At 43.5% G+C, this 72,089-nt stretch overlaps 1 long non-coding RNA gene across 1 annotated transcript; it reads right to left on the bottom strand.

Moving 5' to 3' along the window:
* Nucleotides 1–33,823: 33,823 nt before the first annotated feature.
* LOC309343620 lies at nt 33,824–36,077 on the bottom strand. Its single transcript, XR_014157356.1, has 3 exons — nt 36,015–36,077; nt 35,174–35,347; nt 33,824–33,929 (listed from the first exon to the last, which is right to left on the bottom strand). It is a non-coding gene; the product is annotated as an uncharacterized lncRNA (long non-coding RNA).
* Nucleotides 36,078–72,089: the final 36,012 nt, after the last annotated feature.

The following is a 72,089-nucleotide window of genomic DNA, read 5'->3' as shown; positions in this document are numbered from 1 at the left end:
TTCTTGCTGCTGTAGTGGCGTACATAAAAAAAGTCCTATCCTTCTTTGGTACCAATTGGCCCACCATACCCAAGAGAAAGGCCTCTGGTTTCTTAGAAAATGTCCACTTAAGGACTTTCTTAATTTCATTATAGATCATTTCCCAGTAGGCCTTAATCTTTGGGCAGGTCCACCAAAGGTGATAAAAGGTTCCTTCAGACTCTTTACATTTCCAACATTTATTGTCAGGCAGATGATAGATCTTAGCCAGCTTGACTGGGGTCATGTACCACCTATAGATCATTTTCATTATGTTTTCTTTCAAGGCAGAACATGCCGTAAATTTCATACCGGTGGTCCATAACTGTTCCCAGTCAGCAAACATAATATCATGACCTACATCTTGCGCCCACTTAATCATTGCTGATTTTACCGTTTCATCCTGTACATTCCATTTCAGCAGTAGATTATACATTCTAGAAAGATTCTTAGTATTGGAATCTAATAGCTCTGTTTCTAACTTAGACCTCTCACTCTGAAAGCCTATCTTCCTGTCTTGCTTAAATACTTCATTTGTCTACCATCTGGTACACAGGCTGAGACCCTACCTGCCCGCGGACTGTCTCACCAGAGTGGTGCATGCTTTAGTTATCTCCCACTTGGACTACTGTAATGTGCTCTATGTGGGACTACTTTTGAAGGTGACCCAGAAACTACAACTAATCCAGAATGAGGTAGCTAGCCTGGTGACTGGGAGCAGCCGCCGAGACCATATAATACCTGAAAGACCTACATTGGCTCCCAGTACGTTTCCAAGCACAATTCAAAGTGTTGGTTCTGACCTTCAAAGCCCTAAATGGCCTCAGTCCTGTATACCTGAAGGAGCATCTCCACCCCCATCATTCAGCCTGGACACTGAGGTCCAGCTCCAAGGGCCTTCTGGTGGTTCCCTCACTGCAAGAAGTGAGATTACAAGGAACCAGGCAGAGGGCCTTCTCGCTAATGGTGCCCACCCTGTGGAATGCCCTCCCATCAGATGTCAAGGAAATAAACAACTATCTGACTTTTAGAAGACATCTGTAGGCAGCGCTGTTTAGGGAAGTTTTTAATGTTTGATGTTTTATTGTGCTTTTAATTGGAGCATTCTGTTGTGTTTCCATGGTCTCTCCATGACCACTGCTGTCAGCCTCCTCTATTGATCAGCTTGTAGTGGCTTCTGGAGAATGGACAAGGAAGAGGGGGCACCAAGGCCCAACCCCACATGATGCACCAGCTCTGAAGAGGAGGCAGAGGAGTGGAGCACAATGATTTTATTATTTTTTTAAATGCTGTGTGCATCCTCATCTAATCTTGACCCCTTCTAAAACTTCTTTATTGGTGTGGTTTTTCTTCTTTTTGTAAACCTACTTTAAAACCAGGGTTAAGACGTTTTCTCAGGTTGGTGGAAGGTGTGTGTGCTGTTGTCAGGGGCTGGACTGAGGAGTAATGGTGGGAGCCACCCCCCTTCTCCTGAACCTTCCCGAGAACAGGAGGACAGTATAGCTTTAGAACAGTGGTTTGCAGAAGGTCATAATTCAGAGGCTACAGAGGGGAGAAGCTGGGAAATATTGGAGGAGGAGCAGCAGGAAGAAGTAACACCAGGGGAGAGATAGCTGACAGATTTAGTGTCTCTGGAGAGCATTCCTGAGCCTCCCTGAGCCTTCCTTTCCCAGAACAAGGCGTGCACTAAGAGTAGTAGAACAGAAAGCTCAGAGGCCGAAAGCCCAGATCAGCCAGCACAGGGATGGTGTAGGATAAGAGAGACGGATGGGGTTGGGCTTAACTCAGAGCAACACTACCGTTGAATAATGACTACATTCCTTTATCTCTCTGACTAAATCATGTGGTAAGGACTCTTCGTGTTTATTTTGGCTGCCACCAGGGGAGGGATAGGATTCCCTGAACCTTGACAACTGTATCCCATTGTTGAAGTGGTGGTGGCATTCATCGTTTTTCTGATAGGAAATACTCAGTGTGGTGTAGTGCTTAAGAGTGGTAGTCTCGTAATCTGAGGAACCGGGTTCGCGTCTCCGCTCCTCCACATACAGCTGCTGGGTGACCTTGGGCTAGTCACACTTCTCTGAAGTCTCTCAGCCCCACTCACCTCACAGAGTGTTTGTTGTGGGGGAGGAAGGGAAAGGAGAATGTTAGCCGCTTTGAGACTCCTGAAGGGGAGTCAAAGGCGGGATATCAAATCCAAACTCTTCTTCTTCTTCTCTGTGGGGAGGGCAGGAATGACCAAAAAACGGGTGGGGTGAGGAGCGTCATTTGTGGGGGGTGGGAGTGGGGAGTGAGAAATGTCCCCGTTTTCATCTGAGGAACGCTTGAGGCTGTGTGCAAGCACAGACCCAATGAGAAACTGCAATGTGGCCAGTTCTGTTACTGTCACAAGGGCCCCTGTGCATGCTGGTGACTTTTAAACCACCATCTTGATAGCAAGTCTGAAATTGTTTGAAACTGAATAGAGAAAAAAATAACATGACGTAGCATTATTTTTAAGAACTGTGAATATAAGACATGATTTCTGGGTATTTTGGACTGTACCCTAGACCAAACTGTTCAGAAACAAGTCCTCGTCTCATTCCACCACAGGCACAACTGCTAAGAGGGAACTAAACTAGTCTAGTCATAGCTGATAGCAGGATGTAATAGTGCAAAGCTCTTGTAGGGCACAGAACTCTCATATATATATATATATATATATATATATATATATATATATATATAATGTGGCGTATTATTCTCCACAGTATGAGAGCATATGATGTGGTGGAATTCAAGCTGCCACAAGTAATTATGCATCGGATACAAAGAGCGGGTTCCAGCAACTGAACGCACAGTTTTTCTTTGTACGTCAACTCTAAATTACATCCCAAGATTTGACAATAAGAGAAGGGAATATTGCTGGTGACTTGTGACTGTGCATTGTACCAGAGATCAATACTGCAAAGAATAGGCTTTTTGCTGTTTTCTGAGTTGTTTTCCTCTGAGATCCAGCAGCCAATTGTCAGTACTTTTTTTATCGCCTTCAATTAACTTCTCTCTTTCCTGGCCTAAATGTCTGCATACCTGGAACCGGTCTTTCTTCATCCAAACACGACTGTGTGCAGTAAATAATACCATGTGGTTCCATGGAAGTTGCGAAGTTATTAATCTGAAGAAGGTAAAAATAGAAGCATGGGTTGAATTGATTTAGGGGCAAGAGGGGATTCCCCTACCCCCAAAAAAGTATGACTTAAACATTCTGCTCAGCTCTCATCCTCCTCACAAGAAAATAATCTGAACAAATAGTTTAGAATTGGAACACGGGAATGAGAACCGGGGTTATAAACTATGTATGTATGTATGTATGTATGTATGTATGTATGTATGTATGCATGTATGTATAATAAATGTCAGTTACCCAAGAACTGCAGACAAACCACACAAACAAGCCCTGGAATGAGCTTTCTTCTCATTGCTTCCAATGGGAAAAGAACCAACTCCCCCCTCCCTCAAAAACACACATTCATTCTGCTTTGCTGGCATGATCCCAGGATGGCACTCGGAAAGGCAGGTTATTTCTTTGATTTATAAGATTGCTTGTTCACCTTCACCTTAAGGTCCCAGAGTGGGTTACAGCAATATAATAATTTACGATTTTATATAAAAACAGATGAAACTGTTTCATCCAGGACAGAACAGTATAAATTCAGAAAAAGAGGGGGGTTCCACAACACAAGATACCTTAACAAGGCTAGTTGGTTTTCTCCTAGAACTTGGGTTGCTCTACAAGGTTCAAAAACATGGTAGTAGAGATAGGAAGGTTATCTCAACGATGTCTCTGGCTACTGCCCATTCCTGGCTAAGTGCCACCCACCTTGCTGCAGGGTGGCCGACACCCCACCCCCATCTCAGCAGGACAATGGGCTGCTGGCTGGGGGTGGGGCAAGGGTCAGGGGGAAAGCCCGTCAGCCCAGACTCACTTGGCTTCCTTCTAGATTCACCCACCCAATCCTCCCTTAGATATAACATGGTCTTCTTTTATAGGCTAACCTCTTGCTTTACAGGTCAGCAGGCGCTGCTATGGTCCTAAGATGGTTGCTGCATTCAGAATCGGGAAGGAATTTCCCTGCATTGGCAGTTTTTGCCTTCCCTGTAGCAATTTGTCACAACTTTGGCGGTTATGGCCTTGGTCAGTGTTATGTACTGAGTTGAATAGGATCCAAAAGGCAGCAGTATGATTGGTCCTAGAACAATAGTGTAGCACCCTGCTTGTGGTTAACGCTTAGCTGGAATGAAATATTCAACGCAGCAATAGAGAAATTAAAATAGTAATTTATTTGTCAGACAAATAAATGAGAGGCACAGTGGTATATGGTTACCAAGCTCTGGCCTGGCCTCCTGCCATTCTGGCCAGCACTTATATTTCCTTAATCCAGCCCCCTTGCTCCTCCTGTGGCTGCCTCTGTCCAATCAGCCTGGTTGAAATTCCTATTGGCTGTTTGCTAGAACCAATCACAAAAGATACACCCATTTCCTTCTGTCCTTTTATGGAAAATAAAAGCTATATATTCTTCTATCTATAAATGACAAATAAGTAGTAATATATCTTACATGTGTCTCAACAAGGAATCTTAATTACCAGCTCACCTCTTGCCCTCCTTGCCCTATTGCCTTCCAAAACAGATGGTTAATCTTGAATTTTTATCTTCAAGGATCTTGAGTTCACATCAACATTGAAAGATCTCCTTCATTTGGAGGTTTCTAAACAAAAAGGCCTGACAACTATATATCAGGAGTGCTCGATGGCGTCTCCTGTCTGGCAGGAGGCTGGGCTCATTTGCCCTTCTGGTCTCCTATTGCAATATGACTCTATGAAATAAGAATTTAACATTTCTTTCTTTCTAGATCCTTTGCATAATTACATTTAAGCCAATATATTTCATACATTATCATAGGTAGCCTTTTAAAAGAATTAAACCTTCTCAAAGTGAAAAGGAAGGAACAGTTTCCAGCCTCAAAATAAAAATAGAAAGAAGCTTCTTCTTCTCCAGCCAAGCCAGTTGCCTTTTTCACTGCTCTTGGCCTTTTTAACCTTAGGAAGAAGATATGGCTCATTTTACTATTTACCAACCCTTAATTTGTAGGGTCAGTGTAACCTTGGCTCTCAGCCTGTAATTCCCTTTTTACGACTTTGAGAATTGTTTTCTGCTATAAATCAGGGGGCCCCCTTGTCTAGGAGAATAAACATTGCCAAGGTTCTCTAAGCAGCTGGTCTTCTGCCTGGCATGAAACATTTGAAAATCTTTAAGCTCATTTTAAGATTCAGGCCCTGATCAAAATATAGAAGCTTTGATAAAAAATGCAGGCTTATGATTAGATGCCTCAATAGGATTCAGAATGCAGCAGTCTAATTGGTCCTAGAACAATAAGATTCAGAATGCAGTAGTCTGATTGGTCCTAGAACAATAGGATCCAGAATGCAGCAGTCTGATTGGTCCACAGGAGCCACCCAATCCAGCTCCAGGTGGAAGGGAATCCGCAACCTGATTGGCCTACAGGAGAATCCCAGAATCAGCCAATCACGTGGGGCCCATTGTGTAAATAATGTATATAAGGCAGACCTTCTGGGGGAACTTCCATTCCTCCTCACCACTATGAGCTGAATAAAGAGCATGAAATCCACTCTTGACTCCGAGTATATTTCAGTCCGTATCCTACAGTCTATCTTCAAGATGGGAGGATGAAATCTTCATGCACCCCCACGTGGTGGCATTGGGATGCCTTGCAAGGCCTTGCAAGGCCTAAGACAAGGTTCCTACATCTGAATTTTCAATAAAGTTGTGGCCTAATTTAAACCCATATATTGTTGTTATGTCTCATTTCTTGAGGGGGGGGGTAAAGGCTCCAGGAACAGGGTTTAGTGCATGGGCTCACACACTGACTCAGTTTGCAGAATGTGGCCCTGAGAGGTCATTTTACATATCCATAGAGAATACTTGCAACAATATGTATATACTGGTGAACAAGGCTTAGGTCTCAGCTATGAAATTTCCCAACAACACAAAAAGAAGAGTGTGATATAATTGTACAATTCTTCAAGGGCAAAAGTGCATAATTCTCTCTCGCTCTGTGTAAGTGTGTGTGTGTGTGTGTGTGTGTGTGTGTGTATGCAGGCATGTCAAAGCCTAACTAGTATGAATAATATTTAGTGAGTGGCAATTTTCCCCAGGCATCTGGTATTGTTGCCTGTGATTCTTCTTCTTTTTTAAAAACACTGAAAGCTTATCCATCAGTTAGCACAGATTTGTTTTTTAATTGGCCTGGTCTACACCTGGCACATCCCAATTCCCTGTCCTCAGAAGCAGAGAGAATGAAGGGGGAGGAATTTAATCTTAAAGCGCTGTAGGATGGACCTGCTCAGAAACAATTAATACTGAAAAGACAAGAATAATGTGCGGTGGCATGAAGTGACGAGGAAGAGGACCGAAACCTGGGGAGTAGCTAATAAAGAGGATTAATTAGCTAAAACAGCAAGATCACCAATGGACCTACTCCAACAAACGCTGGTGTCAGTGAAAAGAAGCTTTGCAGTGTTTTGGATTGGGCTCAACTTTTTGCGAGTGTTTCCCTCCCTCAAATAAAAGGGGGGGGGAGGGAATGCCAGGTAGAAAATGTTCTTTCCTGATAAAGCTGCAATGATAGATGTGAGAGGAAAATTGTAAACAGGTGCACAGGGCACCTAGAGGATAACAGCAGCCAGCCGGGTGACAAGCCAGCAGGATGGCAATGTCAGCTACTCAACAGGTCTATGGGGGGAAAATAGAAGCCACAATGTCTTTCTTCATTATTTGACCTTAATTGTTGTCCCTCAGTACTTTAAGTTGTGCTGAATGTTTCTGTTATATGAAAAGAATGAAGTCTAGAACTTAGCTTAATGTTCTGGAAATGGTGTGTATCCAGACCTCTTAGGGTTCCACAAACTGGACCAAAGCAAGTAAACAAAAACCAAACACACACACAAAATACCTGAGATCCTAAGCCTCAAATCAAGTTTCTGGTTCCCATGGTAGGAATGTGCTGAGTGTTTCTGTAACAAGTTCAGAAAAGTAGGACTTGGGCAGTTTTTGTGGCTACCTCTACTTCCATCATGTTCTCTTGCTGCCGATTTATCCACTATGTCTATTGTTCCTGCTGATTGCACATCGTTCCTGTTATAAGAATCCTAAGGTCTCATATGTAAGTATATAAACCACGTGTCCGAAATAGTACAGGAGAACAATCCTGAAGCCATTTTGACTCTCCCAGATTGACCTCAAAAATTTCTCTGCAAGGTGGAAGGCAATGGAAAAAGCTCTCCAATTGTCTTTTGACTGTAGGGGCTTACACCTCCCTTTTCAAATACAGTCTGGCAAGTATCTGTTCAGCTGAGCACACTATCAATATGCGTAAGAGATTCAGGAACTAAGTATTTACTATCTGAAAGGAATGGCCAGGCTACCCAGAAAATGCCATCAAGTAAGGCATTATCAGGTATCCTGGCAGACAGGAGAGAAGCAACACTCAAATTTCTGCTGGAGACCGTCTCCTTCTGTGATGTATGTATGATTTTTTTTTTGGGGGGGGTGGTCTTGGGCTACAGGGTAGGCAATTTCAAAAGTCTATATAGGGGCTTGTGCACCATTGTTTGGGGTTCTCCTCCTTCCTGCGTGTGGTGAGTGGGGACCATGTTGCAACAGTTTGTTCTTTTAATAAAGATCAGGCTTACTAGCCGCTTTGCTTCTCAATATTCTCTGGTTGGCCTCTGTTATTTTTCTTCTACCGATAGGGAACCCACTTAAGGACTCTAGATGGGCTCTGGAATACCCCATAAGGGAAAGGGAGCCATTTTTTCTCATAACATTCCTGCATTGGTAGGAATAAGCACTCCTGTTCTGAAGTTACAAGCTAGCTACACATAGGTGTGAGGATGGGCAAAGTAAGTACTCCAGACCCAAAGAGGCTTGAAGGTTTGCTGAGCTGTGGCGTTTGCCTCCTAGGTGGCTCATAAGGAAAGGGTTAAAATGAGTGTGATGTGATTGGCCAGTGGAAACTGATAGGAGGAGTTAGAGTGAGAGTGGGTATTGTGTGGAAGTCAGTTGAGAGTTGGGAGTTGGAGAAGGAGGAGGGAGGAATAGTCTGTGGGTTGGTCGAGTTGTGAGTGAGAGGAATTGTTAGGTGGAGTCAGAAAGATAGTTGGAATAATCAGTTTGAAGTTGTTAGGAACGCATAGGACAGTTAAGGAACTAAGATTAAGAAACTGCCAAGAAAAATTAACTGAAACCATAAGCATGTTCATGCCTAACCATAAACTTGATTATTTGTTAACGTTAACAACTGACCGGACTCTGTGTGTATCCGTGAGGAGAAACGGGTTGGTGGCAGCGAAGAAAGCAATCACAGTGGTGGCACAGGGTCAATAGACCCTGGGAAAACAGACCTGATGCTGATCCAGACAACAAGGGGCATCCCTGTAAGAATGTCAATATCTTGTGTTTGGATGTCCTCTTTGCAAGAGGCAAGTTAATCAATAGATCCCAAGCAGGAAGGAGTGGCCGCGGAAGTGCCATGCAGATGGTCTTATTTCGCAGCATCAGCTATTTTTCCGGATAGGTAAAGGTAAAGGGACCCCTGACCATTAGGTCCAGTCGTGGCCGACTCTGGGGTTGTGGCGCTCATCTCGCTTTATTGCCCGAGGGAGCCGGCGTACAGCTTCCGGGTCATGTAGCCAGCATGACTAAGCCACTTCTGGCGAACCAGAGCAGCGCATGGAAACTCTGTTTACCTTCCCGCTGGAGTGGTACCTATTTATCTACTTGCACTTTGAGGTGCTTTCGAACTGCTAGGTTGGCAGGAGCAGGGACCAAGCAATGGGAGCTCACCCTGTCACGGGGATTCGAACCGCCAACCTTCTGATTGGCAAGTCCTAGGCCCTGTGGTTTAACCCACAGCGCCACCCACGTCCCTTATTTTTCCAGATAGTTATTGCCTATTACCTAATGACCTTTCCTCTCCTCCTCTGTGTTCCTGTTACTTCAAGCAGTTTTGCAGGAACATTTTCTGAAGCTCTGCATTGCATTCATCACATTATTGTAGTGCGAGATTTCTGGGGAAGCCCAAGAGTGGGATTTGGCATAATACCTATAATTTCAGGCAGATATATTCCTTTCCCCTTTGGGGCATGATCCTTTCTCTTCATTTCTTTAATCCCCCCTTTCAGTGCAGATTTTCTGTTCCCCATTGTGAGCACCTACCTTTGGAATTAACAAGTCCAAATCTCAATGGTTTCTGTATAATCCAAGTCTAGCCACTCAAGCCATTGAGGACAGTCTTTGGGGAAGAATTATTAAAAGTGCTTTGCAGATTTTCATTTTAAGTGCATGATTTTGGAATGAAGAACTGAGGGACTTTGGGGCTGAATGTCTTTTTGAATGCCGATTGTATTCCGAGTGTCCTTTTCCAAATATGTTTGGGTTTCAAACAAGATAATTGAGTCCATGATAGCTATTCATTTAAATTGATTTGCATAAAAAGCATGTTGATTTCAGCAAAACTGTGCCCGCAGTATGATTCAGGTTCAACCCAATGCTTCAGACTGCCCCCTCCCACCATTTTGACAGCGCCAGGTTGCTCCAGGTGGACTTGATCTGACCCAAGGTGGCCCACAGCTGCCTCAACTTAATCCAGCCAAATCAACCCCAAATCGGCCCAGTTTGGTTTGGCACCCAGGATTCAGTGAAATCTACTAACATACATTCCTCAGATATTAGGTAAAAAAAGGTAAAGAGCCCCTGGATGGTTAAGTCCAGTCAAAGGTGACTATGGGGTTGTGGCGCTCATCTCACTTTCAGGCCAAGGGAGCCAGCATTTGTCCACAGACAGCTTTCTGGGTCATGTGGCCAGCGTGACTAAACTGCTTCTGGTGCAACGGGACACTGTGATGGAAACCAGAGGGCATGGAAGTGCCGTTTACCTTCCCACCACAGTGGTACCTATTTATCTACTTGCACTGGTGTGCCTTTGAACTGCTAGGTTGGCAGGAGATGGGACAGAGCAACGGGAACTCACTCTGTTGCCGGGATACGAATAGCCTACCTTCCGATCGGCAAGCCCAAGAGGCTCAGTGGTTTAGACCACAGTGCCACCTGCGTTCTCCCCACACAAAACAAGGCCATTGAAAAACTAGAACATGTATGGAGGAATCAAATGGTTTATAAAAGTGCAATTTTTCAAAAATGGAAAGTTGGTAACCCCCCAAAAACAAAGCCCAGTCCAATGGTATCACAACATGCTTAGTAGCCATGTAATGTTGAGTGTTACTTGGAAAAGGAAAATAGAAAAATCAAGGGATTGGGGAAATGGGATGCAGTATCCCAGATAGGGGCATGCTTGGCTGTTAGAATCCTGAAGAGATGTACAACATGTAAGCTTCTATGTCATGATTATTTCACGATGGACAAACCAGTCTGTTTCTAGTCTGAGCTATTTTCATGTGTATTCACATCCATTCTGTTCCGTTTCCACATTAATCTGCTTTGGTTTTTTTATGCATGTGTGCCCCTTGGACTCCTTAGATCTGCAGAATGGGGACTTTTGCCACTACACTATAATTCCCATTATACTTTTGATGCCTTATTGTGGCAGCACCCATTCTTTAGGACCCTTCTTCCCTCCCTCATTCATTTTAGGCAGCTGACTTTGCTATATGGTTTCTGGCACCAGATAAACTTCTTTTTTAAAAAAGCAAGTCTACCTGAGTAATTTTAGCATTTCATTTTAACTAAAAGTGTATATATAAAACCAGTGCTGTAGCACGGGTTGCCAGGGGCCGTGCAGAGGGGGTGGGAGGGAGGGAATGGACAAAGTATGCATGCACGTCCAGCTGCCTAATGGCGTCTGCGTATTTTGTTGTTAACATTCGTTTTTATTGGTATTTTATAGGACTAATTTAGATTTTATTTTCTGGAAAGCACTCTAAAGTCTTTCTATATATTTCACAGTATGTAAATTCTGTTTGTAAAATTCTGTATGTAAAATATATTTACACAGCTTGAGCCAAGAACTGTGTTACAGAAATGTGTGAAATCTAACGAACAGATATACTTCCATTTGCAAATTAGTCTTCAAGGTGTGGATCAAGTTAAACTGAATCAAAATTCACAAATCTCAGGCATACAGCAGCCATACATATTTTTATTTCAGATCTGAGTTTGTATGATTTCTACGGAGAGCAACAGCATCACAATATTTCTCCTTGGCTGCTATGTGCATTGTAAGATTATGTAATGGCTCTATTCTGCATATGAAACAGCCCTTCAGTTTTCTTCTGTCATTTCATCAGCTTTATATGTTGATCAAGGATCCAGATTTACTCCTCCACCTGCAACCCCTCTTGATCCTCAGAATTGCGCCTATTGTGTTAAGTTAGTATTTTCTCTGCATTCATTTCAACCCACAATGAGCATCTGGAGAAAGTTCAGACTTTAAAAATCTTTTCATTTCTTCTCTTCCTGCTTTCAACCTATTGTTGTGCATTCACAGCTTTTCTAGAGTTCAAGACGTAAGTTTCAAGTAGGGTCACAATGTTATTTTTATACATCTTTATTTTCAGGGATCCAGTTGGCATAATTCATATAAAAACTCTGAGCACTTTTCCCAGGATGAACATCATATTAGGAGTGAGGGAAAGCAGGGCGAGAGGGAGGTATGGTGTGGGTAAGGGGCACATGGCATAAGCAGTTCGTGATCGTGCCATGTGCCAGCCCTTCCTCGAACCTGGGGAATTGTGGTTGTGATTCGAGGACCCACCCCCCACTTGGGAATAATAAAGACACGTGGATACAGTATATTAGGTTAATGGGCTAGAAAAGGCCACAACTTTATTGAATACAGCATGTAAGAAGGTATTGGCTTAGGCACTGGACAACACCAAATTTGACTCAACCCACTTGGAGAGGGGTGAGTCTGACGAGGGGTTAACCACCAGTAGGGGGAGCCTGTTGATGCAAATACAACTATAAGCTCTCCCCTGATGTCACCGGGGGTCGTGCCATGGCCCCCCACCACACAGGCATCGGACAGGATCCACGACCGCCGGATTCCTTTAACGGAATACCCATAAGTGAAGGGGTAGGCGATGGCCACACCCTGCCCTTCCATACACCACAAACACATTCCAATGCTTAACTGAGTGCAATGGCTTGGAGAGCTGGCGCGGCAGCATTTGAGCGGCTAAACCATGCCCCCGCAGTGTCACCCGATTGGGTGCCCGACTTGGAGGCGTGGCGCACCAGCGATGATGTCAGGGCAGGAGTCGGAACGGCCCCTGCGTGACGCAGGAATCGGCTCCCGCTCACAACTCCTCCCTTCCGGGAGGAGGAATGGCTTTGTCATATCAACCAGCCCTGAGGTCTGCGACTGCTGCTGTTGAATGCCAGGTCAGCCCAGAATAAAGTCTCCCTCATCCATGATCTGATTATCGATGAGGCGGCTGATCTGGCATGTATTACTGAAACCTGGGTGGGGGAACAGGGTGGAGTCTGTCTCACCCAGCTGTGCCCACCTGGGTACTCAGTGCATCATCAGGCCAGACTTGAGGGTTGGGGGGGGGAGTTGCTGTGGTCTATAGAGATTCTCTCTCTGTTTCCAGGCTCTCTGTCCTGTTGTGGGGGGGGGAGGGGAATCTAGAGTGTGTGTTCCTGACGTTGGGCAATCAGGGCAGATTAGGGATTCTGCTGGTTTATTGCCCGCCTCGCTGCCCAGCAGTCTCCCTGCCTGAGCTGACAGAGCTGGTCTCGCAGGCGGTTTTGAGGACTCCCAAACTGCTGGTTCTGGGAGACTTCAACATCCATGCCAAGGCAGCTGGCTCTGAGGCAATTTAGGACTGCATGGCCACCATGACAACCATGGGGCTGTCCCAACAACAACAACAACAACAACATAATAATAATAATAATAACAGCAATAATTTTTACTTATACCCCAGCCAAGGCCAGGCTCAGGGCAGCTAACAAGCAATAATAAAAACAAGTTGAATGAATACAACTTAAAAACAAGATTAAAATGCAACAATTAAAATATTGAAACATTAAAATATTAAAATGCAGCCTCATCACAGGAGGAGAAAGGAAAAAGGGGGGGAAAAGAGGGGGAGGGAATCAAATTGGCTCCAAGCCAAAGGCCAGGCGGAACAACTCTGTCTTACAGGCCCTGCAGAAAGAAATCAGATCCTGCAGGGCCCTAGGCTCATGAGACAGAGCGTTCCATCAGGCCGGAGCCAGTGTTGAAAAGGCCCTGGCTCTGGTTGAAGCTAATCTAACTTCCTTAGGGCCTGGGACCTCTAGGGTGTTGCTATTTATGGACCTTAAGGCTCTCCGTGGGGCATACCGGGAGAGGCGGTCCCGTAGGTACAAGGGTCCTAGGCCATGAAGGGTTTTAAAGGTGAACATGTCACCGGCAGTTCACAGAAAAAAATCACAATATATAAAATAAGAACAATAACCCAATAACACCCTCCCCCCCAAAAGCCACATTTTAAAAGGGTATAGGATGTCAATCAGGTCAACCAAAGGCCTGGTTAAAAAGGAACGTTTTTGCCTGGTGCCTAAAGGTGGATAATGAAGGCGCCAGGCAAACTTTCATGGGGAGAGCACTCCACAGATGGGGAGCCACTGCAGAGAAGGCCCATTCTCGTGTTGCCACCCTCTGGACCTCTCCAGGAGGAGGCACACAAAGGAGGGCCTCAGAAGATGATCTCAAGGTCTGGGTAGGTTCATATGTAAAGAGGTGGTCCTTGAGGTGTTGCGGTCCTGAGCCGTTTAAGGCTTTATAACTCAAAAGCAGCACTTTCAATTTGGCCCGGAAACTAATTGTCAACCAGTGCAGTCAGACCAGGATTGGTGTAATATGCTCAAACCGTCTTGTTCTGGTGAGCAACCTGGACGCTGAATTCTACCTTCCTCTCATGTGCCAGGATTTTACTAAGCTGAATGGGAGCCTGCAAAGGGTTTATGTCTACTGCTCATGTAGCCTTATTAGACTATACCGATTGGTGGGGTCTGCGTTGCTCCCGGACGGGAGGAAAGAAGTCAAATGACACCGAGGTTTGGTTCAGAGAAAGAGTTTATTCTGGTTTCCTGATAACAGAAGGCACTGCATGAATCGGTTCACCGCAAGTACAAAAACAAGAGAAATTGCATACAGTATATATATCCTCCAGGCACCCTCTCCCCCCTTCCCCATGAATCTACCACATCAGCTTATACACGTAAGTTGACATCCATGACCTTAAACAGATGTTCCTGTTCCGGTACTCTTGACCATAAAAGGTTGTTCCTGTTCCTGTACTCTTACCTTGGGGCAAGAAGGTCACAAACTCTAAGAGCACTCCTGGCGCCGTTCCCGGGTCTCTTGTCAGACCTGACAAGGCTGTGCGTCAGTGTGTAAGATAAGACCCAGATGTGCCATCCCTGCTCCACTCGGAACTGGCAAGGCCATCCATTGCCGTCACGGACTGATAAAGGAGAGAGCTTTGAGCACTTGTTTATACAGCTGGGTTTCTGTTTATACATTGACTCAAGAGCTCAAGTTAATGCATTTTAGAAATGCTCCCTTGGAGAGGAAAAATGGGGATTTTGAGTCCCGTTTCAGACTGACTGCACAGAAACCCATTCCTTCACTCAGTCTGTTCAGAATTATAATTGGTCTGGGGCATTTCATCCTCTCCATATAGCTCCACCCTTAGATCTGCTGACCAATACAGACTACGGAATTGGTTATGTCAGCCCTGAATATGCCCACCTTGATCCTTCAAATACTACTACTTATGCCCAGTTCATGAGACCAGTATGTATAACCATCATCTCATATCCCCAAAGATGAAATTCTTTGGTATAATATAAAGCTATACTGCCAGAACAGATGAAAATTCCAAGCCATTGGGTTCATCCTTAAGAAGTGCTAAAAATGCTACATACATACTTTGGTTATTTAAAAACCTGAACACACTTTAAATATATCTGGAACATGATTAAATAAATTATTGGTGCATAGAGAATGCCTTCCATAGCAAAGAGATATTTGATATGTTTAAGGGGGAAAGGGGAAAAAAAGCAAATGCATTATGATGGCTTCCTATTCTGAGTCCTCAAGTGGGACTTTCAGGTGAAGTTTAAATAACAATCCAATCTTGCGCAAATATTAGATTTAATTGCTCCACATAATACCAAATGGATGAACACATTAAGGATCTGAATGAACATCAATCAGTGTAAACCAATTTTTAGTGCCTTTTGTCTCACCTTTCTGGGCTAACACTTCAAAAAAAAAACAATGCACTGAGCAATATTCTCAGCTTTATGGTGTCATCAGATGTATTAAGCTGTCAGTGTAGGAGAGCTAAATTAAGCCCATTATCTTTTGACATGATGAGTGGTACCATCTGGACTGTGTGCAAATAAAGGAATGGGAAAGTATGTAAAGAAAAAAAAAGCCATTCTAATACCTTAGAATGCTGTCTGTTTGAGCATATAAAGACTTTATTTTGCTCAAGCCATTTCCCCCCTCTACGACTTCACTGCTATGAAGTATCTGAAGAAGTGTGCATGCACATGAAAGCTCATACCAATAACTAACTTAGCTGGTCCTTAAGGTGCTACTGGAATGAATTTATTTATTTGTTTTGTTTTGACTACGGCAGACCAGCACGGTTACCTACTTGTAACTTCACTGCTATACTGTGTGCACTGATTGTACATATGGGCAGTTGATTATTACAGTGGCAAAGCAGTTTTATAACCGTGGAAGCAGTCAAGGAGCATATCTCTCTATGAACACAGATGATCATTATTTGACTGATAACTTCCCACAGGAGGAACTGGTCATCTATGGGCCCTGCTTGATGCTACTTTTTGATGATGTGGGAGCTCTTGCAGCTTCCTTCCTTCCTCAGCCAATCAGTGAAATATCCAAAAGCCAATGAAAAGATTGTGACTCCACCCCTTAATAGCCTTCAGCCTCAGCTGCAGCCTTTGCCAGCTCTCTCCCCCCAGCAGGGATCGGAATGGAATTTATTTGGTCCACTTTTTGTAGGACACTGAAGGCTAATCCATATTTCCTTTTCTGCTGCACTTTCCAGGCAGAGGTCCCTGATTTAAAGCTCTGTGTCCAAGCATCAGTTTTGTTTTTTGGTGTTTTTTTAGTCCCAGTGCTTTCCTCAGGAAAACCCACATTTTACTGCTGAATCAGAGCAAATGGCAGTCTGCAGAAAACCAATTTGCTCTGATTCAGCGGTAAAACAGATCTTCCCAGAGAAAGAGCCAGGACAAAAAACAACAATGCTCAGACACAGAGCTTTAAAACTTGGACCTATGCCTAGAAACATGGCAAAAAATGAAGTCTGGAAGAGCCCTAACCTGATGTCACATTCCCAAACTTGCGAAAAAGAAGAAGAAGAAGAAGAAGAATAGTAGTTTGGATTCGATATCCTGCTTTATTACTACCCTAGGGAGTCTCAAAGTGGCTAACAATCTCCTTTCCCTTCATACCCCACAACAAACAATCTGTAAGGTGAGTGAGGTTGAGAGACTTCAGAGAAGTGTGACTAGCCCAAGGTCACCCAGCAGCTGCATGTGGAGGAGCAGGGATGCGAACCCAGTTCACCAGATTACGAGTCTACCGCTCTTAACCACTACACCACACGAGCTTTCTGACCATAGGAGCTGTTCAACAGTGGAACAGGTTCCCCATGAGAGGTGGACTCACCTTCATAGGAGGCTTGTAAGCAGAGGTTGGATGTCCATCAGTCGTGAATGATCTAGTTGAGATTTCTGCATTGTAGGGGGTTGGTCTAGATGACCTACAGGCTTCCTTCCAGCTCTGCAATTCTATTATTCCATGATAACGCAACACCCATGTTGTTCAGTTGCCTGGGAATCACTGGCTTGCAAGCGCTGCAGTTGGAGAGCAGCCAAGTCATGGACTTTGTAGATGCTTGAACTCAGGACGAAAGGGAGAAACATGCTAAGAGGAAGGCCCGCTTGGCAAACCCTCACCATGATCAACTCCCACCTGGAAACCTATGTCCCTGCTGTGGAAGAACATGTGGATCCAGAATTGGCCTCCACAGTCACTTACAGACTCATTGTTAAAATTGTGTCATGGAAGACAATCTTACTCAACCACAAATGATCGCCAAAGAAGAAGAAGAAGAAGAAGCAAATAAAGGACAAACTGCATCCCCTATTGAATCAAGACAGGACGTAGCATTTTAAATTGAAGTATGGGACGATCCCATATTATACAGTGTAGCAGGAACCCCCCACCCCAATCATTCAGTTTGTACAAACTTCACACACACTCACACTCATACACTACATACGCTATGCTTCTGTTATAAATTCATAGAAAATCAACCATACACCGGTTTTGCACTGTTCCACTTTTATTTTTCTCCATGAAGGAAGGACTACAAAATGGGGAAGGTTTGATACAGGGCAACCATAATCCCTTCACCATCCCAGCACATCTTCAGGAGCCCTGCCCAGTTGCTATGCCAACCCTGATGGTCCTAGACAGAAGACAATCAAGATCACAAAGAACTTGCATATGGGAGTGGATTCAGCATGGACTGAAACAAAGGACACTGATCAGATCTTCCCTCAGGGGGCAGGAAACTGCAAACTCCCCTTTGTCTCCTGGAAGTGACTCATGGGGAGGGGGAGAGAAGGGAAACAGCCAGGTGACAGGACACTCAGGTTACCACCACAGCTCCTCCCTCAACCCCCCCTTTCTGTAATGTATGCATGATGTTTCTGGGGGTGGGCTTGACCTAGAGGAGGGGAATTTCAAAAGTTTTTATAAGGTCTTGCACACCATTTTTCTGGGTCTTTTCTCTCACCTGCAAGTGAGGGGAGCACCCTGTTGCAACAGTCAATAAAGGCCAAGCCTACAGGCTGCTGATTTGCTCCAATTTACTCTGGTTGGTGTCTTTACTTTTTGTCCAAGGGAGCCCTCGGATTTTTCCGGTAACAACAGGATGGGTGGCAACCCTAGTTCACAAAAGCAATCAGTATCCTGATTTACATTTTCACTTGAAGGAAAAGCATCATACCCATACAGGAAATTTATAATGTGGGAATTGAGATGTGACCATCAAAATGATCTATCAAAATTTGCATTGGGTTCATTGCCTGTCCCTTTGAAATGAGTTTATAATATATTTTTGCAGTGTGTAACTCTTACAAAGACAGGTTTTTCCAAAGTATAGGAGTAAAACGGGTATGATCTGTATCATCATCATCATAGTAGAATTTTATTGCACTAGCCATAGGTCATGGCATCATTCAGAAAAATAACAAAAGGAAAAACAGCAATAACCATAAAAATCATCAGGCAACACACATACAGTATAAACCACGGTCACAACTACTAAGATTTTTTGTTGCATAAAATAGAATAGAGGAAGATTCTCTAGTAAAATGTGCCAAATTAAATATCTGAATCCCCTTTGCAGTTGACTGCTATTTTATCTAGTTCTTTCCTCCTGATCTTCTTAGCTGCCAACACATAGAGTGCTACTTTATAAGTTACAAAGTCATCAGTATCACTCAGCAGCCATTTCACCCTTTCCACCCTATTCAAGTGAGTTCCATTCGGAAACAGGGGTTTTATGAATCGGTCTCTTGGATCTATATATAACGGGCACTGCAATAAATAGTGGCACGGATCCTCCACACAGGGTTGCCCACACAGACAAAGTCTCTCTTCATAATGTACTTTGCCGTAGTGTCCATCCAACACCGCCAAGGACATCGATTGGATTGTGAAAGCGATTCTAAGCACGGCAAGTGGGAGCTTTGACAGGAACTCCATTTTAATAAGTGGGAACCATGGCGAACTCTTGGTAGAAGCCCTCATGGTCAGATCCCTTTCTGCATCGGACCTGAAGAGACAATCTCTTAAGTGCCTCTTGTCCATCTTCATAGTCACCTGAAAATCTTGTAATTGGTATTGGGACAAGAGGAGCTGGATACCGTCCTTTGTATGATCTGTAGCACCAAATTTAGAAGAATGTGTTTGTGTTAAGGAGAACTCAGAGAAGATCTCTCTCTCCCTCTCCCTCTCTCATATTTTTTTATCCTGCTCTTCCTCCAAGAGGCTGAAAATGGCATCCAAAGCCCTACTCATTTTATCCTCACAAAAACCCTATGAGGTAGGGTAGGTTGCGAGATAGTTGCTTGCCCAAGGTCACCCTTATGAGGTCTATAACTTGGTCAAGGATTTGGGTGCATGTTTTGCTTGCTGAGGTCCAGCACACAGTGCCCTCAAACACACTGGATATCAGTGTGGCAGTTAATCAAAGCACCAGTAGCGTGCAGGGAGTCAGCAAAGCAACTGCGACTGCACTCCAACAGTAGTCCGATTTCCTCATTGAATTGATTATTGAGCTGTCCAGCCCAACATGTCATGCTGTGAGGAGTTGAATCGGTAACCGAGCTAGAAAACAGCCCTACAGCTTAAGATAACAGGGATTTTGGAGCATGGGGCTGGCACTAGAAGGAGGGTGACAGATTGCTGTGAGATCAGAGGCCTGCCTTGAAAACTAGTTTGTTTTCATCTAGCAGGATAAATGCAGAGCGGACAGCCATAAATTCTTCTGATCATGTTTTATGTGACTGAAGAAAAATCTAATTTTGAAAAAATAATATGTGAAGCCTTGGCATGTGCTATGCTTAGCCTGGAGACCACTCAGACACAATTAGGTGGAGCATACTGCTACTACTGCTGCTGCTGCTGCTGCTGCTGCTGCTACTACTACTAGTTTTTATTATTTATACCCTGCCCATCAGGCTGGGTTGTCCCAGCCATTCTGGGAGTCTTAAAACTGTTATAAGGGGGGAAAACCCCATCTCCTTTCCCCTTGTGGGGTATCCAAGAGCCCTTACAGAGTCCTTAAATGGGTTCCTTATCAGTATGAGAAAATAACAGAGGCCAACCAGAGTATATTGAGAAGCAAAGCAGCTAGTAAGCCTGATCTTTATTGCAACAGAAAAGTACTGCTGCAACAGAGCCCTTGCTCTTGATGCGCAGGAAGAAGGAGAACTCTGAACAATGGTGCGCAAGCCCTTATATAGACTTTTGAAGTTGCCCACGCTGTAGCCCAAGACCACCCCCCAAAACATCATACATACATCACAGAAGGAGGCAGTGTACAGCAGAAATCCTGTTTGCCAGGATTTCTGATAATGGTCACTGATTGCTTTACCTGGGCAGCCTGGCCATTCTTTTGTGATGGTAAATACTATAGTTCCTGAATCCAGGTCACAGGCTCAGCCTATTCATACACAGATACGCCCTTAAGACAGGTAAGCAGAAGACAATGGAGAGGCTTTTCCATTTCCTTCCTCCTTGCAGAGAAATATTTGAGGTCAATTTGGGAGAGTCAAAATGGCCTCAGGATTGCTCTCCTGTACTATTTCAGACATGTAGTTTATATACTTATGTTATGTGTTTGCCTTGTACATTTATGAACATTAATTTTATATTTGGGTGCTTAGAATTCTTACAACACAGCATATATAAAAACATCATAAAACATAAAACATAAAAAACTTCCCTATGCAGGGATGTCTTCAAATGTCTTTTAAAAGTTGTGTAGCTCTTTATCTCCTTGACATCTGAAGGGAGGGCGTTCCCTGTGGGCGTTCCCTTCATACTGCCGTGGGTACCACTGCCTCGCCAGCGCATCTGATAGAAAGAGGTTCTGGACCACAGCAATCATTCCATTGGTGTATCCAAAGATAAAACAGGGAAGATGCTATCTCTATGAGATCCTCTTTAGGAGGTGGGGGGACCAGGGAATGTCACAATTAGTGGATGTCAGTATAGATTGTACTTGAGTGAAATCAAAATATGAACAGCTTGAAAAGAGGGGTTAGAGATTTTTAATATTTCCAAATCTGTGGGATGACTTTTCTGTCTCTTGTCTCCACTTTTATTGCTATAAATCCAGCGTGTTGCACGTGAATTATTTTATCCTCATACTTGTGAGGTATGCTATTTCATTTATGTACAGTGGTACCTCGGGTTAAGTACTTAATTCGTTCCGGAGGTCCGTTCTTAACCTGAAACTGTTCTTAACCTGAAGCACCACTTTATCTAATGGGGCCTCCTGCTGCTGCTGCGCCGCCGGAGCATGATTTCTGTTCTCATCCTGAAGCAAAGTTCTTAACCCGAGGTACTATTTCTGGGTTAGCGGAGTCTGTAACCTGAAGCGTATGTAACCTGAAGCGTATGTAACCGGAGGTACCACTGTATTTGTTTTCTTAATTAGATTTATATCCCATCTTTCTTCCAAGAAGTTCAAGGCAGGGTGTGTGTCTCCACCCTCATTTTATGCTCACAAAAACCCTGTGAGGTAGGTCAGGTTGAGAGATAATAACTAGCATGCATGATCAACACTCTGTGTTATTTCTGGAGACCCTAAATCAGCCTTCTCCAACCTCAAGATGTTTTAGACTGCGACCCCCAATCTCCCCAGGCAACGTGGTCATGCTTTCTTTCTTTGTATGCAATGCTCTGCATGTTAATCTTTGAATAAATCCCACTGAATACAGAAGGGCTTACCTCCGATCTGAGTAAACATGCATAGAACAAAATAAGGTGAACAATGCAAGACAAAATGCCCTTTTGCATAATATATGACACAAAACCCCTACAACAAAACTCTGATTAACAACATTTGAAATATCAAAATATGGCAGGGAGGACAGGAAAGGTTTAAATGGAGAACACGAAAGCAAATTGCTACACAATGGTATTCAAAATAAGGGCGGCAGAAAACCACAACAGTAGGTAATTATATTTCTAAGTGAGGTAATCATTGTTAAGCTGTGAAGAATTAATTTTATCACAGTCTGTAGTGTTGTAGTCAAGGCAGATAATAGACTTGCAAAGATATTAGCTGTCCAAACACATTCAACTAATTTAACGAGTCTCATTGTGCATTCTCTTAACTGGAGTCAGCAGTAATGAAGCCTTTGTCGTGGTTACTGTCATAAAACTGAGATATGCCACAGACTGAATTTTGCTGAAATGATTAAGGCTTCCCATAAATTTTGCAGCTTTCCTTTGCTGGGGAAGAGAGCTGATTTTTCTCCAAGACTCCAGCATGCAGGGCAGGCATTCAGTGCCAAGAGGGCTACAGGTGGTCAGAAACTCAGAGCTTGGTAGAGATAATATCTCGGGCCTTGATGGGAAACCAGAGCCATTATCCACCCTCCCACAGCCAGCCTGATGAAGAGACCTAGGATAATTGAAAGTTTGTCCACGTTTGTGACTCTTTGGTTGGTCCTAGTAAAAGTACTGCATTATTGTAGAATTTGGACCCCCGTCTTTCTCCCCAGTGCACAAACAGTAAAGGTAAAGGACCCCTGGACAGTTAAGTCAAAGGTGACTATGAGGTTGTGGCGCTCATCTTGCTTTCAGGCTGAGGGAGCCAGCATTTGTCCACAGATAGTATTCCAGGTCATGTGGCCGGCATGACTAAACCGCTTCTGGCACAACAGAAACACTGTGATGGAAACCAGAGGGCATGGAAACGCTGTTTACCTTTCCCACCCCAGTGGTGCCCATTTATCTACTTGCACTGGCAGGCTTTTGAACTGCTAGGTTGGCAGCAGCTGGGACAGAGCGACAGTAGCTCACCCCATCGTGGGGATTCAAACTGCCGACCTTCTGACAGGCAATCCCAAGAGGCTCAGTGGCTTAGACCACAGTGCCACCTACATCCCTTAGAAGCTAGTACAGGGTGAGTCCTTTAAAAGAGGCCCCGTGGATACAGAGTACACATGTTCCACCGGGCCTCTTTTCAAAGACTCACCCTGTAGAAGACAGTATTGTCCTCTATGGGTGTACCTAACTACCCCTTTGCTTTTCTTTGCTTTTAAGTGTATAAATAGGGACGCGGGTGGCGCTGTGGGTTAAAGCCTCAGCGCCTAGGACTTGCCGATCGAAAGGTCGCGGTTCGAATCCCCGCGGCGGGGTGCGCTCCTGTCGCTCGGTCCCAGCGCCTGCCAACCTAGCAGTTCGAAAGCACCCCTGGGTGCAAGTAGATAAATAGGGACCGCTTACTAGCGGGAAGGTAAACGGCGTTCCGTGTGCTGCGCTGGCTCACCAGATGCAGCTTGTCACGCTGGCCACGTGACCCGGAAGTGTCTGCGGACAGCGCTGGCTCCCGGCCTCTTGAGTGAGATGGGCGCACAACCCTAGAGTCTGTCAAGACTGGCCCGTACGGGCAGGGGTACCTTTACCCTTTTTAAGTGTATAAATGCTTGTGTTGTTTTCATATTTGGTGTGCCACGCCTCAACAACTTGCTGGTTGTGGTTTTGTCACACCAGGCTTTCAATGCCGAAGCAGACATCCTGTTCCATGGACAATTGGAGTCTGAATTCTATTGGCTATTCCAAGCATCCCAGGATATTGGGCTTGAACCCCAATATTTCTCCAATACATGAATTCTACTTACACAATAAGGCTTTCCCCTCCCCCCCCCCCCCGTATCCCTTCCATAACCCCCAGACTGGTTCAGGAGGTCAGGAAAACCTCCAGAACAGTGCAGTAATGCTTACCCAGGCAGAATGTTTGTAACAGTCCGACACTGAATTCCACCTTTCGTTTCCTTGAAGATAACTAAGACAAATAAAGACAAATAGGTTAGTAGCTCTCAAAGGACTCTTGTCTTAATTATAGGTCCACAAAGGTTAATGGGTACATGATTCTTAGTATCTCGCTGCAGAAACATTAACTATGTAACTGCTTTGCTTGTTGTTTGGTTGTGAACATGATTTCTTTGCCAAAATACTCAGAGGAGCAAACTGGACTTTGGGTCTCTGAAAGGAAGTACTGTTGGTGTTGTGACACGGTTGGTGCTGTGGTCTAAACCACTGAGCCTCTTGGGCTTTCCGATCAAAAGGTTGACAGTTCGAATCCCCATGACAGGGAATCACCATCACTCTGTCCCAGCTCCTGCCAACCTAGAAGTTCAAAAGCACACCAGTTCAAGTAGATAAATAGGTACCGCTTTGGCAGGAAGGTGTAAAGGCATTTCTGTGCTCTCTGGCTTCCATCACGGTGTCCCGTTGCACCAGAAGCGGTTTAGTCATGCTGGCCATGTGACCCGGAAAGCTGTCCGTGGACAAACACTGGCTCTGTTGGCCTGAAAGTGAGATGAGCGCCGCAACCCCATAGTCTCCTTTGACTGGACTTAACCGTCCAGGGGGCCTTTACCTTTTTTAAAAAAAAACTGGATTAATCACAAGGCATAGCAACTTTCTTATCTTTCCCTGCTTCATTTGAGCCCAGTAGTTAGAGCAACAGCTCCTGTGTCTGCGTCGTTCCATCCCTCTCTCATGGTTCTCTTGCAAATACAGTGGTACCTTGGGTTACATACGCTTCAGGTTACAGACTCTGCTAACCCAGAAATAGCGCTTCAGGTTAAGAACTTTGCTTCAGAATGAGAACAGAAAGCACGCTCCGGCAGTGCGGCAGCAGCAGGAGGCCCCATTAACTAAAGTGGTGCTTCAGGTTAAGAACAGTTTCAGGTTAAGTACGGACCTCCGGAATGAATTAAGTACTTAACCTGAGGTACCACTGTACTGTAAAACCTTCACTTGTTTAGCCCATCTCACACACATTTCAATTTTTATTTTATATTTTCCATAATTTCAACAATTGTCCAACATTTGTGCATTTGTCTTTTTTAAAAAAATAATATTTATTACTTTTAAAATGAAAAAAGACAGAAGAGAAAAAACAAAGGAGAAAAAAAAGACAATACAATATAATATATAAACAATACAAAACACAACCTAAACCCATTAAACTAAACACATTAAACTTAACTAAACCAAACCCACTCCCTAACCCTAACCTAAATAAAACAAAACAAAAACTATTTAAATACATAAATAAATACATCCCCCCTTTTCGATACTCTTTCTTTCATTCCCTTGTTTCCTCGACCTCCTCTCACCTCCCTTTTTGAATTCCACTTCTACTAGTTATTTCAGCAAATCCTTTCCATCTTTCTCTATTCTCTATCATATTATAAATAACATTTTTTAACCTTATTTTAACATTAAAACTAAAATACTTATATATACTTAACTCCTTATAACATTTCTGCTAAATCCATAAAATATCAATCCACCATTTTTCTATCACTCATTAATTTTGTGATATTTCTATATATAAACTTTAAATTTTCCAATCTTTTTCCATCAACTCCTCTCCCTGGTTTCGGATTCTGCCGGTCATTTGTGCATTTGTAATGCATTTGCTGAATCCCACCCAATGAATAAACCTTTCTCTAGCTCCTCCTGAACTTTCCCATTTCAATGCTTCCCTGGAGATCATTCAATCTCCCCAGTTCTGCCATCCATGAATTCAGGTTGCAGCTGTGGAGCCAGTTTTAAGATTGCTTAATTTTTATATAATAGAACGAGGTCATGGGCTTGGCCCCTCATGCTTCCAGTCACCTTGTCTTAGCTCACTGATTTCTTTATTCACTGGTAAGAACAAACAGTGGGATTTCATTCAACATCAGATGAGCCAAACCCCAGAAGAGAGCTTTCGGTGAAAATCCTTTCACCTCCAAGAATATTCGTTGAATTCCCCCCCTCCCAAATGTCACCACCCAGAAACAGGGTGGAGAATTTGGGGAGGCCATTTTACTGAATAGCAAAAGAGCCTTTATCAGGATAACCTCTGTCTGAAATGCCTAAGGGAAAACTCTATCCAAGCCACCATTGATTAGTGTGTGTGCACAAGCACTTTTTGGGTAGTTCATGTGGGAGGAAGTCAATAAACAGAGTCAGTACAGGTGGTTCTTCATCTCTTTATTGTCCAGTTCAGAATTACCCTAGTTAAAATTTATTATTATTATTTTATAAATAATATTTATTCCAGTTTTAAAAATTACAAAAAGAAAACACTAAATTAAGCAAGAAAAAAACAAGACAATACATACAGACAAGCAAAAAATAAAAAAACCCAGAAAAATACAAACAATTAAGAAAAAAACAAAACAAAACAAAACAAAAAAAACAAATCAAACCTTCCCATAACTTATTTTTCATTTGCTTGTTTCCTTGACCTCCTTACACCTCCCTTTTTTGTATTCTAGTTCAATTAGATATTTCAGCAAATCCTTTCCATCTTTGTTTTTATCCTAATAATTTATCTTAACATACTGTAATTTTACACTCTCTTCTTTCACCAATTAACTACCCATTTTTACTTAATCCTTTATATCATTTCTGCTAAAACCACATAGCTTCATTCCAACATCCTTCTAACATTCCTTAATTTTACAATGTTTCTGTAAATAAACTTCCAATCTTCTTCCAATCTTCTTCCACCAACTCTTCTCCTTGGTCTCAGATTCTGCCAGTCATTTCCGCCAGTTCCATATAGTCCATCACCTTCATCTGCCATTCTTCCCGGGTGGGTAAATCTTGTGTCTTCCAGTACTTTGCAATAAATATTCTTGCTGCTATTGTAGCATACATAAAGAAAGTTCTATCCTTCTTTGACACCAATTGGCCGACCATGCCCAGGAGAAAGGCCTCTGGTTTCTTCTGAAAGGTATATCTAAATACCTTTTTCATTTCATTATACCTTTTTCATTTCATCTCCCAGAAAGTCTTAATCCTTGGGCATGTCCACCAAAGGTGAAAGAATGTACCTTCAATCTCTTTACACTTCCAACATTTATTTTTGGGCAAATGATAAATTTTTGCAAGCTTGACTAGCGTCATGTACCACCTGTAGATTACCCTAGTTAAAATTTAATTGCTATTCAGAGCTGTTGTCACCCTCTAATAATTGTTAAATTAACTGTCCTTCCCATCTTCCTTTTTTGCTGCTGCACAATCACATGGACCTTGTACCTCTTGTTGTAAACAAAATCTGCCTTTTCCCCCTTATGGAGTATCCAAGAGCCAGTATAGAGTCCTTATGTGGGTTCCCTATTGGTAGGAGAAAATAACAGAGGCCAACCAGAGAATATTGAGAAGCAAAGCAGCTAGTAAGCCTGATCTTTATTAAAGCTGTTGCAACAGGGTGCTGCCCTCACATGCAGGAGGACGGAGGATGAGCCAGAACAAAGGTGTGCCTGCCCTTATATAGACATTTTAAATTCCCTGCCCTGGAGCTCAAGACCACCCCTCCATACATCATACAAACATCACAGAAGGGGTGTAAACCAAGACCACCCCCCACAAACATCATGCCTACATCACAGAAAAAGGTGGTCTACAACAGAAATTTGAAAGTTGTTCTTTTTCCTGTCTGCCAAGTTATCTGATAATGCCTTATCTGATTGCCTTTCCTGGTAGTCTGCCCGTTCTTTTCAAATGGAGATTACCCAATTCCTGTAACAAGGAATTTTTTTTTCACCTTCTCCCTCCTTGCAGGAAAACATTTGGTCAGCTTGGGAGTCAATATGGTTTCAGGACTGTCTTCCTGTGCTGCTTCAGACATGTGGTTTATATAACAACAACAACAACAACAACAACAACAATAATAGTAATAATAATAATAATTTATTATTTATACCCCGCCCATCTGGCTGAGTTTCCCCAGCCACTCTGGGCAGCTCCCAATCAAGTGTTAAAAACAGTACAGCATTACATATTAAAAACTTCCCTAAACAGGGCTGCCTTAAGATGTCTTCTGAATGTCAGGTAGTTGTTTATCTCTTTGACATCTGATGGGAGGGCGTTCCACAGGGCGGGCACCACTACCGAGAAGGCCTTGTGTCTGGTTCCCTGTAGCCCCACTTCTCGCAATGAGGGAACTGCCAGAAGGCCCTCGGCGCTGGATCTCAGTGTCCGGGCTGAACGATGGGGGTGGAGACGCTCCTTCAGCTATACAGGACCGAGGCCATTTAGGGCTTTAAAGGTCAGCACCAACACTTTGAATCGTGCTTAGAAACATACTGGGAGCCAATGCAGATCTCTCAGAACCGGTGTTATTCTATATTTATGTATGTGTTTGCTTGGTACATTTATGAACATTTATTATATATCTAAGACCTTAAAATTCTTATAACACTCTGAACAGCCTAGCTCACAATGAGCAGCATCTGAACCTATGAGAAATGAGAAATGAGAAGTGATATTCCTAGATCAATCCATGGGTTGATCCATTACATCAGCTCTCTCTCCCCACTCCTTTTAAAAACTATTTTATTTTCTTAGAATGATTTGAAACAATCACATTTGCATCATCTTGCTCCCTCGCTGAGAGTGGAAGGGAAGGGAAAGACACAGACAGCTTTAAAAGCAATCTAATGACAATGTGCAGGAGAGAGAGGGTGTTTTCCTGTTGTTTGTTCAGCAGCAATTTTAGTAACAGGACAGATCTGTCAGACAGATCGCTCACCAAGCATCTTAAATCAAACAACAGACATCTGTGGCCTCAAGGTGAACAAAATAAACACAGACAACTTTCAGACTCTACACATTAGCTTTGTTGCAAAAGGGGAAATAGCAATGGTATAACACAACTTCCTATCTGTGGACATTTCTCCCTCTCTTCTTCTTACATTTTGATTTATTTACTTAGGCCATTTACAGATACAATCCTTGTCCTCTGACAACAAGGAGGATGGCCTCCCTTAGATTTCATCTGTTATTCCAGTCTGAAATAGACAAGCCTAGCTCTGCTGCCAGAGCCAGAGCTACAAGTATAAAACACCGAGGCTCTTTAATCATAGAGAAACCTTCAGGCAGAAAACCATATATGCTGTGTTAACATTGTTATAAGAAAAACTGCTCCCTTTCCCTTATGGGGCATTCCAGAGCCTGTATAGAGTCCTTAAGTGGGTTCCCTATCGGCAGGAGAAAACAACAAAGGCCAACCAGAGTATATTGAAAAGCAAAGTGGCTAGTAAGCCTGATCTTTATTCAAGGAACTGGACAGTGGTGTGCAAGCCCTAATACAGTGGTACCTCTGGTTGTGAATGGGATCCGTTCCGGAGGCCCGTTCGCAAAATGAAAAGAGTGCAACCTGAAGCGCTGTATCTGCGCATGTGCATGGTGCGATTTGGTCTTGTGCGCATGCGCTAAGCACGATTTAGCGCTTCTGCGCATGCGTGAGCCGTGAAACCCGGAAGTAACCCTTTCCGGCACTTCTGGGTCGCCACGGGACGTAACCTGAAAGAACGTAACATGAAGCAAATGTAACATGAGGTATGACTGTATAGACTTTTGAAACTGCCCACCCTGTGGCCCAAGTTTCCAGTAGGGGAATCCCCTCAATTCAGCTCAGTTTTTCTTTAGTTGTACTTTAGTTTCCCACCACCTCCAGTGGAACAAGTGTGACTAAATGTAGCTGGATGAGAAACACTATCTTCGAGCGATATAGTTTTTGGGTATAAGGAGGCAATACTCATTCCAGCTAGTTCATTTTACTTAGGTTCCATTGAAATTGGTGAGTCAAGTTAGTCACAATTCACTTTTTACTAGATCAGGTAACTGGGATGTGAGGGTGGGGGAATACATATTAGAGCAGTACAGTGGTACCTCAGGTTACACACGCTTCAGGTTACAGACTCTGCTAACCCAGAAATAGTGCTTCAGGTTAAGAACTTTGCTTCAGGATGAGAACAGAAATCGTGTAGCGGCGCAGTGGCAGCAGCAGGAGGCCCCATTAGCTAAAGTGGTGCTTCAGGTTAAGACAGTTTCAGGTTAAGAACGGACCTCCGGAACGAATTAAGTACTTAACCCGAGGTACCACTGTACTTAAAATGTTCCCCAGAACTCTGCCAACTATATGAAACAATAAAAATAAATTACTGTTCAATGCGCCTGTAATGTTTGTTAACTTGAAATCCCACTATTAAAAAATACTGTTGACAACATAAAGCTTATCAGTAAGGCTAACAACATTTCTCGTATTTGCATGTTTTTGCTGGATTTTGGCTAAAGTCAAATTCAAATCAAACTCAGAGGGGTTTACATATTCTTACTCAGATGTGAATCTCACAATATTCAGGGTGCCTTACTTCATCTTAAAAATGAGTGTCCTAGTTAGGATTTCAGCCTTCAAAACCTGTACCAAGTAAACTTCAAAGGTCTTCTCATTTGTCTAACAGATTCAAAAATAGTGCAACCTAGATCTTCATTCCGTGGAGAAGGCAACCTTAAAGTGAAGGATTCTTATACTGCTATATCAGGAATTCTTATAAGGTGCATTCTGCTTCCTGCCTACTCAAGGGAGCCTTTAATACTTCAGCCATCCTACAATTGGACAGGTCTACTAATCCAGAAATATGCTTCCTCTGAGAGCTTGGGGAAAATGGTGAACTGAACAATGAAAATAATAGAGAAGTTGGCACCCTATAGTATTTCTTCACTCCCATGATTCTACTAAATTGTGCTTTTTTGGCCAGCATGTATCTATTCCAGGTGCAACATAACATACCTGCCAACCCTTTCAATAAATTATGTCAGCAACTGAGAGTCCATTCACTTAAATTATCTCAGCCTAGAACTCTCCTGTTAAAATTCCACTGCTGCATTCCGCAGCCAATCTTGAACCATTAAGAGTGTGTCTAGTCCATTAGCATACTTTATAATGGGGCTGTGAAATGATGCAGCTATTAATTAATTCTTTGAAATATTAACTTGCTTTTAAAGAAAGTGCAATGAAGAAGTGTCAGCAATATTTATGGCAAAACACAGCAGGAAATCAAGACGGGCTCTTGAATTTCCAAGGCAAAACAACAATGGAGCAGGAGCAGATTTTGAAAAGAGACAAGAAATGCCTGAAAGCATCTTCTTCCAAGCAAAAGGTAAAGTGACTGGAGCCAGCGGTGCAGCTCAGGCCCAAATGACCACACAGTTAGCAGTAAATGTTGGGGGCTTACCTAACCTCCAATCAATGGTGTCACTGTGACCTATCAGGGCAGGGTGAGACAGCAGAGAGTTTAGAATGGTGAAAATGCTCTAGCAGGGGTGCCAGATGGGCTCTGCCAGTGCATTTGCACCATGCTGACCTCATTGTGATGTATGGAAGTGAGAGCTGGACCATAAAGAAGGCTGATCGCAGAAGAATTGATGCTTTTGAATTATGGTGCTGGAGGAGACTCTTGAGAGTCCCATGGACTGCAAGAAGATCCAACCTATCCATTCTGAAGGAAATCAGCCCTGAATGCTCACTGGAAGGACAGATCGTGAAGCTGAGGCTCTGATACTTTGGCCACCTCATGAAAAGAGAAGACTCCCTGGAAAAGACCCTGATGTTGGGAAAGATGGAGGGCACAGGAAGAAGGGGACGACAGAGGACGAGATGGTTGGACAGTGTTCTTGAAGCTACCAGTATGAGTTTGACCAAACTGTGGGAGGCAGTGGAAAACAGGAGTGCCTGGTGTGCTCTGGTCCTTGGGGTCACGAAGAGTTGGACACGACTAAACAACTAAACAACAACAACCTCATTGCCTCTCCCTGTGTCACTGCATAAGCTGCAGTGATGGCTGCTGTTGTGTCAGGGGCTGGTCTGGATTGGAAGATTGGGGAATGCAGTCACAGGGAGATCAGCTCCTAACAGAAGAGGAGGGAAAATACCCCCTCCCCAATTCCCAGAGTTTCCAGAAGAAGAGAGACAGGCAGAGACAGAAGCTGCACAGTTGAGAGAGGAGCTAGCCAGCTTTGAGAAAGTAGCTAGGCAACCAGAAGGGAGGGAGCAGAATGGGGGGAACTCCTTCCCTCACCCTGAACTTGGAGGTCTGAGCATGTCAGAGAACAAAGGAGATGCAAAGAAGGAGGGATATCCCATTGGCGTGTTTCTTGCTGCTGAAGTAGGGAGAAGTTAGAGTGGGCAACTGCTATCCTTGCAGAGAGTTGCCTGTCTGTGCTCGCAAAATGATACTGTAATAACAAGACTATAAGTCTCTTCCATGTGACAGCCCTTAAGGTATTTGAAGATGGCTATCAGATCTCTTCTCAGTCTCCTCTTTTGCAGGTTAAACATACCCAATTCCTTCAACATCCTCCTTAAATTTTGGTGCCCAGAATTGGACACAGTATTCCAGGTGAGGACCAGTGCCTGGTCAGTTCAGCTGGTTAAAACATGATGCTGATGGGGCCAGGGCTGCATGTTGGATCCTTATGGTGCGGATAGCCGCCTGAAGCCTGGAGAGTGAGAGGGATCGGTGCACACCGATCCCTCTTGCTCTCCAGGCTTCGCTTCGCTGGAGAGGCGCTGCACAGTTTTCCCTCTCTGTGCAGTGCCCCTTCAGCGAAGTGGGAGGAGAAATGGAAGGGGCTCCATATCTCCTGCCGCTTCACTAAAGGGGTGCTGAGCAAAGAAGGGGAGAATTTTTTTCCCCTGTTTCCCCCCTCCTATGGTCCGGTGCATCCTATAGAGCGAAAAATACGGTGCGTGGAAATTGTTTCCATGTGGTTGTGTGCTTTCTGATGTGTTGTATTTATTGTTTATGACTTCTGTTCTGTTTGTAATTATGTAAATCTTGTCATGTTGTAAGCTGCCTTGGGCATAGTTTGAACTATGGAAAGGCGGCATTCAAATAAAATGATGATGGTGATCATGATGATCTACAAGACAAAAGGGTAACTGAGGAGCAAGTTGCCAGGGCAATGTGGGTGTGATGTCACACTGGTAAAAAGTTGTCCTTTTACAAAGAGGTTTTTGGGCAAGGTGTTATGGGAACAAGGAGGCGGAAATTAGAAGACCTCCGTATGGAGGCTGAAGGTCAGAACCACCTTAGCAGGCTGGGACGGAGGCACAGAGATGTCTTGGAGTCCAATACTGCTTTGCTGTAGGGAACAAACCCCTTGCGAGATGTAATTCTGCGCACCTCTCCATCCCAGAGCTGGGCTGTATACATGTGTTAATAAACCATACATCAAAAAGACTCTGCAGTCTTTGTTGTGCCTCATTCATTTTTTATTATTGATGATTTTCAATTTTATACATTTTTATAATTTTACAATCCTTTTAACATTTCAAAACTCGACTTCCTTCCCCCTCTTTCTGCAGTTCCTTAAATTTATATTTTATATTTTCTGCATATTCCAAATTAACTTAATTTACTCATTTATTATCTACTTTAAATATATACTCTTATAAATTTGCAGGTTATTACAATAACCCTGCCAGTGTTCTTATCTGTTTATTTGTAAATATTGAATAAACCAATTATATTATTTTATAAAAAGTTTGTTATCTTGCTTTCTTATATTTATTCCATAAACTGCACAATTTTTTCCTCATTACATGATTTATAAATCCTTTATGTACTTTCACCTTTTCATACCATAAATAAGCGTGCTAACCAAAAACATTATCATGGCTGTTGTGCCTCATTGCAAGGAAGCACAAAGCCTGGTTAAGTGCCAAGACCCCTAGAACCTCTCATCCCTTGACAGACATTGGAGTGGCCTCTCACAATATCATTCCAGAATGTGCCTATGGGATAGGCCCTCTTTAAAATGCACAAACTGAATGGAATTCCTCACCCCACCCAAACTCTGTCTTGTCTTCACCCATGCACACTTCCTTCCATCTAGGAGCAACAAGACCACAAGGGAAGGAACCAAACTGTTGACTCCTGCAGCAAGACCCAGGATTTCCTTCCATGCTCACAATGGTTAGGAAAATCACTTCTAGGGATAAGATCATGATCCAGGAGTAGCATGTTTGTAATAGGACCTTTGTTAGAATCAAAGAAAAATATATCCAAGTAACAAGCAGGTGTAACTTATCTATTTATTTATCTATTTATTTGTATATTTGGAATTGTGGGGAAGGGGAAAATGGGTCTTTTTGGAGGGGAGCTGGGCTGGAGATGCTGGACTTCCTATTGCTGCTGCCTATTGTTTTCTGCCTGGAAGAAAAAAGAAAAGATTCTTATTTTTTCATTCACTATGCATTTATTATCCCATTGATATTCCCTTTTCCCTGCAAAGATCTCAGGGCAGCTTACGTGAGTCTCCTCCCCTCATCTCATCCCCACAACAGCTCTGTGAGGTAAGCTGAGAGGCAGTGAGCACCCAAGGCCACCCATTCAGTTCTATGGGTGAGGGGGGATTTGAACCCTGGTCCCCCAGTCCTAGTCCAGCAGTCTAACTTGGGTTGCCAACCCTTTGAACCCATGGGCACACCTGCAAATCCGAGAGACTGCAGTGGGCACTACACCATAATGGAAAAGGACAGAAGTAAAGAGAAATGATTGCGTGGCGAAACCCCTCCCCCCAGAGAAATGAAGACACAGGACACGTTATTTAAGGTTAATGGGCATAAAAAGGCCGCAACTTTATTGATTACAGGAATTGGAAGGTATTGGTCTTAGGCACTGGCTCCTATCGGCTACCTGGCATGGAGACCGGGAAGGGTTATCCACAAGCCGTGGGGGTCCTGTTGAAGTACGCCAACTAGGATCCCACGGGTGTCACCACTCGGGGGCGTGCCGGAGGCCCTTACCTCCCTAGGTTTCGGACAAGGCAACGCCCCCCGGAGTCCTCTACCAGACTACCCCTTTTCATTGGGGGAAGGTGATGGCGCTTCCTTCCCCCCATTCATTTGCATAACAATTAACCCCTGCCAATGCCTAACCGCCAATACCGAAGTTGTGACGTTTGCTACGAGGTAGGCGAAAAAACCAAAAGGCTAGAAGTGCGCCAAGTTGGAAAAATTCCTACCAGGCCCCTTGCGGCGACCAACCGAAGTCCATAGCAAGCTCAAAGCTACCTAGGCCTAAAGGGTGGGTGGGACGGGAAAACTGGGCAGCAGGAACGGGGGCAAAGAGGGCGGTCCCCGGGTGCCCTGGCCTTAAATGGGGCCAGGCCACACCTCCCCTGCCCGCTGATTGGCGGTCCGGGTCGCGGACACGCCCGGGGATTCCCTCATCTCGCGGGGGCTAGAACCAGCCCCCGTGTGCGTGGGAAAGGGATGGCCCCGCAACCCCCCCTCCTCTCGAGCTCGGAAGTGGCTTTCTCTCTCTCCTTCAAAAGGGATGTCCCTGAAGTCTTCTAGAATCAGTGACCTGACCTGCCTCCTTCCTCCCCAATGAGCCAGATTCTCTCTGGCCTCACTGTTCTTCATGAACACAGGTGATCTCTTACCTTGGTCTGGGGATTATCCATCCCCTGAGCCTTGAAGGGTTGAACATGGATTAATCTGATTTTCACGACTACTTCCCTTTTAAGGGTCACAATTACTAAATCCTCCTCCTCCTCCTTATAGACCAGGGCATGGTTTTTTGGCCTGCACAGCCTTTGAAATCTAGGGAAGGTCAGGAAATGGATTATAGTTATTTCCTTGATACTCTCTATCTCTCCGCTGCATTGGGGGCACCTGGCAGCAAGGATATGGACCAACGGAAGACGGCATCTTGTCAAAAGACCCTCCAAAGCTGGGAGATGCCCTTCTTGTGATGATGCCCACAAAGGAGAATGCAAGTCATTTCCCTCAAAGCATCTAAGCGGGCCCTGAGGACACTCTTTTAAAAATAATCTAAACAGTGTTTTTTCTGGGGGGTACTCAAGCAGCTTGAAAGCACGTCAAAGTGCAAGCAGATAAATAGGTACCGCTCTGGCTGGAAGGTAAACGGTGTTTCTGTGTGCTGCTCTGGTTCACCAGAAGTGGCTCAGTCATGCCAGCTCCCTCGGCCTGTAAAGGGAGATGAGCGCCGCAACCCCAGAGTCGGCCACGAGTGGACCTAATGGTCAGGGGTCCCTTTACCTTTACCTTACTCAAGAATAGGCAGTACCGACACCCCCCCCCCCCATGTTAAAAGTGTGGCTCTTATTGTAATTACTTCATGGTGAGTACTGGCATCTTTTTTTTCTTAAAAAGAGAAAAAAAGCACTGAATCTAACCCATAGTTCCCAATGTTTCTAAATCTTGAGAAATAGCAAAAGATGCCGAAAGAATTAGGAATCCTACTTACAGCTGAGAGGAAGAAAGTTTCTTCAAAGCGCTGGATAACATATTTGCTTTCTTCTCTTGCCTGGACTAAGTTTCCTCATATAGTTGCTCTTCCCAAAGTCCTCAGCCAAGTCACTCAGCAGGGGGACGTGTCACAACCGAGGACATGACACCATTACTTTAGTTACCTTGCCTAACAATGGGCATAGCTCCCTTTAATATTCATTTTTTAAATATATATTTTAGTGGGTTAAGCAGTTTTATTTAATATATTGAAAAAACTTCTAGACCCCTTTTCATGCAGCACAGTGATTTTCTGGAAAGGACAAGAAAGGCCACACAAACGCACACAATTTCTTTCTTTCTGTAAAATAATTTTTATTAATTTTCAGTTACAAAAATCCAATATGTGTCATATTATCATAATACCAAATAACAATACCAATTCACAAACAAATCCATTACACAGGCAATTATAAATTTGATGTGGCTTCCCATGTGTTGTACTTCAAGATCTATCTTCCCTCCAGATTATTGCTCAAACCAAATACAATCCATTCTTGATAAAAACTCTTATACCACAGGTACAATAATTAACTTCAGTTCACATTAACACATATAATAATTTGTAATTTCACAAGTGAAGTTCTCCTTTCTTCTTCCTGTATGAGGTTTTACTTTGCATCAATTGTTCGTTTAATTCTTTATCAAATATTATGTCCATATTCATTATTCCTGATCTCCTTTGTGCCTTACGGTTCTGTTGACTCGGAGTTACACTGGAGAGGTCTCTCTCTCTCTGTTCTCAACTCTTCTGATGCAGCTGTAAAATTCCACTTTTGATTTCAAGCAGGGACCCAACGCCCTGCCAAAGCCCTGGGCGGCTTCTAAGTTCTCCCCTCCATGTCCAGTTGAAGCAATTAATTATAATTATTCATAGAAGAGTGATCTGGGGCCCTGTCAGAGCCCTGACGAGTCTTCAAATTCCAGTCCCTTTTCCCCTCCATGAGGAGGCAAGTAAAAAAAATTTAACTCTGCAGAGGCTCCAAGCCCTTTTAATAATTATTCCAAACATTAATATTTTCCTCATATAGTCCTGTTTTTCATTATAATTCATACCTGTACTCCCACCTCCTTTCTTCTTCACTTGCTTTATTTATTTATTTTTTGCATTCTCGGAGGGGTTTGCCGAGTCATTTACGTAACAAAGGATTTATAATGAAGTGATTGACTCCCCCTCCCCAACACATACCATCTTGTTGCTTGAATGAAGTCATCTTCCAATTTAAACCTGTATGACCTTGTAGCTGTTTCAATTCGGCAGTCCTTAATCTTGTCCCATCATTACCAACACATGTCTGTGCATTAATCCTAATTAATCTCTCAATGAACAGAAGAACTGCTGCACTTAATGGCCACGTTGGAGGGTTACCAAGAAACGAAGTACTTTTGCGCTCAGCGTCTCCCTACCTCTTACCTCCATGTCAGAATGATAGGCAGGTATCGAGACTATCTCCCCCAGGGCTGTGGGGGGAGCTTGCAAAGATAATTACCCTCAAAGCATCCTTGTCTGTCTTTGCTAATGGTCTCCGCTATCGTGGGAGCTGTGCCATTAAGGAATCCGGAAACCGGAAGTCAGAAACTGTATTTTCTAAAGATGAGCTGAAAATTACAAAAATAAAATAAAATAAAATAAAATCAACTATTTGTTGGGTGGATGGGGAACATGTGGGGGGGGGGGAATATATGCCACTTACTTACAAAGAGGCCAAAGATTCTCCCCCCCAAAAAAAGTATAGTTTTTTTGTTTTTACTTAAAAATAAATAAATCATTGAATGTCTTACCAGCTGCACTCTCCAGAATAAGTTAGGGTCAGTTCCATGTTACATCAGATCACATGTTGTGTCCAAGACATTTCAGAAAGTGCAGCTGACAGAGAACCACAGAGATAACATTATGCTAATGTGAGTGGTTAAAAAAACCCACAAGGAAAATAAAAGGAAAACATTAGATCACTCCATAAAGTAAAGTAATGTAAGTGCCCTTCCTCACCTGGTATTTTTGGGGAAGTCTGTTTGATCCCTTTTTGCACAGGCCCTGGGCCCCCATTGCAGGCCAGAATGTCCTCCTGCCACCAAATTGGCCAGTGGTTTCAGGAATTGGTAGGCGTTCCTCTGGGTGCGGTTGGGACACGGGTGGCGCTGTGGGTTAAACCACTGAGCCTAGGGCTTGCCGATCAGAAGGTCGGCGGTTCGAATCCCCGCGACGGGGTGAGGTCCCGCTGCTCGGTCCCTGCTCCTGCCAACCTAGCAGTTCAAAAGCATGTCAAAGTGCAAGTAGATAAATAGGTACCGCTCTGGCGGGAAGGTAAACGGCGTTTCTATGTGCTGCTCTGGTTTGCCAGAAGCGGCTTAGTCATGCTGGCCACATGACCCGGAAGCTGTACGCTGGCTCCCTCGGCCAATAAAGCGAGATGAGCGCCGCAACCCCAGAGTCATCCGCGACTGGACCTAATGGTCAGGGGTCCCTTTACCTTTACCTCCCTCTGGGTGTGGTGCCAACTGGCCAATAGCAGTGGATGGCTCTGTGCCCAGGACTGGGATAAATGACCAGGCTGCTGGGCCTTATTTGTCCCCTCCACAAGAAAGTAGCAGAAAATCACCTTCCATTTTCATTAAGGGAAGAAAAGTTTTGTGCAACTGGGTGCTGATTTTGGCCCCATCTGACTGTTTTGTTCAATGCACAAGCACCCATTTTTGTTGTACTTGGCAATTGTGTCTCAGTTTTTTTTAGCAGTATTTTTTCCTTTAGAATAATTTCACTTGACATCTCTTTCCTTATCATTTAAGGAAGATTTCTCCTGACAGCACATCTCTTTAATTGAAGGCATGTCCTTTAAAAGACTAAATACTCATCTTTCTAGAATAGGCCAGTTTAAAGGAAAACTGGAACATTGTTTGAAAAAATAATTTATACCTTTCAATTTGCCAATTTTTATTTTTTGAAGTGATTCAGTTGCTGGCATCCTTTGCTGAGCGTCCTGGGACTAGCTAACAGGTGGGATCTGATAAACCAGCTCTAGAAATTATTGCATGTTTCTTTAAAATGAGATCATGATCTTTGCCCATATTTTTTCTGCTGTTATCATCTTACCACAATCGTAAAGCAAACATGGTAGGAATAGAAGGCAGTAACTAATTGATACTTTGGGTCTAGTATCCTGGTGTGAACAGGATTTAGGAAATGACCTGATGATATCAGAGTGTAATTTCTAAAATTAAGTTTGGCTAATTAAATTTCCAAATGCCTTTTAAGTGATGTGTAAGCTCCAAGTGTGCTCAGGAGGGATGCGGGAAAAATGAATCAATTAAGCAAAAGAGTAAGTACAATGATATCAATTAGAATGAGGTTTCTTGCTAGATAACTCTGAAAAATGAAAGGATAAAACTTTAGGAGTCACTTACATGCAAGATGTATTTCAGGCTTCTTTTATTAACTGGGCTAGTACAAGGGACTTCTGCACCCAGCTTCTGAAGATTGCCAATGCTCTCTATGGCCAACACTGGATTTGTTGTTGCCAAAACCAAAGCTTCAAACTATGGCACCTTTCCTAGGACAGACAATCAACATTTACCTCTCTGATCATTTTGGTTCATGCAATGCAACAAACATTTCCTGATCTTGCCTTTCCTCCTTTTTAAAGTTGTTAAAGTCTGGCATAATCAATAACAGTGAACAGATTTTAAGCCGCACAGTGTTAGGTTTTGCCTAGCAGGACCTGGACTCAAATCCTCAGTTAGCCACCAAGCTTGTTGCGTGACTCTGGGCCACTTAATATCTCTCAGCATAGCCGAACACACAATTTTGTTGGGTTGGCATTTGATAAACTCCATGTATAACCCTTGCAGTCTGGACAAGATACACAGTGTTACACGGCACCCCAATCTATAAGCAGTTCCAGGCGTGCTTATCCAGAGTCTGTATTTTCTTTTGGAAAATGAGACACAGTGGAGACTGCAGTGTCTTTATGATATATGGTTTATTTGCACAGATAGACAGCATGAGCCTATGATGTACAGGTTCACAGCATTCATACTATAGGTGCCGTCCAGATGTTGTTGAATTACAGCTCCCATAAACCTCTTTTGGCCTAAACAATGGTCAGAAATGGTGGGAGCTGCAACTGAGCAACATATAGCGGGAACCTCCTTGGTTACCCCAATACAGAGGAATCTGCATTGCATGGTCACTTCTATACAGTTGTGCAATATAAGGGAATCAGCCATAATAACCATCAGGCATCAGTGACCTCTTTTCCGATTCTGTATTTAACACTTAAAAAATAATAAACACCCATGCCATGCCCCCAATTATTCCCTATTTAGTGCCTAATTTCTATACAATCTTGCCAAGCCTCAAGTCTCTCTAGAAATATTCCCCTCTGATTTGTCACAATCTCTGATGTGTGGAAAGTTTCTATAGTTACCCATTGGTGCAGAAATGCACTTTATAACTGCTCAGTGGCACATAATCTATTTTTACTTCGTATGCGAGTAAGAAACAGGCTATATGTGAGTGAGAAACAGACTGTGAGCCCTGGCAGAAATTAAACTTTGTTCCTGAATCTTCCACTGATTTTTTACCATTGATGCATTTAAATAATTTGCCAGATTAATAGATGGCAATCATATGCATTGAGTTGTTGAGTTATCACTAAACATTCTTTAGAAACCATTCTATTAAACACATTCTATTTCTCCTTGAGAAATTCAAGGAGAATGTCTACTGGCATGTGATGGACCCTAGAAGTGTGAGTAGTTATTTACCCCAATGAGACTGTTTGGCCAGTATAATCATTCTGAGATGTGGAAGTAATATCTTCAAGCCTGCTAAAAATGAGCTGTGTGCCCAGAATGTTCTGGAGCTACTTACAGTTTATTTGCCATAACTCAACTAGTGCCTCAGTTATATCTGCTCCAGCCTATACAGAGAATTACTCATAATTTGTCTAAGCATATGCTCCAGCTTTTGTTCTGCATTATCTCTAACGAGATGCTTATCATTATCAAGGATAATGAAATACAATACTTGTAAGAAAGAAGGAACTGCTAATGACAGCTATTATGGTTGTTATATAAAAAAGCATTTCGCAAAATACTATGGAAATACATCAAGTACAGAAAGACTGCAGTTGATAACTGGAAAAAGTAGCACATGTCCTGGACAAGAATATAAATTCCAGTTATTTTATTTATAGTCAATGCTATTCATAGATGTATTTTTTCAGCTTCATTGAATTTTGATGAAATTCTGTGAACATTTCCTTGAATAATTCTCCAAGAAGACATGACTCTATGGAGGGGGGGGGGGAGAAAGTTATCATCTTGCCTTGACGCAAGAGTGAGAAAATCTAGGACAAGCCATGCTTCCTTGCACCAAATTGACCAGCTAAAAAGATACTCATTAGGGGCTCCTGCAGGTGAACCATCCTCCTCTGGTAATCTCACTTTTGTGCTCAGACATTACCTGAACTTACTTCAGGGCTGAGGAGCCTGTGGCCTTTCAGATAGTGTTGAACTACAGCTTCCATCATTTCTGACCATTGACCATGCTGGTTGGATCTGATTGGAGTTGGATCCAATGTCACCTGGAAGGCCATGTCTTATGTGGACATGATGAGGTCAGGCTGCTTCAATGTGAATGACTCAGTCTAGACATTCCTATCACTCTCCCCACCAACCCTCCTCACCTCCAACCAACACCTAAATAAAGGAGGTTGTTGATTCCCTTCACCTGGCAACCATCTCCATATTTTCTCCTTTTCTGAAGCCAGGGCCTATTCTTTACAAGGAAGTGAGAGAAAATGGCGTCAACAAAAGAGGCCTTTCATTGAACTGATGGAAAGAGTGTCCTCTCTCATACGCAAAGGCAAGGGCAAGGCCTCCTGAAATGATGCTTTTCTTCAGCTTTTATAAACCACCATTGTGGGCAAGAAAAGAAGATGACTTCAGTGTAATGGCGCATGTGGCAAAACCCCCATGGAAACTTTCAGAGGAAGGTAAACCATTTTCAATGTAATAATAAAATCAAAGATTAGATTGGCTTACACAAGGCACACATATTCCAACCAGGGAGCACCAGGTGTCAATCTTAAGCACCACAGAAGTGAGGCTATAGATATGAATAGAGGATTTAGCAATTTGCTTTGTGAAATCTTGCTGGAGTACTTTACAACTTGAGCAGAGTTGTTAAGAGGAGAGGAAAAGGAAAGGTTACGTCTCAGAGCTCCTTATGAATACCTTAACAATAATTGCTTCTGAGGAGGTGTGTGTGCTTTTTCAACTATGTTTGGTCAGTTCTAAAGGGAAAAGAAAAGAAATATACACATCTAGTGATACAATGGGAAGTGATGGAAATGCCCTTGTGAGGAATAAGAATCACACTTCTGATGTCAATGGTAGCAACTCTTCCAAACAATGGTTTGGGTCTCTTATCTAATTGGACAAACACATTGCCACACCTTATAGATTCCTGCATCAGAGTATAACAAGAAGAAGGAAAAAAACAGGACTTCCCGTAGAAATGATAACGTTTAGAAGTCTGCAGTACAGTGAGTCACAGCAAAGTTAACAAGAAACGGAAACAGCCATCCAGTTTGGCTTTGAAATGTCATTTTAATACCATGAGGGTAGTGCTAAGTAGTACAGAGACAAAAGGCCTTACTCAAATGTACAAATCTGAACCTGCTGACCCGTATATAAAGAAAGTCCTTTACTACAAACATAACAAGAATCCCATGGACAGAGGTAAAATGCCAGGTTTTTTTATTGCACTATAATCTGTTCCCTAAAGTGCTACGTGGATGAAAAGGAAATGGTTAGGTGAACAGTGTTACGTTCCAGAGAGGTCAGGGAATAGGTGGATCATTTGTAGCAAGAAATGCCAGCAGATGCCATGGGTTACTTTCACAGTGTTCTGTGTCTTGCATATTTGGTAAGCCTATGTTACAAGAAGGTACATTAAGTCTGAGTTTCCTTATGGAAAAGCTGTTTGCAGATAACCCCATGTGTTTTCTGAGATCCCAGCAAATGACCTTGATGAAGATCACTCCTGGCAAATAGAAGGGGAAGAAATGGAGGCAGTCAGAAATTTTACTTTCTTGGGCTCCATGATCACTACAGATGGTGACAGCAGCCACAAAATTAAAAGACGCCTGCTTCTTGGGAGAAAAGCAATGACAAACCTAGACAGCATCTTAAAAAGCAGAAACATCACCTTGCCAACAAAGATCCGCATAGTTAGAGCTATGGTTTTCCCAGTAGTGATGTATGGAAGTGAGAGCTGGACCATAAAGAAGGCTGATCGCCGAAGAATTGATGCTTTTGAATTATGGTGCTGGAGGAGACTCTTGAGAGTCCCATGGACTGCAAGAAGATCAAACCTATCCATTCTCAAGGAAATCGGTCCTGAGTGCTCACTGGAAGGACAGATCCTGAAGCTGAGACTCCAATACTTTGGCCACCTCATGAGAAGAGAAGACTCCCTGGAAAAGACCCTGATGTTGGGAAAGATGGAGGGCACAAGGAGAAGGGGATGACAGAGGACGAGATGGTTGGACAGTGTTCTTGAAGCTACCAGCATGAGTTTGACCAAACTGCAGAGGCAGTGGAAGACAGAAGTTCCTGGCGTGCTCTGGTCCATGGGGTCATGAAGAGTCGAACATGACAAAACGACTAAACAACAACAATAAATAGCTGGGGTGCCTGAGAAATTCACCCGATCCACACTTTCCAGACTAAAGTGTGGCTCAGAACATAACTTGAGCTGGTTTGAAGGCTGCCTTGTTTTCTCACACCATACAATAGCCAATTTAACGTGCAGGCAGTAATGGGCTGTGATGTCATGTTGTACCAGGGACACTGGGAAAAAATATGGTTGGCCAAATGGACCCATGGCAGCCACCATTCCCTGGGAGGAATAGCACATTATCAAATCTTGTCACTCCGAAGGCTATTTATGGCTTCAATTTCAAAGCTGCTCCAAGCATCAATTACCTGTGGTTAAAAGGTAGCCACCGCACCGCCTTCATGAAATTGTATATAAAGGTGTTTAATAATGTAAGGCAGATTTTAGATAAATACCTATCCATTAGAGGAGTCAATCTGGTTCACCAACATCCTGTGGTAGCTTAACTTCCATATTAGGATGTTTATCTGAAGTGGTAGGAGACATCTAACTACTAAATTTTATTTATGCAAACATGAGACCTCAGCTACTTCATAAAATGCTCTATAGAGTCAAGAAAGAAAGAGATATAGTGATGGCCAACCTAAAAGGGTTTAAAGACTCTGCTCACTTACACAAGATCCTTCTGATTTTATAAGGCTCAGACCAGGTCCCAAGGTTAAAAGAGGAAAATGATAGAGCTCGATACTTATGTATTCACTCCCTTATCAGAAAATGGACAACAAGGCACTAGAAGACATGATTAACCTTCCCTAACATGAAATTTGATAATATGGAAGGAATGGAGATTGAAACGTGATTCTCCTTTAGTGGGACAACAATCGTTGGTTATCTTTCTCAGATGCAAAAAGAAAATGCTTTAGTATACAAATAATTTTGAATAGTCTTGTGGATTGTGGGGTTAAAATTTAAGTCTCTTAAAAGTGTCAAATTCAGGCACGCCGAGGTCTGTGACATAAGTGGTTGCCTACTTGACCAAATGATAGCATCAGCCCTGGGTCCAAGCAAGTAAATCTAACACACAGCAGAGTATGAGAAGTCTTTCAGCTTACACACATCACAGCCTTGGTAGGCTAGGACCTACTCTTGCAATTAGTTCTTGCCTTTTTTTGTAGCAGATGAGTTGTGTAAGTCAGGGGCAGTGCATTTTTCTAAAAAAAAATATGTTTAGGAGTACTCTCATTTTGAGTCAAGAAAACCACCATTTTATAGTTCAAATTGGGAAAAATAAATACGGTAAATGGACAAAAATACAACGAACATGCATTACCTCATATTACACAACTGACACCTCACAGTAACTTCCACATTGGCATGAGGTTGTGTGCACTAACACCTTCCTGATTCTTCCCAGGAACACTGGGAAAGGAAATGAAGGTGGTAAGGTGGAATCAGTGGAATCAGAGGCGGTAACAACGAAACTGACCAATCACCATGCTAGATTACAATTCCTACTTCACACATTAAACGCTCACTTCCATCTGAGACTCAGGAAACACCATGATAGGAAATTCAATTTGTAGTTTCTTCTCTAGCACAGTGAATCGTCAGTTCTGTTGCAATGGCGGTAGCCGTTTTTTCTCCCGTTAGATTCACAAAATGTTTAGCGGTATGCGTACTCCCGCATCCCCCCAGAAAAAAAGCACTGCTCAGGGGCATGTGATTGTAGTGGTGTGTTAACTAAACCTAAGTGTCATTACTTAAAATACAGATTGCATTTGACATTCCATACATTTAGTAAATTAGGAAGTATCTCAAAAGAGCTTCCAAAAGCATTCAAATATCGTGCATCTTCTTTGTCACAGCTCTCCATTGAAGATTGTTTTCCTGCATGGGGCTAAGGAATTAAGATTAACTGGGAAATCAGTCCTCCAATTCTTTGCTTGACTGGTATTTAGCTGCATATCTCATGCATGTCTTTCAAAGATCAAGCACAATAAACATCTATAAATCATATCAATTAAGCATCCTTAGTCCAATAATCTCTTCTAGTTCATCTGAAGCAAAGGGATTATTTTTATCTGATTTATTTTAACCTTCACATAATTAGTCTGCAGCTGTTGAGATTTGCTGATATATTTAAAAACAACTTTGAAAATAATAATAAAAATGTTGAGGCACAATATGATTGTACCACTAATTCGTAAAGGAGGAGGGGGAGGAGGAGGAGGAAGAGGAGAAGAAGAAGATGATGAAAGAGGAGGAGGAGGAGGAGGAGGAGGAGCAGAAAGTCCTTTTGTTGATGTCATGAAACTATAGGAAGAGCCCAAGAAGAATGATGGGTACTTCACTTAGCGTATTATTCCATGTATAAGACACCCCCATGTATTAGATGCCCCTGTTCTGGGGGGACTCCAAATTAAGAAAACACCCCTCAACACTGCCCGTGTATAAGACGAGCCCCAATTTTAAACCTGTTTTTTTGGTAACACCCCCCCCCCCAGTCTTTTACATGGAAAAATATGGTACATGCATGTTTATCACTCAGTGACTCCATAAGTCAGTGATGACTTGATTGAATAAAGCTCGCCTTCTGGTAGATTAATTGCTGTTCCACCTGAATGGTGTCAAATTGGGGGAGCCATGGGCAGAAGAATGTTAAGATACACTGGAATTAGGATATTTTTTTCAAGACATCAGCGTGTGTGAGAGTATGTCCATTTTTTTAAAGGAAATGATTAGTGCTAGTTGTGTATTTTCAATAAAATAATGAATTATATAGAAGGGTGCGACAAATCTGTCTTTTATCTTCACTTTTGTTTAATCTTCATATACAAATATGGCAATAATGGATTAAAGTGGTGTAGGGGTTGTAGGAATTCAGTCAAGAGGAATGAGCTCTAAGCTATATACATATGCGGATGATATAGTTTTTACATTATAGAACCCGTGGCGCTTGCTTACTAGCTTAATGGATATCCTACAAAAATTCAGCACTTTGGGCATTAATCCAACAAAGTCCAGAACATTAGGGCTTAACTTGGAAGAACAATAACAATAACAAATAAGGCACATGCAAAATAGAAATCTGTTGGAATGTGATGTTTGAGAATCTTGATATCACAAAATCTTCTAGATGTTATGATAGTAATTTTGATTTAATGATTAATAAAATGAACTCTGACATGAGGAAATGGGCACAGGGGATATTCTCATGGATGGGTAGCAAGATGACTATTTTGCCTAATATGTTATTGTTGACAATTTCATATTTGACTATATTTAAAGAATGTATTGATAATAATCCACCAAGTATCCCAACTACAAGAATTAAAACTTCATAGCTGATCGAATTATTTTGGACTCAGAAATTCGCAGAATATTTAGAGACACCCCGGGGGAGGGGGGAGAATTTAAGAATGGCGTTTTGGCAATTCCTATTTAGTTGATAATTGCAAGCTGCTTTATTAACTGCAATGACTCGATGATTCGACCAGCAAATATCCATTAGGCATTGGAATATGCAGGGCTCTCAATAAAATAAAAATCATGGATATGGAGATTAGGGAAATGTGAAATTCATAAACCAAATGCAGTCATGGATGTAATAGCAAGGGCTTAGATGGTCATGAGCCCAGGGATGTCCCCATTAATGCCTAAGTGGTAACTAGCTGAAATTTGGGGACATCATACAGGTCCCTCCTTGGGGAAAAGTCTGCAAACGCCACACACACGCTCCATGCGGCTCATGAAAGGGAGCGCTGAGCAGAGCCTGGGATGCACACAGGCTTTGCTCAGCACTCCCTTAAAAGAGCTGTGTGGAGCATGTTTGCGGCTCTTGGGGGCTTTTCCCCGAGGAGGCAGAAGGGACTGATGGGCTGCCCTTCTCCCACTTCGGGGAAAAGCCCCCAAGAGGCCACACACACGCTCCATGTAGCTCTTTAAAGGGAGTGCTGAGCAGAGCCTCCCGCCTGCATTCGCTCCATAAGACGCAAACACATTTCCCCTTACTTTTTTAGGAGGGGAAAAGTGAGTCATAGAGCGAAAAATACGGTATGTTTAAATTGCACAATGAAAAGCGCAGCTGAGGTCAGGGACTTGCCCTGGAATTCTGTATAAAGGTTTAAAACAGTGGATCAAACAGTAACTATACCACTATAAAAGCTAAGAGCAGAAAACCCCTCAAATAACCGATAATGGAGGTTTTGGAAATCAGATGTTTCTTTATTCATATTTAAAGAACTAAAGGCATGCATAAGCAATTAACAAAATTGGAACAAATATGTTTAAATATAACTCACTATTGTGAAGGAAATATGATATATTATCAGAAATACAAGAACAGGAGAAGGGGAATAAAACCAGATGGGGAAAAAATAATGTAAATAAATATTCTGGCTATGCAATGGGGAGTTATAGGTTGTGATAATTCAATTTTTTAATGGATGTTGCAACCAGAGAGAAGGAACAGGATGGCTAGCGGTGGAGGGCAAAAGTATTGTCACTGCTTCCATTATGTGCTGTCAGAATAAATGGCCTCATTTACTCTAATGGTGATGCCAGCTCTGAAGTTTTCTTTGAATGTCTGATATTTTTGTAGTCTCCCCCCCTGTAAATTCACTCTTCTTTTGTCCATCAAAATGAAGTTTTTAGAGTTGTTTAACCTTGAATCAGACTTATTTTGGTACTCTTTAAACTTGCATTGGAGACCTACAGGTCTACAAAGCAGAGTATAAACCGATTAAATAAGTAAAGGATGAAACGAATGGACAGCAGTGCTGTCCTCATTGTGATCTGAAAGTTCTGTTTGTGTCATAAATAAAAGCTTCCATGTAAAGCTGTATTCCTTAATAAGAAACGTAGAAGTTATGAACCAGTTTAAAGGTGCATTCTTGTCTGAGCTATCCTTCTTTAATTTTTTTTTTTAGTTTCAAAATATATCCCCCCCCCCCCAAAAAAAAAAACGGGAGGAAAAACTCCCCACCCTTTAACAAAACAACATTTATTCCATCACATACGATATTTCACATACAGTCTGAATTTTAAAAAAAGTTTCAGAAATTCATTTATAAAGAAAATAAAAGGGTTACTTGACAATTATATCCCCAAACAATAAAGGAAAACCCAGCAACAATAAAGCTAAGTATAAATATAAGATTTTTTTTCAAAATTGATATTTTGAAGTCCACCACTAATACTGGGGCAAGTAAAATAAGTCAATTGGGGTCACCAGGTGACCTCAAATCAGTCAGACTTGATTAGACATCTAGTAAGGTTGCTTTTTTGGGCTTATTTTTTTCTTGCAATGAACGAAACCAGATTTCACTCCACAAGGCAGCCAGTGTAAAAAATGGAGCTATAATTCCAATGCTGGGCTATTTCCACTGGAGCCACTGCCCAAAGGAGCAGAACCATGTTCTTACATGATAGCTGATCTTACTCCTCTGGGAAAACAGAGAGTAAGACTAAACAAGGTCTTGGTGGAATTATTTGGTATACAATCAAAGAAATTTCATGAAAAATGTGTTTCCCTGTGAATACTAGGGACAGTTTCATGTATCAGTGGAACGTGGATAATACAACATTTTCACTGACTCTGTCAGTGAGTTGGAGAATCAGAATTGGGTACAAATGATAGCAGCCTGTCAATATTTAAGCAGAATGCTTGTATTTACAAAGCATGCAGGATTCTTCAGGCACAGATGCTCAGAGCCCAAATTGTGGCATTCCATACGGACTGCGCACGCATGGCAGCCCATACAGTCGCCATGTGAGAGGCAGCCCATACGGACGCCATGCGGGCAACGCCCATATAACTGTGTGTGCGCCCTCGGCCGCTCTACACCTGGGGGGGCAGTGGGCTATGTTGTCACCCCCCACAAGTGGTGCCCGGGCAGCCCAACCCCTCTGCCCCCCCCCTTCGTATGCCCCTGCCTGACAATCCTAGGCACACTGAGTAAATGTCTACAGTGGTATCTCGGGTTAAGTACTAAATTCGTTCCGGAGGTCCATTCTTAACCTAAAACTGTTCTTAACCTGAAGCACTATCCAACCATCCAACCTGCTGCTGCCGCGCCGCCGGAGCACGATTTCTGTTCTCATCCTGAAGCAAAGTTCTTAACCTGCAGTACTATTTCTGGGTTAGCGGAGTCTGTAACCTGAAGCGTATGTAACCCAAGGTACCACTGTATTAGATTGAATGGGAAGGCAAAGTGCCCTGTTAAAGAAGTTTTGGCTGCCAAGTATGTGAGATGTGTTGTTCCCATTTTAATGATGCAGCAGAGAACTAGGAAACACAGCCGACGCAGCTTAAATTCTTTGTGCAGATGTGACATCATACGATCCTCTAATTGAAACAAAAACATGCAGGCACTTGGCTTAACGTTAAGCTCGTGTTCAGCCCAACAATGTTCAGCAAAGCAATTAGAGCAATGTGTACCTTCACCTGTGCTTTTTATTTAACTCCTTCCTCCTCCGTTTCAAGGCCTGCAGTAGCAGTGCTCCTTCCAGCCAGTTACCCAATTTCCCAATTTTAAAACTTGAAATCATAACTCTGACATTTTCCTTTCTCCTGCTTTAAAGACTGTGATAGTATTGCTAACTTCACAATCCTGGAGGGAGAGTTCAATTAAAGACTGTGAAAAGAAAAAGAACTCAGGATCCGTTTTGACCACAGGGGTTAAAAAATGGACTCGCAGCAATGAAAGGCCTCTTTTTTGGGGGGGAGGGAGGAGGATGAAGCTGAATAGAGTCAAGGGCTAGCTTGCTATCCACCAAGCAGTTCTTTCTCCTCAGTGAAAGCTGTTATGAACCGTAGGTTGTATCCCAAAGGAACGTTATAAAAAGAACTCTGGCAGGCGAAATGCGAATGTCTGCCATATATTTGTACTGGTGTGAAAAAACTGTTCCACACATAGGCAGCAGCGGTGTTAGCAATGTAATAGATAGAGATCTGCATTTGTCCCCCCCCCCCCGCAAAAAAAGGAAAAAAAAGTGGTTTCAAAAGTAGAGCTGAGTGAAAATGGGCCCCTGAAATTATTACCTGCCGGCAGCAAAATTTCATCCAACAGTATTGTGTGTATGTGTGGAAATTCTCTAACAGTTTATTGGGGTTGGAGGGTTGGGCAGCATGAGTAGAAAGGCTTTTCTTTTCATGCTGAGGATTTCCTTGTGTTAACAGCTTGGCGGACATTTTGCATCACTTACAATGCCCTGAAACCTCGTCTGCCTCTGCCTGTTGGGTGGAGCTGAAGGCAGGGAGACCAGGCAGTAGGTAGAGCCACAGCCAAGTGGTGGACCTTGTGGTCTCAAATTTCAGCAGCAGCCTAAATAATAATAATAATAATAATAATAATAATAATAATAATAATAATAATATTTTTATACCATGCCCATCTGGCTGGGTTTCCCCAGCCACTCTGTATGGCTCCCAACAGAATATTAAAAACACGATAAAACAGGAGGCTGACAGCAGTGGTCATGGAGAGACCATGGAAACACAACAGAATGCTCCAATTAAAAGCACACTAAAACATCAAACATTAAAAACTTCCCTAAACAGGGCTGCCTTCAGATGTCTTCTAAAAGTCAGATAGTTGTTTATTTCCTTGACACCAGATGGGAGAACATTCCACAGGGAGGGCGCCACTACCGAGAAGGCCCTCTGCCTGGTTCCCTATAACCTCACTTCCCGCAACGAGGGAACCACCAGAAGGCCCTCAGCACTGGATCTCAGTGTCTGGGCTGAACGATGGGGGTGGAGACGCTCCTTCAGGTATACTGGGCTAAGGCCATTTAGGGCTTTAAAGGTCAGCACCAACGCTTTGAATTGTACTTGGAAACATACTGGGAGCCAATGTAGATCTTTCAGGTCCAGTGTTATATTGTCTCAGCCGCCACTCCCAGTCACCAGTCTAGCTGCCGCATACTGGATTATTTGTAGTTTCTGGGTCACCTTCAAAGGTAGCCCCACATAGTGCGCATTGCAGTAGTCCAGGCTGTGTGATGCCAAAATTCAGTGCCCCCCGCCTCTCGCCTTCCATGTGACCAAACTGGTCACGCTCTCCAAATCAGCCTCTGCAGTCAATGACAGGAAGAAGCAACTAATTATAGTTTTGTTGCCATCCTCTTCTCTGCTGAGTTCCACAAACACAACATGGAGAATAAGGAGGAGGAAGCTGGCAGGCCCATGGAGAATAAGGAGGCAAGAAGACAGGCAGGTGGGAGCTGGCCGAAGCTTGTGGGACTCTTATCCCATGTGCCCTAATGGAGCAGCATCCATTGCAGTGAAGTATTTTTGCTTCCAAACAAATCGATGTTGAAATATATATATATGTATTTCCCAGTAGTGATGTATGGAAGTGAGAGCTGGACCATAAAGAAGGCTGATCACCAAAGAATTGATGCTTTTGAATTATGGTGCTGGAGGAGACTCTTGAGAGTCCCTTGGACTGCAAGAAGATCAAACCTATCAATTCTTAAGGAAATCAGCCCTGAGTGCTCACTGGAAGGACAGATGGTGAAGCTGAGGCTCCAGTACTTCGGCCACCTCATGAGAAGAGAAGACTCCCTGGAAAAGACCCTGATGTTGGGAAAGCTGGAGGGCACAAGGAGAAGGGGACGACAGAGGACAAGATGGTTGGATAGTGTTCTCGAAGCTACCAGCATGTTTGACCAAACTGCGGGGGGCAGTGGAAGACAGGAGTGCATGGCATGCTCTGGTCCATGGGGTCACGAAGAGTCGGACACATCTAAACGACTAAACAACAACAACATATATATATATATAAATAGAAGAGTTTCCTTTAAGCCCTGCCCTGAGCCCCCTCCCGCTGGGAAATTGGAAAATCTACACCTCTAATCATGGTAACTATAAAACAAATTCCTTCCAGTAGCACCTTAAAGACCAACTAAGTCAGTTCTTGGTATGAGCTTTCGTGTGCATGCACACTTCTTCAGATACCTGAAGAAGTATCTGAAGAAGTGTGCATGCACACGAAAGCTCATACCAAGAACTGACTTAGTTGGTCTTTAAGGTGCTACTGGAAGGAATTTGTTTTGTTTTGACTATGGCAGACCAACACGGCTACCTATCTGTAACATAGTAACTATGTCATTTGGAAAAATAAAGAGGGGGCACAGGCAGATGTGCCTGATGTCTCTGCAATGTCTTTGCTATGCTAATCTCTTCTGGTAATTACACTCAACTGATTTAAAGTTCTTCAGATGGTGCTGTCCTTCCCCCTCCAAAAACTAGTTCATCAGCTTCTGCTTGGACAATTTCGTTTTTCTCACCTTCCACCTCTCTTTCAACATGAAATGAGTTGCTCTGCAACTTGCAGAACTGGAAAATGAACCCCATGTGAAGAGTCACATAGGGACACAGCTTTTAATTAATCAGTCGTTGCAGTGAATCAATTAAAAAGTTTACAGGTGATTTTTTTAAAGGACCCCAATTAATTGGTGACATGTTTTGGCTTTCCTTTTCTGCATGTTGCATCCTTCAATTGCTCTGTGACTCCTCATCAGTCAGTTACAAGCACCATTTTCTTTTAGTGAGAGCTGGAGACACTGGGCGGATTCGTCTCAGATCTTTCAGTCAAACTCTAACATCAACACAAATGTTGTTGTTGTTGATTAGTCCTTTAGTCTTGTCCGACTCTTTGTGATCCCATGGACCAGAGCACACCAGGCACTCCTGTCTTCCACTGCCTCCCACAGTTTGGTCAAACTCATGTTGGTAGCTTCGAGAACACTGTCCAACCATCTCGTCCTCTGTCGTCCCCTTCTCCTTGTGCCCTTCATCTTTCCCAACATCAGGGTCTTTTCCAGGGAGTCTTCTCTTCTCATGAGGTGGCCAAAGTATTGGCATCTCAGCTTCAGGATCTGTCCTTCCAGTGAGCACTCAGGGCTGATTTCCTTAAGAATGGGACTCTCAAGAGTCAGTTCATAGTGGAGAGTTTTGACCAAACGTGATCCACCTGGAGCAGGAACCGGCAAGCCACTCCAGTATCCCTGCCAAGAAAACTCCATAGACAAAGACAACAGGCATCAACACAAATAGGTGGCGCTTAATCCGTCTCTCTTGTGTTGTTTCTTCCCTTCCTCACTTTCAGTGGCAACAACACTACTAAACAATGGATTCCCGACCAATTTTCCTCAATGGGTGTTTGAAGGAAGCTCATTTTTTAAAAAATGCCCCCCATTTATTCATTATTATCATAACTAAATAATTACATATATCACTAAATAAGATTGTTAATCCCAACAAAATAAACAACAAAATCACGATGCCTTAATAATCACTTAACAATGTGGTAATAGAGCCCTTTAATGTAAGACTGAAATATCTGAATATGGATCTATAACACAGTCATTTAGCCAAATGTTAAATACTGCAGCATGCAGCAATTTTAAATTTGGACTTTCAAATCCAAACTTAGGCTGTATTTTTAAAGCATTGTCTATTCTTAGAATCTTCTAATAAGCAAGGGGTTGAAGTTCTGAGCTTGCCCCAATATAATAATAATAGTAATAGTAATTTATTTATTATTTATACCCCACCCATCTGGCTGGATTCTCCCAGCCACTTTGAGTGGCTCACAACAGAATATTAAAAACATGATAAAACATCAAACCATAAAAGCTTCCCTAAACAGGGCTGCCTTCAGATGCCTTCTAAAAGTCAGATAGTTGTTTATTTCCTTGACATCTGATGGGAGGGCGTTCCACAGGGCAGCCGCCACTACCGAGAAGGCCCTCTGCCTGGTTCCCTGTAACCTCACTTCTTGCAGTGAGGGAACCGCCAGAAGGCTCTCAGAGCTGGACCTCAGTGTCCGGGCTGAATGATGGGGGTAGAGATGCTCCTTCAGGTATACAGGACCGAGGCTGTTTAGGGCTTTAAAGGTCAGCACCAACACTTTGAATTGTGCTCAGAAATGTACCGGGAGCCAATGTAGGTCTTTCAGGACTGGTGTTATATGGTCTCAGTGGCCACTCCCAGTCACCAGTCTAGCTGCCACATTCTGGATTAGTTTCCACCTCCCCATGTAGCCCCATGTAGAGTGCATTGTAGTTGTCCAATAGCCTAGAGACCTGCTAGATCAGACTATTCCAGGGTTCTGTTTCACACAGCAGCAAACCAGTTGCCCCTGGGAAGTCCACAAGCAGGGCAAGAAGGAACGGTCCTCTCCCATAGTTCTTCTCTAGCAACTGGCAATCCGGAGGGTGTCTGACTCTGCCCAGAATTCTTGGGGGGGGGGGGATGTACTTTGAATAGTTTTTAAAGGTATTCTGTGTGCATGCAGCCTTATTTACATGCTATTGTAAGTGTCAAGTAGATGGTGCTTAACCTTTTAGGTGATTTCATACTTGCCTGAGTTCTGATAGGAAAGCTTTTGCAGAACTATTTCGCCTCTTCATGATATATTACATTATGGCAGAATAAGGTAAAAACAACTAGCCTGACCTTTCTTTTACAGCATGCTTTATACCATCCATAACATTAATAGATTATTATGAAAATGAGCACTTTCAATGAATTGGGATACAGTAACGGAGATTTTACTTCTAATTATCTCCTGGGAGTTTTAGAAATTCCAATTTTCCAAAGGAAAATATTGGGTTGGCTTCTTCTGTTCAAAGAAGTACCTGAATCCAGCAAAGTCTGTCACAGAAGAACGGTGTGTGTGTGTGTGTGTGTGTGTGTGTGTGTGTGTGTGTGTGTGTGTCAAATTTAGCCAGTTCTCTCTTTCTCCTGCAGCCCTCACACAGCACCACCTCAATTGCATTTCTGAATAATCCCTCTAGAGCAGTGTTTCCCAACCTTGTGCCTCCAGCTGTTTTTGAACTACAACTCCCATCATCCCTGACTAGTAAGACCAGTGGCAAGGGATGATGGGAATTGTAGTCCAAAAACAGCTGGAGGCACAAGGTTGGGAAACACTGCTCTAGAGCACCTTTACAGTGACAGGGAGAAAGATGAACCAATGAATCTCTTTCTCTAGTGGGAGTGACTCATGAATGGATTTCTGCTCATAGGTAAAGGACCCCTGAACGGTTAAGTCCAGTCAAAGGTGACTAGTGGGTTGCGGTGCTCATCTCACTTTCAGGCCGAGGGAGCCAGTGTTTGTCCATAGACAGCTTTCTGGGTCATGTGGCCAGCATAACTAAACCACTTCTGGCACAACAGGACACCGTGACGGAAACCAGAGCGCACGGAAATGCCGTTTACCTTCCCCACCACAGTGGTACCTATTTATCTACTTGTACTGGTGTGCTTTTGAACTGCTAGGTTGGCAGGAGCTGGGACAGAGCAACGGGAGCTCACTCTGTGATGGTGATTCAAACCACCGACCTTCCGATCGGCAAGCCCAAGAGGCTCAGTGGTTTAAACCACAGCGCCACCCGTGTCCCTCTCTATGCAAGCCTATATTCTATACATTCTGTATGTAAGCCTATGGACATTTTCCGCATTCCCATCTCTGTATAAAACTCAAACTCTCCAACATTCCTTAGATCTTTTTCCATCTTGTCCATGATATTCGCTACATTACAAGTGCCATTAAAATACTGCTAGTGTTTTCATCTGTTTACAGTGGTCTCATATATAAATTATAAATTTTCCCCATTCTTTATTGAAGTTTAGGTCTTCTTGGTTCCTGAGCCTTCCAGTCAGTTTTGCCATTTCGACATAGCTTGATTTGCCATTTCTCTCTTGTAGAAACTTTGTCTTCTTCCCATCTCTGGACTTGAAACATCTGTATGGCTGTTGTAGCATACATGAGAAGTCTTTTCTGTTGCTTTGGGATGTCAGTACCTACAATTCCTAATAAGAAAGCTTCTGGGTTGTTGTTTTTTATATAAAAGTTATTTTAAACATTGTTTTCTTTTCATTATATGTCATTTCCCAAAATGCAGTTCTCTTCAACTCTCAATGGGGTGTCCTTCTGTTAGCAGTTTTTGTGTGTGTGTGTGTGTTTTGGCAGGAACCTGGGAGTGATGCCCTTGATTTGTATTTAATCTTAATGGCATTTCTTCCCCACATTTTCATTAGCCATATTCTGTTCTACGTCAATCAACTCTGTTGTAAAAATTAGGAAACAAAATCTTATGGGGATTTCTCTCAAGTGCACAAAATCTTACATTTTATGTTCATATTGCTGTTAGCAGCCTGCTAGGAGTTAAAAGCTCTCTAGGAAATCAATTTCTTTGTGTACTTTTGGTGGTTGGGTGGCTGTTATATTGAAGAAGTACATCAGATTCATTTCAATTAAGATGAATGCAGCAAATTGCAATGGCGGAGTATGCGTGTATGACACCAGCAAACAAACCTTGAAGCCTGGTGGTATTAGGCTGAACAAACAACCATAATTTCACACTATTATATGTAATTGTTCCTGGGCACTAACTACTTCAAAATGTACTTTCAGCAATCTTGCCTGCGTCGCGCTACATCATGCTAAATATACCCCTGGCCTTCCGTGTGGTACAATTTATATGATTTAAACAAATGCAGCAATACAGCAGAACCACCTAGCTGGTAAATCTTTTTAACCTTAAGGAAGAAAATGGCATATCTCAGATTCAATTCTATTATTGAATTTTGCCTTATCCAGTCCATGTTGGTGGAGAACAGAATGTGAGCAGAGCCCTTACAACAGTAGCATGTTCTCAGTGGCATGGAAGCAAAACATTTAAATGTGGGGATCACGTGGTACGATTATTTCGTGTGGTATATTTATAATGCAGTCAACCCAACAATGCATGTTTGCTAGATCGGCACATGATAGGAGCGGAAGCTCAGTCCTAGAGAAGATTCTGAGTGACACTCACAATGCCCTGTTAGGAGGAGGACATATCCATACATGCAATCTCCTCACCCAGCCAGGGCACTTTCCCTTTGCTCTTTGACCACCTTCCAGCAGCGTAGAGCATCTCTGCCTGTCTGAGCTCCATAGTTCAGACACCATCTTAAAATAAATTAAATACAGTGGTACCTCTAGATGCGAATGGGATCCGTTCCAGAACCCTGTTCGCTTCTAGAAGCAAACGTAACCCGTGTCCGTGCATCTGCGCGTGCCACGTTTCGGCACTTCTACGCATGCGCATGACATCATTTTGAGCATCTGCGCATGTGCAAGTGGCGAAACCTGGAAGTAACGCGCTCCGTTACTTCCGGGTTGCCGCAGAGCGCAACTCGAACGCGCTCATCTCGAAGCACATTCAACCCGAGGTATGACTGTATGTCTTTGTAACTGAGTTTCCATTTTAAGCCTGCCAGAACAAAACTGCTGTATTACTCTTCAACAAGTATTCCGAGTGAGTACTGTAAATGTTATTTTTACCTTTTACACTCAGGTTACAAACGCTTCAGGTTACAAAGACTTCAGGTTACAGACTCCACTAACCCGGAAGTAGTACCTCGGGTTAAGAACTTTGCTTCAGGATGAGAACAGAAATCGTGTGGTGGCGGCGTGGTGGTAGCGGGAGTCCCCATTAGCTAAAGTGGTACCTAAGGTTAAGAACAGTTTCAGGTTAAGAACGGACCTGCAGAACGAATTAAGTTCTTAACCTGAGATACCACTGTACAATATTTATGTGATTATTATTTTAAGGGGGAGAAAAGGGGGAAATACTGGGAGAATCCAGTCTGCCTTAATTGCTTAAGCTAAAAGGCTGAAACTAGGCCATCTAAGCATCCCTTTTAAGCTGCAAAGGGATGTACTCTGCTGAACTCGCAAACATGAGGAAGGAAGGATAATATCTGATAAATATATTCTCTTCTGGCATCTATACACTTCCCTACAATTTCATGGACTGTACCATTCAGAATATAGGTGGGGTGGGGGTGGGGTTGCATCTTTGAAGATACACATTTACCTGGCCCCTTTAAGTAACCCTGATGGGGGGGGGGTTAATTTCAATGGAAGCTCAGTGAATGGTAGAATGCAGTAGTGGATCATCAGAGCGATCCTATGCAGAACTAGGGCCTGCTGCCTTCAGTGGGGCTGGCCCCCAGGAAACTGTGCATAGGATCGCAGCCTAGTTTTGTTACAAACCATGTCATCTGGTACCAGGAAGTAAGAAGACTTTCAATAGCTATCTCAAAGCCTCCTAAAGAATTCATGTGGTGGAAATCCTGGAAGAAGTATTTTTAGTTTTATATGGATCATTATTTTAGAAGTTAAGTACGAACTCCTGGAGTTCTACTCCCTAGGCTCAAAAGCTCTAGAGTCATTCTTGAGAAACTTGTCAGGGCCACCTTACAATCCCAGAAAGGGAAGGACCATTAAATTGCAATATGAGGATGGAATATTAATGGGGTCATTTCATTAAATTCTCCACTGCCCCCATAATCTTGGTACCAGGTATTTGAAACGTGAATAGTAATGATGTGGATTATTATTCTGACCTTTTCAATATTCTGACTTTTATCTCGCTGACCATACCCTTTAGACTGAGATTCTTATTATATATCATTCTCGGTGCCGGAGCAGGGCCAGCCAGCTATTCCAATACAAACAGACCTCTTCTTACCCAAATAGAGAGTTTAATATGCTGAAAAGACTGAGAAATCCACACACCTAGGGCTAAACTGTGAGGACAGTTGTCAGGACTAACCCATTCAAAGTATTCACACTGCAAGTTTGAGGGCAGAACTCGATTTGCAGAAGAACAGTCAAAAACAGCAAGCCTGGGTCATGTTACCCTGTTCTCCACACATAAGATGTGATAATGGGAATACATGAACATGCCGTCCTCGCACTATGCATTTCTCTGTGCACACATAATTGGCTGCTACTGTGCAGGAACATCATAACACAGGGTCATCCTAGAGCAATAAAAATACGGTAACCTTCAGCCCAGGCTCAAATGACTGCTGCGAAGTTTGGCTTCTCCCCCCCCCCCGACCCCAATTTGCATTCCCCACCCAGAAATTCCCACCGTCTAACTTCTGAAGTGAAAAAGAGAGGAGATAGCCTTCCTGCTTTCTTTTCTACTATTTTTCGGGGAGCAGAAGAATGACTTTGTTATGAAGAATGACTTTGAATTCAGAACGCGGCCCTGCAAGGCTTTCTCAAGTTGTGTGGAAAAGGAAAGGGGGACATGAGATGGGATTGCTCTTTGGCTATAGACCCATGCAGGGTTGACAACTTGAATAAAAGATAGGGGAGCAGGGTGGGGGCAGCCCCACATAATCAGCCACATGACATGGCACACCAACACCATTTGAATGGCAGTGCCCATCAACTTTGGGGGGACCTGGCCTCTTCAAATATGTTATGGGGGGAAACCTCTGCCCCTAGGAATTGTCTCCTATGGACCTATGCTATTGTTGTGTGTTGTATTTGGTAGTCCCTTTTCTTACAGAGATAGCAAAGATTACATCAATACCTATAAAAACCAGGAACAGTAAAAACCAAAAAACACAACAATTCAGGTAAAAACTGAGAAAGAAACACAGTTACAAAGGCAGGGCTGCAAGTTCTGTCCCACTAAGGTAAAGGTAAAGGGACCCCTGACCATTAGGTCCAGTCGTGGCTGACTCTGGATTTGCGGCACTCATCTCGCTTTATTGGCCGAGGGAGCTGGCGTACAGCTTCCGGGTCATGTGGCCAGCATGACTAAGCCACTTCTGGCAAACCAGAGCAGCGCACGGAAACACCGTTTACCTTCCCGCCGGAGCAGTACCTATTTATCTACTTGCACTTTGGCGTGCTTTCGAACTGCTAGGTGGGCAGGAGCAGGCACCGAGCAATGGGAGCTCACCCTGTCGCGGGGATTCAAACCGCCGACCTTCTGATCGGCAAGTCCTAGGCTCTGTGGTTTAACCCACAGCGCCACCTGCGTCCCTCTGTCCCACTAAACAAGGCCATAATTAACTTTCAGATTAAGGGCCAAAAGCCCATGGAAAAAATAAAACCCTTTGCCTAGCACATAAAACTAGATAAGGATGTGTAGATAAGTGGGTAGCCTAGGAACAATGAATGCACCGAGATAAAAAGCAGGTTAAAAATGGTCACATTACAGTTTGGTGTAGTATGGGGCAACCCTACCCTACTTGCTGCTGGCTCTCTCCTGTTGCCTACCAGATCTAATGGGGTTTGTCCCACTCTCCCACTAGCTCTAGCTGCCAGTCTGCACCTCCTTCATCAGTGTTGGAAACTGGTGCAGCATCACTTTTGATTGCACTCTGGAGTATGCAATTTCTATATTGGACTTATTTGCATTGCTGCTTGCTGCTTTAAAGTCTTTGTGGTATAAGGGAATGAATAGCAAAAACACTTCTGCAGAAAGGGAGGGGGTAACCAGTGGTGGAGAAGATGCTAGTCAACTCCTGCTTGGCTCTGCTGAAAATGATACGTCTGACATGCGCAAGAGTGTCATTTTCAGTACAGTGGTACCTCTGGTTATGTACTTAATTCGTTCCGGAGGTCCGTTCTTAACCTGAAACTGTTCTTAACCTGAAGCACCACTTTAGCTAATGGGGCCTCCTGCTGCTGCCGTGCCACTGTCATGCTATTTCTGTTCTCATCCTGAAGTAAAGTTCTTCACCTGAGGTACTATTTCTGGGTTAGCGGAGTCTGTATCCTATAGCGTATGTAACCTGAAGCGTATGTAACCCAAGGTACCACTGTATAGGGACAAGCAGGTGAGACTTCTCAACTGCATATTACCTTATTTGCATAGGTAAGAGTGTGTTTCCCCTAGCAAGGAGGGGACTGGTAGGGGAGGAGATGACACACATCTTTTATTCTCAAAACCAAAAGCCAAACTTGAAAGTTTTTCAAACGCTGCTAGGGAGGACAGTTTTCAATGTGAGTAGGGTAGATTTAGCACAGCACATCACTGGGCAAGAGCATCTGATGAAATCTCTGCGAAGGGGAAATAATTTCAATTGGTCTAGTATGGTGCTTCAAGAGAGTTCTGCACATCCCCACTGTTTATGCTGAGTTCCCCAGGAGGCTTCCATTAACTGCTGTAGAACTCCAGGGGTTCAAATCTGAGGTGGATATTGCGCTTTCAACATTTTGCTTGAAGGAAAACTTCGCCAGTTGTGGCTTCTCTTGTTGTTGCAGTGCTATGATGTAAAAAGTTGCCCTGGTGAAATATAGCCTTCTGCGTGACTTCAGAGTAAAAGGGCGATGGCAGAGTCTTAGCCTGCTAAAGAGAAATGATGTGAAATAGTTGTGTGTAATCCTTGCACAACTCTTTGGTAGATTAAGAATTACTACAGTCACCCATTTCAAGGGCCCCTGCTAGGTATGAGTTTCTTGTGCCAAGAGGTGGTTAAAAACCATAACCATTGAACAGAAAATGGACGACATTTGTGTATGTCTTCTACAAAATGTCATTGAGGGAATAATAATGCACTAATGGTGGATTTACATTGGGCCATCCACACACCATTCTGCTTTATTTGTGGGGTTTTTGTGTGTGATGCAAGCCTAATGTTATCACTCAACATCCAAAAAACCAAAGTGCTGCACCAACAAGTACAAAATAAACCCTTTGCAGTGCCACAAAACTCAATGGTGTAATGTTGGAAAAAATCAATCACTTCTCCTATCTAGGCAGTTATCTTTCCACAAGGGCCAACATTGATGCCGAAATCCAGCATCGCCTGAGCTCTGCAAGTGCAGCTTTCTCCCAACTGAAGTGCAGAGTGTTTGAGGACTGGGACATTCGCAGGCAAACCAAAATGCTTGTGTCAGGGAACTGACATCAGAACGAGAGGTGGAGGCAAGGCTCCACAGCGATGCAGGAGAGGGGACCAGCAGGGGGGAAGGAATTCAGCGTAACACCGGTAGAGAAGGGAGGGAAATGGAGGATTCGGAGAGAGGTCTCCAAGACCCTTCACCCGAGACTAGTGGGGAGAGCGCGGACACGCCTCTGCCTCCCCCTTACTTGCGCAGACGAGTTCCGCGCAGGGAAAGTAGGAGGAGACTCGGCGTCAAACAGCTCTTATGCTGGAAGAGGTTCAAGAAACGCCCACTGACGGATTCTGCAAGTGACTGACCGGCCACGGAGTGTGAGCTGTCAGCCAAAGCATGGTTGGCCAGGCAATCTAACCAAAACTGAAGGCAACTTACATACAAGTAACCCCTTACAACCATTACAGCTTGTTTACAAAGCTATTATACTACCAACCTTACTATATGCTTGTGAAACATGGACCACTTATAAATGCCATCTCCAACTCCTCGAAAGATTCCATCAACGGTGTCTCTGAAAATTTTTACACATCACTTGGGAAGACAGGCAAACTAATATCAGTGTACTGGAAGAAGCAAAGATCACCAGTGTTGAAGAGTGATCACCAAAGAAGAAGAAGAAGAAAGAAAGGATCACATTATTGCCTTCTGGGCAGATACTCTTGCACTGTAGTGCAACAAAAGCAGCTCCCACATTTGTGGAATAAAATGTTATAGGATTTCAGCGGGAAGTTACAGGACACGCAGTGCTTGCAACAGGACATGCAAGCTTGCAAAAGTATGAACAACCATGCTGCGTTTGTGCCTTGCCAGCCCATTCCTGAACCTAGGTGGGCAAAACAGCATGGATGATAGTCTTTGTGCAAGGGAGCTGTGCAGATTTCTGGATCTACCCACAGAAGAATTTTTTTTATTAATCTAAGCCAACTACTGAGTATATTAAATGGCTAACTTTTGTGGCTCAGAGGTATCTTGGCAGTACCACTTAAAATAATAAGGGCCTTATTGTTTGTGATCCTATATACAAGGTGTGACCAGAAAGTTCAGTGAATGGTCACAGAAATCGGACAGCAATAAATATTTGAACATACAATCAGCATCAGAAACCCACGAAATGGAAAGTCCTTAAGTGGACCTTTTCTAAGAAACCTGAGGCTTTTCTCCTGGGCATGGTTGGCCAATTGGTGCCAAAGAAGGATAGGATCTTTTTTATGTACGCTACCACAGCAGCAAGAATTCTTCTGGCAAAGTATTGGAAGATGCAAGAACTACCTACTCTGGAAGAATGGCAGACAAAGGTCATGGACTTTATGGGACTGGCAGAGATGACCGGCAGAATCCGCGACCAGGGGAAAGAGACAGTGGAAGAGGACTGGAAGAAATTCAAAATATATCTTAAAAATTGTTGTAAAATTGAGGAATGTTAAGATGTCAAGGGGTAAGAAGTAGAGAATTACAGCTGTAACTAACAAGCTTATGGAAACGTAATGAAAGGGAACTAATAGACAAACTGACTAAAGGGTTGCTAAAGAATTTCAAAATAAGGATGCAGCGAAAGGGAGGTATGGGGAAGTCGGAGGAAAGAAGGTGTATGAAAATAAGATTATGAAATTATACATGTTTAAATGTTTTGTATGTTTTTGTCTTCTGTTTTGTTTGTTTTTATTATGTGTTTGAAAAATGAATAAAAAATATTAAAAAAAAAAAAACCAGAAACCCACGAAATGCTCACAATTGTGTACGGAGATGAAACTGTAACTTGAAAGACAGTAGATGGCCTGCAGTCTGGCAGACTATTTATGAGCAGAACGGCGGCAAATGTCAACAGAGTTCGTGGGTTATCGATGTGGGATCGGCATTTGTCCATCCGAATGGTGGCGGAAGAATTGCATATTCCAAGTGAAATTGTTCCTGATGTTACTGAGTTGTCCCACCCTCCATATTCTCCTGATCTGGCCCCACAGGATTTCTGTCTCTTTCCAAAACTGAAATCTGCACTGAAAGGGCAAAGATTTTCCAACTCTTCACACGTCCAAGCTGCTGTAACGAGGGAACTGAAAGCCGTATGGAAAAATGACTTCTCCAGAAGTTTCCAACAGTTCTATGAAGGTTGTCAATGGTGCATTGTACCAGAGAAGGCCTACTTTGAAGGCCTGTAAGGTATGTATGTTCAAATATTTCTCACTGTCCGGTTTCTGTGACCATTCATTGAACTTTCTGGTCACACCTTGTATTTCTGCCTCTTGTTTCACCCATAAGTTATCTTCAGGCATTTAAAAGGAATTGGTAAGGGAACCACACACACCAGATGTGCCCTGTTCTGCCACAGCCTTGCGGTAAGTGGAAATACATGAAACAGGCTTTTAAGTGGTGAATGGAATTTGGAATTTGGATAATACAGGGTTCTTGATTGGAGGGAGGCTTCAAAGTGCAACCAGTCATGAAGCCCCTAGACATGGGAAAGTTGGGGCAGGATGGGTACCACCCGTGCACGTGGGTTTATTGGGAGAACGGCTTGGGCGCATGTTGCTCCTCGATTTGAGTCATCCCATATTCCTTTTGCAAATGTCTGAAAAGGGCTAAAGGGGCAAAATAAACATTGTGTGATGGCCTAGGATTTGGACTCAGATGCTGAACCTGAGGGATCCCAACCTGCACAGGATTCCCTGCCTCCAGAACCAGCTGAGCTGGGGCTGGGGCATGAACCTGAAGGGCCCTCACCTGTGCCGGATCCTCAGGAGCAGACACCAGCTGAATCTGCTCTGGCTCTGGAGGTGATTGAGGACCCATTGCCTGCAGGTGCTCCACCCTCAGCCCCGTCAGAGGAAGCTGAGGTTGCCTCCGGGTCCGGTAACCCTCCAGCCTCTCCTGAGCTGCAGAGGCTCAGGGCAGAGAGGCGGAGGGAACTAAGTTCCCACAAGAGGAGTGCTCGCCTCCAGGCCAGGAGAGGCAAGTCACCAGAGGATCGGGGCCACCCTATGGCTCGGGGCAGATAAAAGCCGGCCAGCCCCAGTCCCAAGTTGCGGGAGCAACATTGTTGGTTGCTAGTTCCTGTCTGAACTCTGTCCTGCTATCCTGCCTGAGCTCTTGACCTGCCCTGGCTCCCTGCTTGCACACCTGTTCCTGACTTCACCTGACTCCCTGCCCTGCACCCAGCTTCAGCTACTACAGACTGCCTCCATGTTGCACCTTTGACCACGGACCAGACTTGGACCTCGCCTCTCGGGTAACCCACGGGACCAGCACACATTGCTTGTGTATGCAAATATATTGGCACAAAACCCAAAGAATGTGGGTGGATTGGCCCTCCTGGCTTGCAATCCCACGAACTGCTGAGTGGGCTCTTGGGCAGCACGAAGTTTCGTTTCACTTCTGTGTTACAAGCAGCGACGAGCTTCAAGCTTTGTTCCCTGCAGAAACTGTTTCATATTAAAAGAGTCATTGTTATGCATCCTCTGTGGAGCCTCCTTTTCAGGGTACTTTTCATATGCCATCTTAGAACATTGATAGAGAAAGGAGTTGCGTACATTTACTTAAATACCTTCATGGCTATTGTTACACTGCAGGCAAGCTGAAAAAGTTAGGGATTTTAAAACTGAAGTATTTTAATAATGAAAATACAATATTGAATAGTAGTTTCTCCTTATTAAAGTTAATATATCTTGTTTATACACTTTGCAAGGTTTTTTAGTTTGCTATTTTTTTTTTTGTTCGGTCACAATTAAATTGCATGTGGGCTGTATATTCTTGCAAATTGAGTTACATGGCTGGTTTCTTTCCCCCTGTCATTCATCATTTGCAGCAGAATTCTTATTTTACGTCCTTTAGTGCATAGAGAACAGCACTATTTATTATTATATTTCCTGCTGATTATTGGTTCTCTTCTGCATTGTGGAACTGGTGTTGTTGGTTGTGGAATTGACTTATTTGTGAAACTCAAACATGGCATTTAGGGGGGAAACCCAGATAATTTAGTGGGTTTCTTCCTCCCTTCTGGTCTATCATTTCTGTTTTGTTTTCAAAATGCCAGCATCTCATCTGGATCTGGTAAGCAGGACTTGGCAGTATCAGAACAACAGAAAAATGCATTGACTTTATTAACAGCTGGAGAGTTTCATGATGCCAGTCATGAAAAATAATAAAGTAGTGGAAAGTGTGGTGGGGCATCTCTGGTCACCTGACCCCTGGTCAGTTGTGTTGCTGTTGCTGCATACTGGGAGGTAAAAGAGAGCAGAGAGGCAGCAGTAAGGCTGCAATGGTGCAAACACACTGCTGGAGCTAAACCTGTGTTTCTGTCAGTGTGTTTGCACCACACCAACCTCACCCTTTGCCCCTTACCTCCCAGTAAGCAGCATCAACATGAACAACGAGAGGTCAGGTGAGCAGCAACACCCTATCACACTGTGCACTAAGCGGGTGGCACTGTGGTCTAAACCACTGAGCCTCTTGGACTTCCTCATCAGAAGGTTGGTAGTTCGAATCCCCGAGATGGGGTGAGTTCCTGTTGTCCGTCCCAGCTCCTACCAACCTAGCAGTTCAAAAGCATGCCAGTGCAAGTAGATAAATGGGTACCACTGTGGCAGGGAAGGTAAACAGCATTTCCATGCCCTCTGGTTTCCGTCACGGTGTTTCTGTTGCACCAGAAGCAGTTTAGTCCTGCTGGACACATGACCCAGAAAGCTGTCTGTGGACAAACGCCGGCTCCCTCGGCCTGAAAGCGAGATGAGTGCCACAACCCCATAGTCACCTTTGACTGGACTTAACTGTCCAGGGATCCTTTAGCTTTACCTACCTTACTACTGAATAATACTAATAATCAAAGTTTAGTCATTCTTATACACTGTAAACCTCCCTGTGATCTTTGGATGAAGGATGGTATATAAATTTATTTAATAATAATAATAATAATAATAATAATAATAATAATAATAATAATATATTTATTTATTTAATAGTAGTAGTAGTAGTAATAATAATATCATCTTCTGGGATCATAAGCCAAGCCAAACAGCACCCTTTTGAAGGGGCTATTTGTCACCCACAAAATGAGAAGTTGACTATTTAATGACTCCAGGGGCAGGTAAATTTTAAGAATCTTCATTTTGCCTTTCAATTAGGGCGGAGCAAAAATGGTCCCTCAAAGTTCTCCACACCCTTATGAGCAACAAAATGGCAGGGTCCATTCTTGGGAAAAGGAGGTGGTATTTTTCACAGAAAAGTATCTTCTGATGAATTTCAGCTCTCTGCCAGAGACTTCATCCTCATCATCGGGGATGGTGGGTGGGAATCCCACCCTAGTTTGCAATACAGTGGTACCTCAGGTTACAGACGCTTCAGGTTACCGACTCTGCTAATCCAGAAATAGTACCTCGGGTTAAGAACTTTGCTTCAGGATAAGAACAGAAATCGTGCTCCAGTGCCGCAGCAGCAGCAGGAGGCCCCATTAGCTAAAGTGGTGCTTCAGGTTAAGAACAGTTTCAGGTTAAGAACGGACCTCCGGAGTGTACAGGCTCCTGTTCTCTATTTCTCCAGCCCCCTCTCTTGGGTTCTCTTCTTGTTTCGTTCTTTAATAATTCAGATAATTACCAAAGAAGCTTCATTAAGAATATGCCAAAACGGCTTTAACTAGGGTGCCCTCACCACCCTACAAGCACCTGCTTAGATGCCAGCTTTTCATCAAAGGAAGAAGATGGAGGAGGGGTTTTTTTAAAGCCAGTTTTTTAAACATGCCCCCCAAATTAACATATAAATAGGAGCAGATGCTGGTTTCTGAAAAGGTTCTCAACACCACAAATGTCAGTACCACACACAAATGGAAAAGGCTTCCTTCTGTTTTAATTTCTTCCTGTCTTGTGGATGATTTGCACAGCACCAGGGTGTGCTTCTCTGGATGGCCTAACAGTGCTGCCTGTCATATTCCTCTCCTGGTTATCTTTCCTCCCAAAGTGTGAACACTACCTTCTCTGGGGTCTGCTGTGATCCAGATTCATTTGACAGCATATTCCCATGCATCACAGCTCATTTTCAAATGCCAAAAGACTGAATTTACAGGCTGCTGAGTGCAATTGGCTTCGTCTTGGTTCAGGTTTTTTTTTTTTTTATGACACTGCTGCTAAATGAACGCTTCAGGACAATGCCGGGAAATTGAGATATTCTTACAGGGCTCCCCCCCCCCCATTTATTTTAAAGGCACATGCTCACAATCCTCAATTTGGGTTCCAGAGAGGAAAGGGAAAAACAAGATCCCTCTTTTTCCATGGCTTTCTGCAGGTGCTGGAGTACCATTGCTGGCTTCAACATTTCCATAAGTGGGGCAGAAGGCAATGAGAATACCGGGAAGATTGGAGGGAAATTCTTCACTGGCTCAGATTCAACTCTAAACTCAAGAATAATTTGGAGGTCATAATGCCCTCCTTATAACTGAGATGGGAAATGTCTCATGAGTGAGGGAGTCCTCTGAAGTGTGAACTTCCAAGTCCATAAGTACAGACTTGGTGACCTCATTAGCTGGATCTCATTTTGCCAGATATGTAAATGAGTCTGTATTAGGGGTGTGCACCTAGCGGTGGAGCAAGCCGATTGGGTGCCTGGGGCAGTGCTTGTGCCCTGCGTCCAGGTGGCGGGGCCAGCTGCCTGAGGGGGCGGGGCCAGCACAGGGTGGGGCCAGCTGGGGCAGGATGCTCCACGGGACCTCCGAGGAGTCTGCCTGCCTCCTCCCACTCAGCCACCCTACAACTGAGGGGGAGGCAATGGGTGGACCATTTGGGGAAGCACAGAACCTGCAGGTGCTCAAGCCAACGCGTCACTCCCAGGAGAGACGTGTGGCTCAGGCACACTGCAGGCCCCACCGTGAGTGCTGCCTGGCATTTTGTCACCCCCCTCAGTGGTGACACCCAGGGCACCCTGCCCCCACTGCACGCCCCTTCCTCCTCCCCTGTGTGCACCTACCAAAAGATTGAGGCTGGACCCCTCTCAAGTGTGTTGGGGGAAAGACTGTTTCAGTACAAAGCACTCTGGGAGCTGCCCAATTTAAAGCTGCTTTTGGTGTTATGTGTTGCGACCTTCCTGCAATGGAGGCAGACGGCATCGTTGGGATCTATGGTCAACTCAGAATGCTCCCAGGCAATACTGTGCCACTTGTTCCGCTGTTCATGCTGCCAGCTTTAGAGTGTGTGCCATTGCTTATCCTCCATGCAATGGGGAAAAGGGGCATTTTAGCATGGCAGGGGTGAACTCAAATGGCTAGCACTGCTGCCACCTCTGCCACTGCCCCCATCTTTGCCCCTGGGGACTTCACACTTTGTTTCCGGCTCACATACCTCATGCTCAGACACAATAATGAATTGTTAACAAATGGGGTGCGGCTGTGTAGTAGTAGTAGTAGTAGTAATTTATTATTTGTACCCCGCCCATCTGGCTGGGTTTCCCCAGCCACTCTGGGCAGCTTCCAACAAAGATTAAGAATACATAATAATAATAATAATAATAATAATAATAATAATAATAAACAACTTTATTTATATCCCGCCCTCCCCAGCCGAAGCCAGGCTCAGGGCTACTAACAACAACAGTAAAACAGTACAACAGTACAACAATACAACACACTAAAATCATTCATTATAAAATTAATGAATGTCACACATTAAAAACTTCCTTAAACAGGGCTGCCTTCAGATGTCTTCTAAATGTCAGGTAGTTGTTTATCTCTTTGACATCTGATGGGAGGGTGTTCCATAGGGCAGGCGCCACTACCCGAGAAGGCCCTCTGCCTGGTTCCCTGTAGCTGGTTCCATGTGTAATGACAATGAGTGGCAAAATGTGTATTGTGTGATGTTTGCTGCTTGCAGTAGAACTCCAGTGCAGTGCTGAGCAGTCACAGGTGTGCTTGTGAAACATCTCCCTTCCTGTCAGGGACTGGGCAGGGGAAGAATGGTGGAGACCACCTCCCATCCTGACCCTTCCAGGGATGAGGAAGAACGTATAGATTTACCACAGTGGTTTGAGGGAGGTCACAGCTCAGAGGCAGATGAGGGGGAAAGTTGACTAATAATGGGAGAGGAGCAGCAGCAGCACTAGCAGCTGGCTGACACAAGATCATTAGATAGCATCCCAGACCCTCCATCTCCCAGAACCCAGCAAGCCTTAAAAGTAGGAGAGCAAAGAGCTCAAAGACAGAGGGCACGTAGCAGCACCTGTAGAAGTGATGAATGAGGAAGTGGGAGAGACAGGGTGTGGAGATTCACTTGGGACAACACCATTATCCAAGAGGCTGGGTTCTATAGCCTCTCTCTGTAAGATTGAAATAAAAAAAGGATGGTAAGAAACTTTTCCTTGTCTTTATACTTTCCTGGGCAACCAGCCAGAAGCCACTGACAGCATCCTGATACTTCTGCAGGCAGGAGGGAAAATTTAACAGCAACTTGATAGACTATGGTTTGACAATAACATTAATAAACATGGAAATGAGAGTGGAAATGGCATAAGTTTGCTTGTATGCCCCGTGTCTGGAATGGAAATCAATCCAGTGAATATGATCTGTAGTAGTAGTTGTTGTTGCTTTCAGTCTGCAAGTGGTACATAGTTGAGTATCCTTCTTCTCCATCGTGCTTCCTTTACATTGAAATGAATGGGGTTGAATAATGCAATGATGATGTAATTTCAGCACTGTGGACAGCAAGACAAAATAACGTCACCATTGTTGTAAAATGAATTGCAGTGGAACAGAAACAATCTGGAGAGGGTGTGGTGATTCTTTAGGTAAATGGCTGACCTTTTCTTAAATTTAACCAGCCCTCAGCATTACAGCAGGGACGCGGGTGGCGCTGTGGGTTAAAGCACAGAGCGTAGGACTTGCCGATCAGAAGGTCAGCAGTTCGAATCCCCGCAATGGGGTAAGCTCCCGTTGCTCAGTCCCAGCTCCTGCCCACCTAGCAGTTCGAAAGCACATCAAAGTGCAAGTAGCTAAATAGGAAGGTAAACGGCGTTTCCGTGCGCTGCTCTGGTTCGCCAGAAGCGGCTTAGTCATGCTGGCCACATGACTCGGAAGCTGTACGCCAGCTCCCTCGGCCAATAAAGCGAGATGAGCGCTGCAACCCCAGAGTCAGCCACGAGTGGACCTAATGGTCAATACCTCTACCTTTTACAGCATTACAGCAATTTCTTTTCTCATTGAGAGCACCCACATTAAATGCTTAATATCTGCACGTTCTTCAGTGTATCATGTGTTGCACCTCATGTTTTTTAAAAAGGCTCTATCTCTCCCATCCTCTGATTTCCACTAAAAAGCAGCTCTGTTGTAAAGGCTTTGGTATTAGTGTTCCTTCTTTATTAATGAGCGACGAAGTAGCTTCACTTTTCCTGCTGACAAGATGTACATCTCAGTATGGTTGGGTTTTTTTTAGACAATAAGCAGATAAATAAATAAAGATGCATATATAAGTCAAAGATAATGAAAACAGAATAGGAAGCAGAGTGGAAACTCCAGTTGCGAAATGCAGCTGATTTTTTTCCTCCCTTTTCATCATGAAGAAAAACACAGAGGCACACACAATGTGTGAAAGAAGGCAGCAGGGAAAGATCACACTGTTAATTAAAATGCAGAACCTTCTGTTGTTTGCCAATGACATATTGCCCTCGGGTAAAAAAGTTTGCTCGCTCCGTGAGGACCAAATTATGTAACTTCAATGAGTGGGAT

This window comes from Podarcis erhardii (genome assembly GCF_964252035.2).
Source record: "Podarcis erhardii genome assembly, chromosome: 6".
In the NCBI taxonomy this organism is placed as follows: Eukaryota; Metazoa; Chordata; class Lepidosauria; order Squamata; family Lacertidae; genus Podarcis; species Podarcis erhardii.
The sequence above is the reverse complement of the archived record's forward strand: the minus strand, read 5'-3'. Positions and strand labels throughout refer to the sequence as shown.